This window comes from Haliotis rubra, unplaced genomic scaffold, assembly GCF_003918875.1.
Source record: "Haliotis rubra isolate DU_JTF1 unplaced genomic scaffold, ASM391887v1 Scf395, whole genome shotgun sequence".
Lineage (NCBI taxonomy): Eukaryota > Metazoa > Mollusca > Gastropoda > Lepetellida > Haliotidae > Haliotis > Haliotis rubra.
This window is the reverse complement of record NW_025767074.1, coordinates 465,882-537,970: the sequence shown is the minus strand read 5'-3', so window position 1 is coordinate 537,970 and position 72,089 is coordinate 465,882. Positions and strand designations below refer to the sequence as shown.

General features: G+C 41.7%; 1 protein-coding gene across 1 annotated transcript; it reads left to right on the top strand.

Annotated features, from left to right (window-relative positions):
* The first annotated feature begins 13,180 nt into the window (after positions 1 to 13,180).
* On the top strand, positions 13,181 to 71,298 carry LOC124286887 (cell surface hyaluronidase-like). Its single transcript, XM_046723326.1, has 37 exons — positions 13,181 to 13,333; positions 17,982 to 18,199; positions 21,431 to 21,635; positions 21,778 to 21,848; positions 27,214 to 27,330; positions 28,310 to 28,454; positions 28,903 to 29,079; positions 30,535 to 30,771; positions 32,139 to 32,243; positions 32,471 to 32,664; positions 33,455 to 33,527; positions 35,614 to 35,732; positions 37,270 to 37,442; positions 38,096 to 38,165; positions 39,152 to 39,313; positions 40,246 to 40,394; positions 41,282 to 41,353; positions 42,254 to 42,442; positions 45,654 to 45,876; positions 46,412 to 46,627; positions 47,367 to 47,457; positions 48,267 to 48,372; positions 49,089 to 49,259; positions 49,417 to 49,576; positions 50,419 to 50,466; positions 51,295 to 51,382; positions 51,963 to 52,253; positions 53,189 to 53,352; positions 54,824 to 54,983; positions 55,589 to 55,690; positions 57,907 to 58,058; positions 58,540 to 58,648; positions 62,634 to 62,708; positions 63,142 to 63,171; positions 66,533 to 66,617; positions 67,184 to 67,287; positions 71,013 to 71,298. The coding sequence occupies exons 2-37, from the start codon at positions 18,032 to 18,034 to the stop codon at positions 71,228 to 71,230; spliced, it is 5,019 nt and encodes a 1,672-aa protein (XP_046579282.1). The 5' UTR covers positions 13,181 to 13,333; positions 17,982 to 18,031; the 3' UTR covers positions 71,231 to 71,298.
* Positions 71,299 to 72,089: the final 791 nt, after the last annotated feature.

Here is a 72,089-nt window from a genome sequence, read left to right as displayed (position 1 = left end):
TCGTCACAGGTTACGGGTGAGGAAAATTCTTGGATGTGATCACGATTTGGTGAGGAGGATAACTCATTTAGTTTGCATTCTGTTTCTTGCAGGAAGTTCTGGTTAAAGTCTGGATTTGTCTGAGGAGTATGAACTGAATGATAGAAATTGGCAAAGGAGATGCACACATCCATTGGATCCCAAACATCGTGTTTATCAACAGTCAGATGTGCACAGTAATTACCATTCCTTCCTTTCCTAGTTTTCAACATTTTCCAAAAAAGCTTGGAATCACACTCTGCAAACTGTTCAAAGTCTTTGAGGTTTTGTTCAGTGAGATCTTGGATGGCAGTTCTTTGAGCCCGTCTGAAACTCTCTTAAGACGTTTGTAGTTAGCGTAAGATTCATGATTGATGCCACGAGGGCGTCCCTGGTTGATCCATAGCTTCCGGGCATGTCGTTGTAGAGAGTGGATATGTTTAAGGTGTTTAGACCAGTATGGTTTTGTATGCGGGTTGTACTTAGATACGGGTAACGTGGATGAAGCCGCATGAGATATGGTGTGAGTAATGTTGTCATAGTAGGCATCAATGGCATCTGTGGTGGAGAGATCTGGTTCACCAAGTGCTTTTAGCGCACAAGACAGAGCAACAGAGTAAGATTCAAGAGCTATATCATCACAACGTTTCCAAGCAATAGTTGAAGTTCTCGTTTCTTTGAAGGATGGGATTCCATGTAGCATAATGTGAGCAACGATTGGGGGGTGATCCGAAACACAGTTTAAATCATCTTCTTCTTGAATATAGGCGTGATCGATATGAGATGTATTCTCACTGGAGATGAGGATGTAGTCAATCTGTGACATGGCAGGAATGAACGTGTAACTGTTGCTTGTGTTATCCTTCGGTATAATCTAAAAGTTAAACGAGACTTACCTGTAAGTTGAAGTTTGACTGTGGTTCTATCAGCTAATCTACGTGAAGGAGGGGTTACATGAGATTGCAACTGCGCATGCCCGAATCAGACTTTAAAGAGTTTAGGAGGGAGTAGCCCACTAAAAAACCAACAAGTTATGGGAGGGATAATACAGTGGTGGGCATGTAACCCCTCCTTCACATAGATTAGCTGATAAACTCCCACAGTCAAACTTCAACTTACAGGTAAGTCTCGTTTAACTTTTTAGATTCTATCAGCTAATCACGTGACAGTCAGGCTTCCATGAGACTTCGAAGATGGATGCTCCCTCATAAACAGATTCTCAATTCAACTCAGAAATATAAATCACCAACAAACTTGTACAACATATGAGGACTTTTATTTCCATAAAAACATCCATAACAGTAATACATGTGGTATGTTTCAATATTGCCTGATAACTTTATCAAAAGGTTTTTCAGTACAACAATTGCGAAGTTATCAAATAAAATACATGTACATTTCTTTTAATGTACATTTGCAAAGAACAGTAAGCAAACTATATCTATATTTCCAAACACTTCATGAAACTAATTGAAGCATTCATATAACAGAATTGTACTTGGAGACTTTGTTCCTTTTCTGAAATCACCGAACCATACTTCTACCAATCATTCAACTCATTGCAGAATTGCTTCAGCAAAACAATTATCTCTGGCAACAATTGTCTTATCATAGAAACTGGCAAATGTATGCTCAGATGACCAGTCTGCTTTGTCAAGTATTGTTCTGATTGGGCACTGAGGCCTGTCGTGCTGCTGATGTAGCTGCAGCCCTAAGTACTATTATGTGCAGCAAATACGTTAGTGTCAATACCTGCTTGAGCCAGGCCAGTCCTTATCCACCGTGATACAGTGTCCCGTGATACTGCCTTATAAGGTTTAATATAGGTAATGAGCAGTTTTTTCTCAGAACCTCTCAAATCTGCAGTTCTTCTTATGTATTCTCTCAGAACAGTGACTACACACACGTCTGTCCACTGAATACTCCTTAAGAACCAGAGGTTTTGTCAGTCTTCCAGGTTTAGATTGCTTAACTAAATCAGCAAAGTGAAAAGTAATGTCAGATTTCTTTCTCTGTCATGTTGTTTAAACTCAATAAATGTAACGTTTGACCTCTCTGGGCAGTTGTCAATGACACCAACAGTACTAACTTGATAGTTAGCTCTTTCAAAGAAATAAACATAGTTTGCAAACTCTGCAGAAATGTAAGAACATCTTTTACACTCCACACCTCCAGATATTTAGGAACTGGTGGGTTCTCTTGAAAAACAGCTTTAAGGAACCTAGATACCATTGGGTGACTACCACATGGTTGATCATTAAGCAATACAATAGTAGACAATGCACATCTTGCAGTGTGCACAGAGCTATAACTCAGTCCAGCCTTGACTAGTGATAGTAGGAAATCTAACACATCTGCTAAAGATGGCAAACTGAAATCAACTTTCCTTTGAGAACAAAACTTTTTCCATCTTGTGAGGTAACAGGCATACTGCTTGCGTGTTCCTTTTCTCCAAGATTTGACAAGGAACTTGGCTGCGTCATCAGAAATTCCTCTGTGTGAAACAATACCGGACAGTAGGCAGGCTGTCAGTCTCAGCCTCCTGGCTATGGATGTGGGAGACCTTCCACACTGGTTACCAGGTCCTTTCGCACAGGCAACATCAAAGGTCTACAACACACAATAATTGCAACAAATGAGCAAACCAAGCTTGTGTAGGCCACCATGGGACAATAATCATCACCCTAGCTCTATCAGCTTCAATTTTCTGCAAACATTTTGATAATAAACAGAATGGGGGGAACATATAACAGTATTCCTCTGCCCATGACACATGAAACGCATCAACTGCGACTGCTTCTGGTTCAGGTCTCCAACTAATGAATCTTGACAGTTTCCTATTTAGCCGTGATGCAAACATATCTATTGTAGGGTTCACATTCAAATGTTGCATGATTTTCTTAAATATTGAAGCATTGAGAGACCATTCTGTTCTATCATTAAATTTTCTGGATGCTTTATCTGCCTCTATGTTTTTAGAACCAGCTATGTGAGAGATAGTGAGCCAAATATCTCTTTCCATACACCAAAACCAGATATCTTTTGCAATTTTGTTACAATCAACAGATTTTGTACCTCCCATAGCTTGAACATAAGAAACAGCTGTAGTATTGTCTGAGAGCACATGTACATGTTTTCCATTGAAAGTGTTTGTTAGCGACAGAGCTTGGAGTGACATCAGAATAGCCTTAAGTTCCAACACATTAATGTGATAACCTTTCTCTTCCTCAGACCATCTTCCTCCAACACTATGTCCTAAATTTGCCCCCCAGCCTTGTAGGCTAGCATCAGTTGTCACTGTAAAATCAGGGCTGTGGAAGGGACAGATTTCATTTACTGATCCCAACACATTATCCTTCCACCAAATTACCTCTTGTTTAGATTCAGGTGATAGATACATAGTAGCATCAAAATCACCTTTGCTATGTTTCAGAGCTATTGTCTTCTCATTTCAAGACATCTATAATGCAGCTGCCCAAATGTTACAGCAGGAAAACATGAGACAATCAATCCAAGTAGTCTAGCTATATCTCTTATCACATGATGAGTGTTCTTGAGAACCACTGAGCATGTCTCAGCAATAATGCATTGCCTTATCATCTGGTAACTCTATTTTCATATGTTCTGAATCCAGAATAAAACCTAAGAATTTCATTCTCCTTGAGGGCTCAAAATTGATTTTTCATGATTTATTGTAAAGCCCAAATGTTTCAGAAATTCTGCCATTCCCTCTACTGATGCCTTGCATTCAGCTTTTGTCTCCGCCTGAGTATAGGTGTCATCAATATACCCCATACACTGATTACCTTGCAGTCTCAAATGTGAAAATACTGGCTTAAGTATCTTAGTGAATACCGAGGAGCACAAGCTAACCCATTTTGGCATACATGTGAATTGGTACAAGTACCCATTCCACCTGAACCTTAAATATTTTCTATGATCTTCATGTACACTTACTGAATAATAAGCATGTGTCAAGTCAACTGATGCCATGTACATATTCTTTTTTCAACAAATGCAATACTGTTTGTAAGTTTTCCATTTTAAAATGATGGTACTCTATAAACTGGTTCAATTGCTTCAAGTTCAGAATCATTCTATATTTGTTATTTTCTTTTTCTGATGAATATATTAGAAATGAATTGGTCATCAGTTTCTTCTGCCAGCTCAATGACACCAAGTGTTTTTAAAACTTCAATTTCTCTGTTAACAATTTCCTTTTCTTGATCATTGAATTCAATTTGTTTTGGCTCTTTAAACTGCATAGAGGTTTTATCATATCTATTTTCAATCCTGAAACAATGTCTAAAATATGCCTGTCATGGGTCAGCTTCTGCCACTCTGATAAACAGGAAGCTATAGAACCTGCTTTAAAATTGCTTCCTGAATTCAAGGGATGACACTGACCTACCTGAGCTGAATCCTCACTCTCGCTCATTGGGGCCAATACTGCTAGTTCTTCCCCCCTCCTCTTCTCTTTTCGAAACCTCTGTTGTATTGGGGGTTCCCTGCTAAAAAATATCCAGGTGGGAATCCACGACCACGACCACGACCTCTGCCTCTGCCTCTGCGGCCAAACTGATTATTATAAGGCATGTAGCGAGCAGTCTGGTGATACCCACGACCTCTGCTGATTGATTTTCCAAGATGACTGGCCATATTCATGTCCTTCAGGCTTTTAGCAATATCATCACCAAACAGATAGTCCACATGAAGTGGGTGCACTTGGAGCACACATAAAGGTCGATACTGGAAATTCAGATGTGGTCTTATGAGTTCTTTTCGTCTCTGGACAATTTCCCTGTTGGAATACGAGGTCATAGTCAATGTATCTGATAACTTGTTAACCATTTCGAGTAGACGGGAGAAGGGATATGCTTGCTTGTTCTTCATCAGAACTTCAAGTGTAGCGGTAACACATGTGGCAGCTTTTAATCACGCCATTCTGTACTTTTTTGCATTCTACAGTCCATAGACCTAGCTCCGGGATTGATAGAATCCCACAGCAGTTTGTTTACCTCGGGAGTTTTCAACCCATGGCAATTTTTTCAGGCCTCTTGATCGATTTCATTTTTGTCGATAAGGACGATTCGTCCGGTCTGGTCTCAAAGAGTTCAGTTACCAGTTCAGCCAATTTTGCGTCGATAGGTTCACCCTCTGGCTGCTCAAGCAGCAAGTTAGAACGGACAGCACTCAAAAAGGCCATTCTCGTCAAAAATTCTCCTCTCCGGAAGGCATAGCCACTTCCTGTTCATGCGCAGGGTGTGTGGTGAGCAACTGGTTTGCAATGCCAACGGAACCGGTTTCGGTTCCTACACTCAGTGAACTTTTATGGAGTTTATTCTGACTCGGTTCAATGTAATCCATTTCGTCGTCATCGTCAAATTGACCATATGTGTGGTCTTCTCCGTCTTCATAATAAAACGAGTCTATTTGTTCCTGAAAACCATCTAATCTAGTGTCCATAGTTTCCCGCATGTTTTTTACCTCGGACACAAGCTCTGACATCAGAATTAGAGAGGATTCACTCTCGACTGCTTGGCCACTCGGGCCTGGGATAGCATTATTGCTAACAGATGATATCTTCCCGCGAGTGGATTTTTTACCATTGCAGTCAGTTTTATTTTTGGACTTAGATTTGCTATGTTGACTTGAGTGATCACTGTCTGCTGACGGACTTGTTAAACAAGCCTCCGCCATTATCGTGCCTCGGCACTCGGTAACACGTGGTTTTTATATTTCGAAAAACTCAAGTTTCCACAATTACAGATAATAATATCTGTTTTTACACTAATTATAGTGATTTATAGGGAGCTGGGTTGTATTTATACAACTGTAACCAGCTAAAAAGTTCAAATGATCTCACTGGAAAACTTATTTTCCAGAGCTGAGATTTTTACGTCTGATCTCTACGAAAGCACAGCTTTGCACTGATTCGGGCATGCGCAGTTGCAATCTCATGGAAGCCTGACTGTCACGTGATTAGCTGATAGAACTGAGGCTAAGTTGTTGTCAGCAACAAACTCTGACAGGAGAGTTCCGTTAGTGGCTTGAACTATAGTGATGGTGACCCTGAACACCAAGGGTTTTCAAAGGGGTGACAGAGATACCCTTGGTCTCATAGTCTGTATATTTGAATTCATTTTGAGAATCATGCTTGGTGAGAATGCTATTCCAAGCAAAACTTAACAGTAACAGAAGATATTCTGAGTAAAGGAAGTCCAATAATTTGAAGGGTTGTGTTCAGGCTAACTTGAATATTTGAGATGTGGTTGGGTGAGGTGATTTGGTTCAGTGCTGCTTGCAATAGTTTTCCACTTACCGGTACATCGAATTGTACATGATTTTATAACAATTATCCACAGCGACATGTTATACCATGGGATATATAGTCATTCCTGTGTCAGTCCGAAATCTTTTCGTTTCCTGAGCAAAATTTTAAGACGGTTGGTAAACAAGCATGCACCACCTACTATTAAAGCATTTGTCCTTTAGTAATTTCAGTATAATAAATACCGATATCATTACATTTTTACTGAAGGTAAAAAGGACAATACTGGTTGTACTGTCAAAACCTTACTAGAGCTTTTAACAAGTAGTCTAGCACCTGTGAAGATCCGGGTTAGAATTGATCTTCAGTAAACCATGTTTGTCGTAAGAGGCGACTAACGGGATCGGGTGGTCAGGCTCGCTGACTTCGTGGACACATGTCGTCATATCCCATGCATTGATGATCATGCTGTTGGTCACTGCATTGTCTGGTCCAGACTCAATTATTTAGACCGCCGCTATTATATAGCTGGAATATTGTTGAGTGTGGTGTAAAACTAAACTCACTCACTACAAGTCAATGAATGATTTTTCCAATTTTAAGAAAGATTTGTATGTTTTTCATTAAAAATATGGGTTATATATCCAGTTTATGTGAATCAATTTCAAAAAATTTTCATGTAGATTTCAGTCCGTTTTTAAATGTTGCTGAGATTTCAAATCGGATAAAAAATTACCAGCTATACTATAAATATTTGCTAAGGTTCACTCAATTCTGCTCACATGATAATATTTAGTTGCCACTTAAAGTTAAAAGAGAACAGGGCTATCCTTCAATCACCTTTTGAAATTGTTTTAAAATTAATATATAGCATGGAAAATATAAATGTTATAATATTTTCCTAATCTATCATTTTGTCATATCTTGCTACAAGTTCTCTTAAATCTTGATACAGAATGTCCCATTTATCACGTAGGTGCGTAGTCTTACACGACCGCAGTGCATATAGTTCTGTGGGCTAATTATGGGAGCAGAATCACCTCAGTCCTCCTCATTATCTCTTTTAGTTGGAGCTTTTAGCTGTCTTTTTAATCTTTTATCTATTATCCTCATCTAGTTTGAGTTTTATAAAAGATAGAACCTTTTGTTTCCATTCTGCTACTTCAATCTATTGTAAACAAAGGGGGGATAACTCTCATTTACACATTTCCTGTGCGCTAGAGCGTAAAAAATCCAAGTTCAAACCTCATGTCATGTTATTTTTTTTCAATTTTAATTGTCAATATTTACTATTTTGTTCACTTCAGTTGCATGTTTTGCAACATTTTATACCGTATTCTGGGCTTATTTCAGTTAGAAAAAAATAATTGAAAAATACCATTTTTCACAGTTTTTGCCCCCAAAAAGCCACTTAGCATCAACATCCAAGGGAGGACTTTTTATATATTGTTTAGATAACTATTGTAAATGATATAAAAAAACATACAATAGAAGATGTATACGACAATGTTTAAACAAACGCTTACAGCTCAGGAAAGCATTAATCTGTCTCTAAAAACTGCCCTATCTGGAAACAGCAAGTTGAGAATATGAAAAATGAAATCACAAGACTTATTAGTTAAGCTGATGCAGAAAAAAACGTGTCCTAAACTCAGTAAATACAGAAACATATTTCTCAATTACCAGAACACCTGAAATAAACACTCAAGTAACAAACTGGCTGGTAACCATATTCACAATATACTGTCAAACAGAATATTGAGTTTTGCAGGTTTTTTCACCAACAGAAACTGCTCAAACATGATCACTTCCAAGCACATCTTAAGTTAAAGCAGTGTTATCTTCATCCTCGATATCTCCAGGGTATACGTTACGATCACTCTGCACTATAATAACGTATACCCTGGAGATATCGAGGATGTGTTATCTTGTGATCATCATTTCTCTTTAAGAAAAAAGAGACATCCTCTCGGTCAGCTCCGAAACTCCGGGTTAGAATATTGATCTTCAGTAACCCATGCTTGTGGTAAGAGGTGACCAACGGGATCGGATGGTCACGCTCGCTGACTTGGTGGACACATGTCATCGTAACCCAGTTGCGTAGATGGATGCTCATGCTGTTGATCACTGGATTGCCTGATCCAGGCACAAGTTTTACCAGCAGATCATTACATCAAGTCAAGCATAATATAACCAAACACTGAATCCTCAGAAGATGTTATAGTGGCTGAACCTCCAAAGTGTCAAATAGCAAAATGTAACTTTTTCATAATTATTTTTCCATCCTCCCTGGACATGGACAACAAAACTACGTCACAAATATTGTCACTTGTCATCGGAAGTTGGCTCCTTCGTCTGTGCTCTAAAGAGCTAGTTTCTTCCCCTTATCTTCAGTAAGGTTGTAGTTTTACGAGCTGAAGAGTAAATCTGGTAAATCTGATTTTAAAACATCAGCGTTCTCTCTAGAAGAAACCTTTCTAACTCGGACAGATGCGTTTTTCATAAGTGTGTTAACTGTACATATTGTGTTTCTGCTCCAGGTGATAGGGCCACTTTCTCTCTCCATTCATTTATCCACAGAAGTGATACACTTTATTACGCCGTTCTGATACTGGATTTACTGTTTAATCACTATCTTAAGCTGCTCAGCTGTTAATCAACGGTATTATCCTGAATAACAATGTCATAAAGAACGTTGTCAGATGTAACATTAGTTAGTTTTGGGATTACACGTTCTCGGTGAACTGTACGGATTCTAGTACATGTCTGGATGAGCCCAGTCCATGGTTCGAACCCTCATTTTCAGAGTGAGGCACCTAATCGACCGCACACAAAGTCAGCGATCTAACCCACTCAGCCATCACAGCTTCCGCAAAAATGAAAGTCTCACAACTGGTAGTCCAGATCAAGTATCGGATGTAAGTGTAATCCCAAATATATAACTACTGTTACATGTGACAACTTTCAAAATGCCATTGCGTATTCATAGCTTTCGGGACCGCCACCGTGGTGTAGTGGTTAGAGCGTCCGCCCGGAGAGAGGAAGGTCGCGGGTTCGATCGCCGACCGCGTCATACCAAAAGACGTTAAAATATGGTACTTGTTGGTCCCTGCCTGGCTATCGGCATTACTGGGACTCGGAATCAGTATAATGTGTCTGAGTGGGGTATGCATGCTTCACTGCGGCATGGTATCTCAGTGGGCTAGCACTATTAAACCAGCTTAAATCTGGGCTAGTACAAGCAGCCGCACATACACATACACACGCATGCACGTCGTCATATGCGCGAAATACTCTCAAGCACGAAGTTAGACCCTCACCTCACCTAACCTAATAGCTTTCGGCCGTGCCAATTTACACTTGTCAGAGCGGTACGTGATATAGACTACTAGTGAACGTGGAGGCTGGCTATATATACAACAATGGGCCTTTTGTATGGAAGCAGTCTTAACACAACCACCCACCAGAAGACGGCGTCTCACCGAAAAAAGCTAGCTCCGTACGTGAGCAGAGTTCATTCCGAGACAACTCTGATTCCGATGGTCTGATATTGGTCAACCCGTAAAGATCCGGGTTAGAATATTGATCCTCAGTAACCCGTGCTTGTCGTAATAGGCGACTAGCGGGATCGGTTGATCAGGCTCGCTGACTTGGTCAACACATGTCATCGTATCCCAATTGAGTAGATCGATGCTCATGCTGTTGATCACTGGATTGTATGGTCCAGACTCGATTAGTTACAGACCGCCGCAATATAGCTGGAATATTGCTGAGAGTGGCGTTAAACAACAAACAAACAAACAAACTGATATTGGTCAACTAGAAGTCAACGAGACTTCCGTTGTCGATTCTTACCAATGAAGAGTGGACTCTGCCAGCAGATGATGATGCTGCCACTTGAAGCTATTAAGTAGGGATAGTCTCCCTGGACGTCTTCACGAAGACAACTGATGGACAGCCCATTCTTCGCACTGATGGAGGCAACATGAGAAGAGTCTTTGTTTCGCTGCTAGTGGCAGCCTCAGCGCTCTTCATCACTTTATTCCTGCCCTACTTTGAGGGATCAGCAGTATGCCGTCCATTGGGTCTCGACGTATGTGGACTTTCAGTCAAGATGGACGAGTTCTCTTAATGACTGAAACCGAAACTCTACCTTTTAGTGTGATAGTATTATTGTAGGCATTTGTCAACCAGCTCGGACAGCTCTACAACACTTCATTTCAAGGTTGAGGGTAGCAACTGAGAAACATACCTATTTAATAATGTATAATCAACACTGTTCATATTCGAAGGGGCGGTGGGGTAGCCTAGTGGTTAAAGCGTTTGCTCGTCACGCTGAAGACCCGGGTTCGATTCCCACATGGGTACAATGTGTGGAGCCCATTTCTGGTGTTCCCCACCGTGATATTTCTGGAATATTGCCAAAAGCGTAAAATTAAACTCACCCACTCGCTTATATTCGAAGCTTCCATTACTTTCTCTCTTTCTCACTCTAAAAGTCATAAGTTACATCCTCCTCTCTATAAAACGATCTTATAACTGCTTACGGATTATCGTCATTTTAAACCCGCTATCAAATCAACGGTTTTGTATAATTTTACCAAGAAACGGATAAGATAAACCGCCTCACTGATGAAACACGACGTCTTTCCTGGACTCAAATTTGCCACTTTGATATTATATATCAGATACTGTACCCGGACGAAACTCAATGTATCACTACATCCTCGTCTACGCCGCGAGTGATAGATTTGAGATATCAGGCTGAAATGCTGTGATAAAGATCGGTGTCAGTAATAATTTGTTTAAAGGATCCTATTGAGCCCCTTTGGTCAAATCCGACGAAAACCTGTTCCATAAGTTAGTGGCAGCGTTAATAAAATTTAATTATTTGTGGTGCTAGGTGGTTCTGTGCATAGCGCTCAGGTTACAATCAACAGAAGGTAAGCAACGTCGAGAGCGCGGGGTATCCTTGGATGGGTGACCGTGTTTGGCAGCTTGACACCTGAGAGTTTTAGGACTTCAGTCCTGCCCCACAACGAAGTACATGCGATACATGTGATCTCACCTTAGGCAAGTGAGCTTGTTCAAAATTGCCTCTGTTCACCCAGCAGATAATGGGTACCCGGTGAAATAAGTCGTGAGACTATTAACCTTCTAACAGGTAGCTTGGGTTATCCGGGGTAATAATGATCAGATTGGAAAAGGCGCGTTATAAATATTCTCATTGTTATTATTATTATTTTGCATAGTTCTCAGGGCTTCGTCAAATACTTTTCTTAGTTTTAACCATTCCTGAAAGAGCAATTACTGAAAGGTGAAGCAGGAGGAACGAGAAAGTGAGTGAGTGACAGAGTGAGTGAGTGTTGTAGTGAGTATGGTTTTACGCCGCTTTTAGCAATATTCCAGCAATATCACGGCGGGGACACCAGAAATGGGCTTCACACATTCTTCCCAGGTGGGGAATCGACCCCAGGTCTTCGGCGTGACGAGCGGACACTTTAACCACTAGACTACCCCACCGCCCCAACTCAGGGCGAAATCTATACCTGAAACTAATAACAGGGTTATCCTACTAAAGAAGTGTTTCAAATCATATGTCGATAACACCTGATCTGTTTTGTTTGTTTGTCTTCATACCAATATCGGCCCGTGAAGATCCGGGTTAGAACTGGTCTTCATTAACCCATGAATGTTGTAAGAGGCGACTAACGTGATCGGGTGGTCAGACATGTTATCGTATTTTACTTTAAACATATTTTATTCGAAAATGAAATGGATTGGGCACAAGTTATCCAACTTAGGAACGCCCTTTCCCAGAAGTTACATATGTCATATTTACAGTATAAAAACATTGATAAGGTTATCGTATTATGATTGTGTAGATCGACGCTCATGCTATTGATCACTGGACTGTCTGGTCCAGATTCGATTATTTACAGACCACTACCATATAGCTGGAATATTGCTGAGTGGGACGCTAAACAACAAACAAACAAACAAACAAACAAAATCATATCAATATTAAACTCACCCTGCAATAATAGTGCGTATATTCCTGACCAATATCGCTGCCAATAGACTGTCCAACCAATGGGTTTGCTAAATACCATATGAAGCATCACATCACTGCCAAGTACATGCATGTTGTCAGTTAATTCGTTTAACCCTAATGAAATGATGGTAATGTAGGCAGTCAGCCCGTGATTACAATGATGATTACACATGAGTAGTAAGACGTTTGTGATTTGAATAACGAAGGCACCTTATTGTTCTGTGTAGCAACAACATTTGTAGATGGCGTTATCGTTAAGTTTTGTATTGAACAGTATTTTTTAGCACTTATCATTAATAAACTGAACAACATAATTTAGGGATATTGGTATTTTTATTATTGATATTGTATTAGTGTGTAAATGAATAAATAGATCAGTATTCATAATTTCAAAATGTACATATATCCCTAACTATTTTTGTCCAGTATATGATTCTTTCTTTTTTCTCAATAAGGGCGGTGGTGTAGCCTAGTGGTTAGAGCGTTCGCTCGTCACGCCGAAGACCCGTGTTCGATTCCCCACATAGGTAGAATGTGTGAAGCCCATTTCTTGTGTCCCACGCCGTGATATTGATGGAATATTGCTAAAAGCGGCGTAAAACCCAACTCACTCACTCACTTACTCACTCTTATAAATGTGGAAAGGGTCTTGTGGCTTTTGTTACTTAACATTACTTAAGCAAAGTAACACAAGTAACATAAACTGGTTTTGAGATGGTTGCACCATCGTGGACGTGGGATATGGCTGTTAAAGACCAGTACATAACCTTGTCCCAGAACTGAGTCGGAATCTCAACTCGATCATTGCACATCATGGCGCGTTATATAACCAGGCATGCTGCGCGTGCATGCATGTTTTTTCTTGGCTAGGTTACAAGAACATCATCTGATGTCACAAGGATACATGCGGCCGCTCTCTCGACAACCGGGGTTGGCATGTGTGGGCAATCAAGACTTTACTCCAGTGAAATAAGACTAGCCACAGTCTGGTGAGTAGTCATTTTGAGTTTTCAATTAGTCTGAGAATAATGTTTATGCGCTTGCCCTTATCTCAAATTATACTACCATCAAAAGTTTAGACTCACTTAAAGCACTCACTATATGTTATGCATATGATATATGGTTACATCGAACTTTCTCCCCTAACTTGCGGGAACCAACTGCAAACTTTATGCAGATGAATTGAACGAGGATCATGCATCAAATTGCTGAAAAGCATGTGCAAATATCGTGGATGTGAACAGTTGCGTTTCGGTGTAAAGTTTTGTCAAGAATTCGCCAATTTTGACTAAGTTTCATGATTTATTGAACTCAGAGCAATAATCTTTTCAACGTTACGAATTTGTTTAACAATATATCAGCTCAAGTGCAAGCTCTAGCTTTAAACAGTGTGGGAGGGGCGGTGGGGTAGCCTGGTGGTTAAAGCGTTGACTCGTCACGCCGAAGACCCGGGTTCGAATCCCCACATGGGTACAATGTGTGAAGCCCATTTTTGGTGTCCTCCGCCATGATGTTGCTGGAATACTGCTAAAAGCGTCGTAAAACCAAACTCAGTCAGTCAGTCAGTTCAAACAGTGTGGAATGTTTTAAAAAATCTAGTTAGAACAGTTGACAGAAGTAAGTGGCTACATTTACGCTAGTGAGTCTAAACTTTTGAGCGGTAGTATATAATCATTTGCTGCAAAATTGTACCGATGAAATGGAAAAACAGATACAATGGAAAGCAACAAATAGTCTTGTTATTCGTTTGTCCATACTAAATCGTCCCTATAATTTGAGACATTGGCATGTTAAACAACGTTTCCTCTTCTTCATGCCAATGTCTAAAACTGTAGTGACGACTTGGCATGGACAAATGAATAACTTTCATGTTATTTGAAACGACTTGTTGCTTTCTAATGTATATGTATTTGACAATTCATCGGTACCATTTTGCAGCCAACGGACTATAGGTAACGTTTACTCATTTACTGACAAATCGATAGTAATATTAAGTTTAAACGAAAATGGTGGACGGAATACAAGAGCCAATTTGGATAAACATTTTTTTAAACATTAATCCATTACCATGAATCCAAATGATACCTAATAAAACATAATCGCACACAAATAACGCTTATGAAAAAACGAAACCGGTTATCAATATATCAAGAGAAATATTGGAAATAATGATCAATTTTAGAAAATATATAGAATACAACAAAATGGTATCCACCCCTCAACTCCCAATAGAAACAAGCGGGCGGTTAAAGTGTTCGCTCGTCACGCCGAAGACCTGGATTCGATTCCCCACATGGGTACAATGTGTGAAGCCCTTTTCTGGTGTCCCCTGCCGTGATGTTGCTGGAATATTGCTAAAGGCGGCGTAAAATCATACTCAATAACACCATAACAACAAACAAAGGAACAAATATTAACGCGCAATATTGAGATATTTTACTTTGAGGACGTTTTCTTTGGTTTTTTTTGTGAAAAACAATAATATTGTTTTCTGCATCGTGCTTTTTGTAAGCGTAATTTGACCGTTTTAGAGTTGTACAGGTTGTGTTTTGTACAGTTTGTATTTTGTACAAGCCTTAATAATCACATTGTGGTTTGTTACATATTTGCTTGTTTCGTTTCATGATACTGTTATTTATGATATATATGTCATTTTACAATTTCGATCAAAACAACGTGTCATCATCGAACGTGTAGCAAATAGACTGAAACAGACACTTAACATACTGATACATACTGATCAGACAGGATTTATACCTGGTAGATGCATAAGCGATAATGTCAGATTAATGTATGACATTCTATATGAACTAAAAAATAACAATAAACCTGGCGTTTTGATTTTGATTGACTTCGAAAAAGCTTTTGACACAAAGATTTTATTCTCAAAGTTCTCAGAAAATTTGGCTTTGGGCCCAACGTTATTAAATGGATAAAGATATTGATGCAAAATGCTTCCTCCTGTGTAATCCAAAACGGTCATATCTCCTCTTTCTTTCATAATGATCGTGGCTGTAGACAAGGAGACCCAGATTGTCCGTATCTATTCATTCTGGTAGCTGAGATCCTCGGTATCATGATAAGGGATAATACAGAAATCAATGGTATAAAACTGGATAATGAGGAATATAAATTAGCACCATATGCAGATGATAATCACTTATACTTAGACAGTTCTGAAGGAAGTTTGAAAGCAGCTTTAGAAACTTTACAAAAACTTTACAGCATGTCTGGACTTAAGATTAATGTGGAGAAAACTAAAGCAATTGGATAGGCTCTAAAATTGGAAGCAAAGTAATACTGTGCCCAGAAAATAGTTTAGACTGGCAAGAAGATGACTTTCACATTCGTGGCATATATATCAATCCTAATTTGGAAAATTTATGGGTAATTAATACTAGAAAAAGACTAGAAACAATTAACAGAATTCTTACAAGTTGGAAAAAGAGGAAATTAACACTACAAGGGAAAATTACAGTTTTGAAAACATTAGCACTATCAACTTTAGTCCATATTTTTTTGGTTCTTCCATCTGCCCCAAAAGAATTTATTAATCAATTGAATGACATTATGTATAACTTCATGTGGGATGGTAAGAAGGATAAAGTAAAGAGAACAACTTTATGTAGAAAATATGAAGAAGGTGGACTGTGAATGACAGACATCAGATCCTTTATAAATTCATTAAAGCTGTCATGCCTAAGAACTAGTAAGAAAACATTTGAATAAATATCAACTCAAAATCCAAGTTTATTTCCATTCAACAAGATATTTTTCTTGGTGCACACATTGATAAACATCTAATGGTCCATTTCGGAGTGAGGTTTTAGCTATATGGAGTAACTATTCCAAACAACAACATGTAGTTAATATTAATCAAGTAGAAGAAATATTGACTGAACATTTGGGGATGAATCACCAGTGTAGAAATAGTAATCTTTATATTAAAAATTGGTTCGATGAAGGTATTCACTTAATAGGAGACATTTGGGGAGAAAGTTGGTTTTTTGTCTTTCAATGAATTAACAAAATTTTATCGCATTAAAGGACTGACTGAGTTTGGTTTTACGCCGCTTTTAGCAATATTCCAGCAACATCACGGCGGGGGACACCAGAAATGGGCTTCACACATTGTACCCATGTAGGGATTCGAACCCGGGTCTTCAGCGTGTCGAGCCAACGCTTTAACCATTAGGCTAACCCCCCCTTTGTACATGAATTCTGGAGACAAGTTGAAACTTTATTTAAGCAGTATATCAGTTTTGATATTATGATTACAGATTCTGATATTCTCTTTTGCAATAGCTCCTATGGCTTATTGACATCACATATAATCTTATTAGCCAAAATATATATCCAGATCACAAGCATCAAACAAAATGTTAAAAATGGAAGGTTTAAGGAAACCTGTCAAAGATGTCTTTAATGTTGAAGAAATTAATGCAAAGAAGAATAAGCCCTGCCTTCATTCCATGCAAAGTGGAAAGATTTGATCACTTTATTGAAGTCTTAATGTAGTTGTCTCATGTCTTAATTTTGTCTTATATCAGTACTCATAGTACACAGCTATATCAGTACTCATAGTACACAGCTTATATCAGTTTTGATGTCCATACATGCTTATTTCACGCACGCTTCAGTACAGTCTCCAACAAACAATGTATTGCTGCTATATATAATTTACATAAAGCTGTTATTCATACACAATATATGTATATATTTGTACACACCCAATCTAAATGTACACCTACTGAATTGAAATGAATAAAATGATCTGAAAAAAACCCACATTTTAATTTCTAGTTTTGGAAACAATCGTACATACAAACGTTGCTTTCGCGACAGAGGCAATATTTTCGTATAGTGAGTGGGTGATAAGTTTTATTCTTTCTTGCACATTATCAGTTCTTTTTTTTGCGCTGTTGATTTCACTGCACATCATTTCGATGTCATTGTTCCATTTGTGAATCTTAGTGGGTAAATGTATATAACCCATGTTACAATCGAAATCTGTTATCTTAACATTAACAGTAGTTTCAAACAAAAATTAAATCTAATGCAAAGTGATTGCCATAGAATGGTTGGTCACTCAAGGCTATTGTAAACACCTTGTACAGTAAAAAGGCCTGCTGTTGCTAATTAATATTCATTCACGTTAGAAGTTCTTTTCTCGGTCCGATCCTGTTCGTCCGTTTACAATGTAGATGGCGGTGTTCTTGGCAAATCAGGGGCGGTGGGGTAGCCTAGTGGTTAAAGCGTCTGCTCGTCACGCCGAAGGCCCGGGTTCGATTCCCTACATGGGTACAATGTAATATATGAAGCCCATTTCTGGTGTCTCCACCGTGATATTGCTTGAATGTTGCTAAAAGCGACGTAAAACCATACTCGCTCACTTGGCAAATCAAGTTCCATAAAAGTTAACTTTGTATTTTTGAGTGAATAACTGGGGGCGGAGGTAGGGTGGGTAATTGTTTGTATTGCGTTGGCACATGGGTTTACGTATGTTTCATGACAGACCGAAGAATCGTGTGCTGAATACGCATTATGTCAGAAAGCGTACGTTAAATCTCAAAATCATCATCATCAGACAGAAGCTTGCGCTTGGGTAGCCTTTGTTATTACCTGAGGTAATTGCAGAAACCACGTGACGGCCTGACAGAAGTGTAATCCCTGACCACATCTTCGTCATGGTGACTGCGATGGACGACGGTTGGTCATCTCGGACACTGGCTGCAGTGCTGACTGTGGTGTGTCTGGCTACAGTGGACGCTGCCTGTCCCCACACGGACCTCCGTCTGAAGAGATGGAGCGAGGCCAGCACGTGGGGAGGAACCAAGCCAACGCGAGGTCAACAGGTGACGAAACTCAATAATTTATTATCACATAAAAGTCCTCTTCCCTAAATCATAAATCGATCAATAGACCGCCCCCATATAGCTGGAATATTGCTGAGTGTGGCGTAAAACCAAACTCACTCACTCACATAAAACAGTAATATTTGAGGACTGAATTAACATTGATCTCATAATCACACGTTTAAGAAAGCTATGTCTGTGGGGTAGCATAGTGGTCCAATCGTTCGCTTGCCACCCCGAAGACCTGGGTTCGATTCCCCAATGGGTACAACGTGTGAAGCCCATTTTTCCCCCACAGTGGTATTGCTGGAATATTACAAAACAGGGGCGTAAAAGCATGCTTCTTCACTCAACTTTAAAATACGTCATAAGTTTAGCATTTTAAGATACTATTCAATTTTCAATAGGTCCATCTATTCAATTCCGACCTATCAACTTTGTTAACTATACTACCCATCAAAAGTTTAGACTCGCCACTTTTTGCACAATATTCCATGCTGTTTAAAGGAACTGTGCAATTCATCTGCATACGGTTTGCAGTTGGTTCCCCCAAGTTATAAACCTCCAGTGACGTCACTCTATTCTTGCAAGGCGTATTTCTAGACATATCCTGATGGCCCGTCGATTAGGGGCATTACTTAAGTATTGCCCCTCTGCCCCCTTGATATTACTTCAATATTGCCCCTCTCTTGATATTACTTCAATATTGTCCCCTTGATATTACTTCAATATTGCCCTCTGCCCCTTGATATTACTTCAATATTGTCCCTCTGCCCCGGGATATTACTTCAATATTGTCCCTTGCCCCCCTCTGTCCCTCCTTGATATTACTTCAATATTGTCCCTCTGCCCCGGGATATTACTTCAATATTGTCCCTCTGCCCCCTTGATATTACTTCAATATTGCCCCTCTGCCCCCTTGATATTACTTCAATATTGTCCCTCTGCTCCGGGATATTACTTCAATATTGTCCCTCTGCCCCCTCTGATATTACTTCAATATTGTCCCTCTGCCCCGGGATATTACTTCAATATTGTCCCTCTGCCCCGGGATATTACTTCTTTTGAAGACTGATATAACTTTCTCTTGCTATCACTGAATGCGATCGTAAAATATCACATTATTGAAAACTTCCAAAACTCATTTCCGATATCTGGTTTCGAACCTACAACCCTTCGCTTATTAGCTTGGCGGTTTTTTCCGCTAGGCTACGAAGGATCGCTGTGAAGAATAAGATTGTTTGTCAGTATGAACCATGTGTTCCTCACAAGACGGGTAGTGCGGGCAGCGCACGTGCAAGACACAGGTAGCGCGTGCAAGGCAAGGTGTCTGCTGCCAGTCTCTTCCCAGTTGATTTCCACAGTAAATTATATCTTCTGTCGGTTTATAAGTTGGATATAACATTAAAAAATTAAAAAATTGTTTAAGAAACTGTCATCAATTATTTGTGCGTTTTCCCAGTTTGTTACAAGGGCGCAGTGGCAACTAAAGGAACAGCGCGAAAAGCGAGATGCACGTGCATTAGTGACGTGAGAGACATGTGATTACTGCTGATTGACAAAGTGAGAGAAAATGAAAGTCTATAATTTACAAAGTCTATGATTTTTTTCAAGGATGAAAATGACAGGGGGTGACCCAAGTATGCAATTACTAAGTACATACAGCGCACTGCCTATGGGGTACATGTCATCTCGTCAGCTGAAAAGTTTGTTGAGAACCTGTTCACGCACGTGCATCTCGCTTTTCGCGCTGTTCCTTTAGTTGCTAATGCGCCCTTGTAACAAACTGGGAAAACGCACAAGTAAATGACAGTTTTTTAAACAACTTTTTTATTTTTGTGACAAATTATGCAATTTTTTTCTAGAGTTGGTCTATTGTTTTTATTGCAGTCCGCGTTGGTTTGATTCTTTTATGCCTTTGTTTTTGTGTTAGATTGCAATTCATCGGTATCATTTTGTCTCAAACGGACTGTAATCAGAAGAGACATTCAATACACATAAAAAAGCATAAAAGATATTTGAGATGACCCCTTGTGTGTCTGGGCAGCACGTGCATTTCATGCCAAGTGAGTTGACGGTCCGTCGTCATACCTGGCTGAGCGACCAAATTGCCATCTATAGTCTGATCTATTGTTTAGTGCAGCTGTTCGTATTTTTCTAAGTTTTGCCCGATTTTACGAGTAAACATGCTTTTCTGGATATCCTATTACGCATCCCACTGAACGCTCAGTTGTTTTCGACATATGCTATTTGCAATAGTGTAAACTTTAGGGATGCAGAGTATCAGCCTAAAAAGAGTTTTCTAATCCGACAGTACTTTAGTAGAGAACTTCATCTTCGATGTAACCATCTATACATAACATATAGTGAGTGTTTTAAGTGAGTCTAAACTTTTGATGGGTAGTAAAGATCAGATAAAATTCTAAACCATGTAGTGGTACTGCCATAGCCTAGTTTTAATTGACATACTCAAAACTGCGAAAGACGCACACGTTTAACTGCCACTGTCTGGTGAAAGTTAACCATATATCCTTTTCATGAATATCGACATATCGTCCCAAACAAATTGTGTTTTACCTGGGTAGTCATTGGATTATTAGATCTCCCTCCGTGCAGACACAAGGTCGGTTGGGTAGAGAGGTGGTTAAAGTGTTCGCTCGTCACGCCGAAGATCTGGGTTCGATTTCCCACATGGGTACAATGTGTGAAGCCCATATCTTGTGTCCCTCGCCGTGATGTTGCTGGAATATTGCTAAAAGCGGCGTAAAACAAATTCACTCACTTCCCCGTTGAGGGTGAGTACTCAGAGATAAAAGTCTGTCCTGTGCCAGTAGAGGGTTCTAATCCCAGATTTTGAGAAAAATAGTAACCTCACGAATAAAAGATTCATTTATTATTCCCCCGCTAAACACTCCTTGCTGCACCCCTCCCCACCCGGCAGCATTGTGTTAACTATTAATTAGCCTGGCATGGACTCCATTACACCATCGGAATATTGCCCTTGGTTCTTATCACTTGCAGTTGTTTGGGGAACAAACTTTATGTTTCGAATGTCAAACCAACATCAGTTACCGTTCTAATTCTAAAACCTGACTTCAGGCTGTTCTTGTGGCTAATGTCCGTTTATATGAACTTCATGTAAAGATACAAGGGAAATATTCAGGAAATATTTGTTGATTAGTTTAACTTGTTGTTCACGTGAGGGTATGATGACATGAAATTACATTGCAGGTCAACCTGACTCCGGACATGCACGTGCTACTGGACGAGTCCACTCCGTCTCTGGGGTCCATCACGGTGGAGTCTGGGGCCAGTCTAGTGTGGGACGACAAGGCAGACATCACTCTCACCGTCAGCTACGTCCTGGTTAAGGGAGAGTTCCACGTCGGCAGCGACGATTGCAGATTCACCAAGAAAGGCAACATCGTCCTTACAGGTACAGTATATTACCACGCCAAGTAATCTGTAGTAGCATATTCACCAAGAAAGGCAACATCGTCCTTACAGGTACAGTATATTACCCCGGCAAGTAAACTGTAGTAGCAGATTCACCAAGAAAGGCAACATCGTCCTTACAGGTACAGTATATTACCCCGCCAAGTACACTGTAGTAGCAGATTCACCAAGAAAGCCAACATCGTCCTCACAGGTACAGTATATTACCACGCCAAGTAATCTGTAGTAGCAGATTCACCAAGAAAGGCAACATCGTCACAGGTACAGTATATTACCACGCCAAGTAAACTGTAGTAGCATATTCACCAAGAAAGCCAACATCGTCCTTACGGGTTGATTTAAACATATTTTATTCACAAATGTGAAAGGGATTGGGGACAAGTAATCCAGCTTAAAATACCCGCTCCCTAATATTTACATACATACATTTTCAATTATATACATATTAGGAAAGAATAGAGAGAAGAGATAGGAAAGTTAAGTAGAGGAAGGGATACAACTCATGTGATCACACAAAACGTTTTGATTGATGAATAAAAGTTTGCACACCTTTAAAAACGTATTCATTCTGTTGAATGGTCATATCAGGACTTCCAAATAACATCAATGACAATGTGATTGGAGAGTCTCGATTTACAATACTTTTTAAATTTAACATTAATATTTCCCTTTGAATGTTGTACAGTTTACATCCTAATAGGAAGTGATGTACATTTTCACAAGTATTGCCACAGTAACAAGAAGCAGAATCTTTCATGTTGAAACGATACAGATCATAATTTAGCTGACTAGTCATATATCTCAACTTTGTGTGTATAATATTTAATTTTCTAATTCCAAACGAGTAATATGATGGAGCTACAGGTTGCTCGCACTTTAAGTACGACTTGAAACTTTGTAGTGAAGGTCGATTTCTTTCGGTATCAGAAATATTATTCCACATTCTTACAGTTGATGGGGAAAAAAGGAATCATATGAAAGTCTTAACCTTGCAGAAGGTAGAATAATATTGTTAGCATTCCTAAGGTTATAATTAGATCTTGATCCAACACTATCTGGAGTAATATCTTTTAAGTATACAGGTGCTAAATCATTTTGAATTTTGTAGAATAGACAAAGTTTTCTTCTTCGTTCATCCAGCCTTTCCCAGCCTGTCTCATAATATAGAATTTGACGTGAAGTATATCTAGGTAGACCCGTAACGATTCTGGCAGCTTCTAACTGAAGTTTCTCTAAGTTTTCTTTCTGTTGTACAGTACAGCCATCCCATAATTCACAAGCATATTCAAAGTGTGGTCTGATAAATATCTTATAAATAGTATTGATTGTATTTCTGTTTAGTAAGTATTTCAATTTCCGCATTGATGATATCATTTTCGAGCACGACTTGATAATTTGATTAGTATGACAAGACCAGTTGCCTTTTGCTTCAAATGTTATTCCGAGATGTTTATGATTGTTTACCAAATTGATTTGCTTTCCGTCAAAAAATAATTTCAATTGTTCAGTTTCATCAATCATGGAAAACAACACTGCTTCTGTTTTTTCACGATTATATGAGACCAGCCAGTTTTTGCTCCAGCTATATAATATGTCTAAATTGGTATTCAGAGAAGTTTCGATTTCTTTAGTATTTTTCGATGATTTTCCAAGCGAGGTATCATCAGCAAAAAGTCTTGTTACACAATCTAATTTATCAGCAATATCGTTAACATAGACCACGAACAAAAAGGGTCCCAATACTGATCCCTGGGGGACGCCAGCTGTTAAGTACCTGGGCTTGGATATAGCTCCGTTTACAAAGACGTATTGACTGCGATCACTTATGTAACTCGATATCCATTGCAAAAGCTGGCCTCTAATACCATACATCTCTAATTTACGTACAAGCCCTTTGTGCCACATACGATCAAAAACTTTGGATACATCGCAAAATATCATACAATATTTTTCTTTGTTGTCGAGAGATGTACAAATATGATGGTAAAGTTCAATTAATTGATGGACAGTTGAATGACCTGCTTGAAAGCCTGATTGGTACTTATCTAAAAGTTTGTTAACAAGGAAATAGTTATACAAGTGTTTGTATACCACTCTTTCAAACAATTTTCCTATGCAACTGATAAGAGAAATAGGTATATAATTGGAAACAATAGAGTGATCACATTTCTTAAACAGATGCATGACATATGCACTTTGTTTCGCTGTAAACATTTTATAACATCAGATACTTCCTTCTCAGGAATTACTATTTTATCTAACTGCATATTGGTCCTTGAGGGAAAATGTGGTAATGGTTCATCTTTATCATTCAAACGAGAAATTGATTCGAAATATGTATTAAGTTTTTCAGCTTTTTCCAAATCAGAAAATAGCGTTGGAAATTCATCATCAACATTCTGCTTGAGAGGAGGAATATGCGAAGTAGAGTTTTTAACAATATAACGTAATAATTTCCAATATGAAGATTTATTTTCAGAGTATAATTCCAAAAGTAGGCCATTAATATTAGAGTAAAAGTTTTCTTTCGCATAGCATTTCATGTTGTTTACTCTATTTCTCTGATGTTTATAAGCTTTTTTATCGCTCTCTTTTTTTGTTTTCTTGGCCTTTCTCCGTAATCGGTCTCTTTTTCGGGATTCCCTCCTCAAATTAGAGTCATACCATGGTTTGTCATTTGGACGAATAGTTACTATTTTTGAAGGAATACATGATTTCACATGTTGAGTAAATTTGTTATAAAATGGTGAACAAGCATCATTAACATTTGAACATCCATTATATAAATCCTTCCATTCTGTATTTTCTATAAGATAATTGAGCATTTCATAATCACCCTTTGTAACACCAGATTTCTCGCTTATAAGATATGTTGTTACATAACTGTGTACTTATGTTTACATATGTTCCCCTGTGATCACTTATATTGCTATCAAACTCAACAACACCACTGTCAACAGCACCAATGTCTTCACTGACAATTACCGGATCAAGCAAAGTACTGGTTGTTTTGGTAACTCTAGTAGGTTCAGATATAACATTTCTTAATTTTTTCATAACCAAGAGTTCATTTACATTAAGTTATCTAGCGGATAAGAGATTTTCATTTATATCACCAACAATAACAACCTTAGACGACATATCAAGAGCACTTTCAACGCTATTATCTAAGCGAGCCCAAAAGTCCAAAAAATTAAACTCTGGTCGGTATACAGTACATAATTACAGCGAATTTTGAGGTAAATATATCTTAATCCAACTAGTAAACCACCCCCAAACATATTTCTGTCTTTGCGTACTGGCTCGTGAAAGTCTTCCCAGATTAGCATTTCAGCTTCAATACTGTCGTTTAAGTGCGTTTCCGTAAAGCAAACAACATTGTGATCTGATAAGAATTCACTCAAATAAGAAAGCTTGTTACGTAGACTTCTAGTATTTAGATGGAAAATAGACAATGAATGGTCACAGACAGTGTTGTCATGGGTCAGTGGCCCTGGGTTGGGTTGCACGTCCCCAGCAATCAATAATAACAATAGTAACACAAGGATTACGTCAACATTACCTGCTTGTGACTGGAGACAACAGACACTAAGAAACACCGTGCATGCTTTCCATTCGTTACAGAAAATCTCAAACATGAACTTCAATTCACGTACAAAGAGTTACATTACAACATGAAAAATGCTCATTAGTGACGCTCTTGAATCCAACCTGTATTCTAAATTTTACACAATTAAATACTCCAATCACCACACGGTGTTGCATTATATCATTACCCATGTAAATACTGGGAGTATAGTATATACTCAGACATTATTAGATAAAGATATGACATTATAAGATTAAACAGACATTGTATTATTATTTCATGTTGTCGGGAACAAATGTTGAATTTGAGTGTGATCACAACATATATAGCGGAAATAGAACGAGTACAGATAAGTAAACTTTTACAGATGGTTGATAGTACTTGAAGAATGGAGCTGATAGAGTAAGAACAAAGAGATTTGAATGGTATGATAGAGATAGAGAGGAGGAGACTAAATATCAAGGGATTCCTAACAACACAAAGAACTATCAAATAGCCAACGACACATAGAACAAGGAACATAAGACATTAAATCATCATTGTGGACATCAATAGTTTCGCATATACATATTTACATTGTGTCTACTTACAGGATATGTACAACTGAGTGGATAACACACTTAGTACAGTCACATATTATCCAGGTGATCCAATTAAGTTCTATTTATATTTATTCAGGTCGGTCTCACACGAAATCACATGAGTTGCTCCCTCCGGCTGTTCTAGAATGTAAATTCGTCCATCGCGTGTCCATGTCGCCTCAATTATTTTTCTTTTCATCAAGTCTCTCGTGCACTTGAAAAGTTTGCTCCTGTGTTGCGTGAGATCTTCATTTATGTACACTCCTGGATTGTTTGTTCTCAGTTTTGACCTGTTGATCATGACTTGTCGTTTATCCCAGAAGGACACAAACTTGACGATAATATCTCGTCGTTTCCCGAATGTTTCCTGCCTATTCGGTGACTCCTGTCGATATCCGAGATACGGATGTCCGGGTGTACAGTTTTTAGCACTTCTGTTACCAGTTCGTCAGTATTTTCTCCCTCGTTCTCAGTAATGCCTGCAATTCTAATTGAATTTCTCCGGCTATACTGTTCTAAATGATCTGTTTTCTGTGTCACTTCTTTTCTGAGCAGCACAATCTCTGACTTGAGGGGTTCGATTTCGCCTTTGAGTTTAGAGATTTCGGCTTGGAGAGGTTGCACAACAGATTTAAAATGCTCAGTTATGAGATCGGTGGCTATCTTCATAAACACCTGTTGAAATTCTCTTGTAATTGAGGCAGCATTAACGCACTAGAGAGTCTCGATGTTAATACATCTGTTGACGCATCATTAGTAAATTGAAACACTGAGGTAGACAGAAATGGTGGTGTTTTATCAGCATTTGGTGTGATAGTTGGGGGCGCGGTGGGCGAACTGGCTAAAGCGCCAGGCTAGTGATCCAGCGAGATTGAGGTGCCGGGATCGAGCCCACCTGTGACCGGGTGTAAAAACCTTGGAGTCAACTTTGTGTGCAGACTCTTTCAGTGTTGTCACAACCCCTAGTGTACGGTACACAACCCTGTGCACTTAAAAGAACCCACGAATCCGTTGGTATATGACCAGATGGTGGCCACATGAATACGTGCAAACACCCAGTTGCGGGTACAGCAACGTGCAGTAAACATGGACAAAGTACTGTGACTATGTGTCCCAGTCCACCCAGCTGTAAAAATGGGTACCTCGTAAGGATGGGAATGCCACACTAACTCTAACTGCAAGAGTTGTGCTCCCTAGTAGGATTGACAAGAGTTGACATATGCTTTGAGCCCCAGCTGGAGTTGAGATTGACAATACGAGGTACAGTATATTACCCCGCCAAGTACACTCTAGTAGCATATTGACATCCAGTGAACGAGCAGGAAAAAACAAAGCGCCTGTTGAGCAAAGCAGAGCTGAGCTGGATATCGGCGCTATACAAATGCTAGCATAATAATAATAGGGGCGTTCTGGAGCTTCACGGCAGAGAGAAGACGTCATGGACGAAGCTGGCGACCTCCATCCCTGCTGCAGATCAGACGTGTGGAGTTGTCTACAATCACGAGGTAAGGTTCAAGGACAGAGACTGTCCCTGTGGTATTTCTATACAGGTCTTGATGCGCGTGTCAATGGAAGCAACAGTATTCATAGAAGGAAGTGTCGAAACGTCTCTGAAAAAACACACACAAATAATGAGTTCATCCAAAATGTCATGCGTCCTGTATTCACAAAAAGGAATAAAATGCAGTGTCCACATATGAGAAACATTGTGATACATTGATACTGAGATAGAATACAGGTGTCGCCTAAATATCACTACATGGACACTTTCTTAACATATGATCCGGGTTAGAATCGGTCTTCAGTAACAGGGGTCGATGGGGTAGCCTAGTGGTTAAAGCGTTCGCTCGTCTCGCCGAAGATCCGGGTTCGATTCCCCACATGGGTACAATGTGTGAAACCCATTTTTGGTGTCCCCCGCCGTGATATTGCTGGAATATTGCTAAAAGCGACGTGAAACTAAACTCACTCACTCACATGCTTGTCGTAAGAGGCGACTAACGGGATCGGTTGGTCAGGATCGCTGACTTGGTTGACACATGTCGTCATATCCCAATTGCGCAGATTGATGCTGATGTTGATCACTGGAGTGTCTGGTCCAAACTCGATAATTTGCAGACCGCCGCCATATAGCATGAATATTGCCGAGTGCGGCGTTAAGCAACCCTTGATGGTCCATGTCAGAATATTGATTTTCAGTGACCCGTGCTTGTCGTAAGAGGCGACTAACGGGGTCGGTGGTCAGGCTCGCTGGCTTGGTTGACACATGTCATCGGTTCCCAATTGCGCAGGTCGATGCTCGTGCTGTTGATAACTGGACTGTCTGGTCCAGACTCGATTATTTACAGACCGCCGCCATATAGCTGGAATATTGCTGAGTGCGGCGTAAAACTAAACTCACTCACTCACTCTTGAAGGAAGTTGTGATAGCTAGCCAGGCTGATGGTTGATTGGTCATCTAACTGTGATTGTGGTCTGTTAAAGAATACCGACTATGGCAAGGAGACTGGGATGGGACTCCACGTAGTGGTGTGGAACCTGGACGGGAGCCTCTATGACTTCGGCGCCTTCTACACGGGAGAGGCTAGGAGATCTGACGCTGAAAGATTGTTTTTGAAGTTCCTTAGTAGTAAGTGAAGTTTGAATGCGAGTGCGCTTTAACTGTTCTTTAAACAGTGCAAATAGCTCCTGACAAACTAGCTCGGGCCCGTGAAGTTCCGTTTAGAATTGATCTTCAGTAACCCATGCTTGTCGTTAAAAGCGACTAACGGGATCGGGTGGTCAGTCTCGCTGACTTGGTTGACACATGTCATCGGTTCCCAATTGCCTAGATCGATGCTCATGATGTTGACCACTGGGTTGTACAGACCGGACTCGACTATTTTCATGCCGCTGCCATATAGCTGGACTGTTGCGTACAGCAATAAATAAAACAAAAAGAACCAGTACGATGTAGTTAGGGTGACAGACTACGAATCATCCCCTGGCCATGTTGGTGTAGCATCGAACTCGCACTGTTCCCCGAGTTAAACATTCAAGTTAATACTCTTCTTGATAAATCTTCACGTTTATTTTAGTTATCCCCACTGGTAGAGTCGTGGCCATCAGTGTGATGAGGAGGCTGGGCGTTGAAGCAAGACATGACTGGAACTGGGAGGCGATGTATTCTGCCGTTGAGACTCTCGGTGGATTGAAACGGTCACGGATCAGAGATGTGAAGGATGGAGAGGCTTATGCCTTCATCACTATGACGGGTATGAGCGAGAGAAATAGCATTGCAACATATACCATGCCGTAACCTGTGCAGATCTCTACTGCAAAGTGACCCATGAAGATCCGGGGTAGAATAGGTCTTCAGCAACCCATGCTTGCCACAAAAGGCGACTATGCTTGTCTTAAGAGGCTAACGGGATCGGGTGGTCAGGCTCGCTGACTTGGTTGACACATGTCATCGGTTCCCAATTGCGCAGATCGATGCTCATGCTGTTGATCACTGGATTGTGTGGTCCAGACTCGATTATTTACAGACCGCCGCCATATAGTTGGAATACTGCCGAGTGCGGCGTAAAGCTAAACTCACTCACTCACTCTGTTGCAAAGTAGTTTACAGTCAGCTGCACTGTAAACATATGCATATGTGTGACGTGCAGCATAGTTACCATGGTATGACCGAATCAAACTAAGTATTTCAGGAACCTCTTGTGCTTTGAGGGGCGGTGGAGTAGCCTAGTGGGTAAAGCGTTCGCTCGTCACGCCGAAGACCCGGGTTCGATTCCCCATATGGGTACAATGCATGAAGCCCATTTCTGGTGTCCCACGCCGTGATATTGCTGGAATATTGCTGGAATTTTGCTAAAACCGACGTAAACCCCAACTTGCTTACTCACTAGACTCGCTTAAAGCACTCACCATATGTTGTATATCTATATGTGGTTACATCGAAGATGGATTTCTGCACTAACTTGGGGGAATCAACTGCAAATCTCATGCAGATGAATTGCACAAAGATCATGCATCATATTGCTGAAAGGCGTGTGCAAATATCGTGCATGTGAACAGCTGCGTTTTAGTGTAAAGTTTTAATAAGAACTCGCCAATTTTCACCGAGTTTTATCATTTATTGAACTCGTGACAATCTTTTCAACGTTACGAATTTGTTTTACAATATATCAGTTCATGTGTAAACAGTACCTTTCAACAGTAATACTATGGAATATTTATAAAAATCTAGTTTTAATTACAACAGTTGACTGAAGTAAGTGGCTACATTTACACTGTAGTTTTACCTTGTCAACTGAACATTTAAATCTCAGAATTATATTCAATTAATGATAAAAGTTGTTAACAAACGATCACAGATTCAAATAGCCATTATTGGTTTGTATTACAAGGGGTATGCACATTAAATGAAACACCGAGAACAAGTAGGGTTGGTTAACGCTCATCGCGTACAGCACGTGCATTTGTTTCACTGTTCCAACTACTGAGCTTACATCCGTGTAATGCAAACCAATAATAGCGATTTGAATCCATGATCGTTTCTGAGTTTTAAATGTTCAATTGGCAAGGCAAAATTATGAGGATTCGCAATCTTAATTTCACTTTATTTCATTTACTTTTTTGTTTAAAGTGAAATTCATCGGTACGTTTTCACTGCAAACAGACTATAGTGAGTGTAAACTTTTGATGAGTAGTATATATTGTCTCAGGAAGCCCTCACGTCACAATGGAACATCACGCAGCCGTACAAGAAAACACGAAGTACACAATCACCGACGACGTTCACGTCACTCTCTGGGGAAAGAAACTCAAGTTCTTTGTTGAAAGTGCTGTCAGGAAAGTGAGAGACTGGAGCCTCCCTCATGACGTCAACTTCCGGGTCATGTCAACTGATGTCGCCTACCCAAAGATTGACGTCATCAATGACGTATCTACATGGCAACCAGGTAAACGAATAATAATTTGTTGCAAAAGTTGATACATTGACTGTTACCGTTCAGGTGATTGTGTTGTGTCCACCTATGTATATACTGACTGTTCCTGTTCAGATGATTGTGTTGTGTCCACCTATGTATATACTGACTGTTCCTGTTCAGGTGATCGTGTTGTGTCCATCTATATATATACTGACTGTTCCTGTTCAGGTGATCGTGTTGTGTCCACCTATGTATATACTGAATGTTCCCGTTCAGATGATCGTGTTGTGTTCACCTATGTAAACTCCTCACAAAAAATTAAGCAACAAGTATTTTCAGTGTGATATCTTCATCAATCTCGATAGCGATTTTTGCCAACATGTTACTGAAAGGTAAATATTCAAAGAATACATAATATTTAGTGACCGTCAAATTGATTTATCTGATAACATTGACAACATCACCCGAACCACCCTCAGAAACAACATGCAAAATGTGTGACATGAATGTGCTCCACTCTTCACACATGCACCCTGATTGGTGTAAACCTACCAGTAATCATTCCTCTGGTACAACAAGCGGGTCCTAACTACATGTTTATGGAAGATATTGACTGTCCATGGATGATAATGCCCGAGAAAGAGTTGTTAAAGAGATTAGATCAACATCACACATATGGACTGACCTGCAAGGTCACTTGATCTTAATCCCACTGAACATGCTTGAGAAATTATTGGAAATCGTGTTTACGGTGTCCATGTTCACCCTCAGACTCTGGATGACCTTGAGCAGGCGTTACAGAGCGAATGGCAGAACATTCCACAACAGCAACTTCAAAGGCTCATTTGGTCAATGCAAAGACGCGTAGAAGCTTGCAGTTGTGCTCATGGTAGTCATACGCGTTACTGAACACTGCTTCACTGTCCAAAACTTGAACCTAAATGTTGACATTTTGCTCCATCAATGCAGCACATGCTGCAGGAATATTTCGCGGGTACATGATGATTTGTAAGTCTTTTACTGCTCAATACCATTTCATTTTGTTAATCGTGTGTACATATGATTCACCTTTCTATGTGTACAACTATGTATTTACTGTTCCCGTTCAGGTGATCGTGTTGTGTTCGCCTATGTATATATTGACTGTTCCTTGTCATGTGATCGTGTTGTGTTCGCCTATGTATATATTGACTGTTCCTCTTCATGTGATCGTGTTGTGTTCGCCTATGTATATATTGACTGTTCCTCTTCATGTGATCGTGTTGTGTTCACCTATGTATATATTGACTGTTCCTTGTCATGTGATCGTGTTGTGTTCACCTATGTATATATTGACTGTATCTCTTCAGATGATCGTGTGGTGTTCACCTATGTATATACTGACTATTTGTCTTCAGGTGATCGTGTTGTGTTCACGTCCACGGACTTTAACTGGAAACAGGCGGAAGAACTTGAAGTGTTTCCGTGTGACGACTGCGCCAGCAACCAGTTCCGGGTCAAAGGTCGGTTATGAGTGGTTAGTTGATGATGATGCTGTGACAGTCAGTCTCTAGAATTGTCGGACGTGTTAATTAAATATTTGTACGGAGGAAGTTCCAATAGAATATGGGAGAAGCATTAGCATGCTTATAAAATGTTTGACACGCTAATTTTGACCCGCATATCAAAATAAGTATGATCTTGTCACCAACTTTCTTTCCAACCTCCCCGATTTAATCATGTTTTGTAGGAGAATTCAAGTTCCCCCACTACGGCAAGGTGTATGACGGAGTGGACATGAGAGGTGAAGTGGCGCTGCTATCACGTGACTTCGTCATCGAAGGTCAGATGGAGACCGAATGTTACGTCACAGAAACATACATGGAAAAAGAGAAATGGTTGTGCGCACGGTTTGACTTCGACCACTTCGGTGGACACTTAAAAGTAAGACAAGTCCTAAGTCTGGTTCTGTTCCAAAGTCCACGACCAAAATAATATAGATTTGAACCCGACCTGGCAATGCTTCTAAAGACTGCTTCTCAGAGTGTTAACTTCGTCGACACGTGAAGATCCAGGTTCCATTTGGTCTTCAGCAACCCATGCTTGTCGTAAAAGGGGACTGACGGGAACTAGCTTAGGTTCGCTGACTTGGTTGGCAAATGCTAGTGTATCCTAATTGCGTAGGGCTGGTGGGGTGGGGTAGCGTAGTGGTTAAAGCGTTCGCTTGTCGCGCCGAAGACCCGAGTTCGAGTCTCCACACGAGTACAATGTGTGAAGCCCATTTCTGGTGTCCCCCGCCGTGATATTGCTGGAATATTGCTTAAAGCGGCGTAAACCTAAACTCACTCACTCACCTAATTGCGCAGGTCGATGCTCACCAGATGATCACCGGATTGTCTGGTCCAGACTTGAGTATTTACATACCGCCGCCATGGTGCTGGAATAACACTGAGTGTGACGTTAAACAACGAACGAACGAACAAACAAATCATTTATCTAAACGAGTCCGTGGATATAAAAATAAACAGTCTGATGGTGATTGTACAGATTTCGATGTAGGAAAATATCCCTGAACCTCCCTGTCATTCAACCCCTTAACCGCATCACGGTGGTTTGGCATGGGATTGCATGATACAGTCGCCAGGTACATATGTTCACGATGGAACCATTCCAGTATCTTGTTAGGGCACAATCAGTGCGAGCGAAAATATTGATGAAGTTAATCGTATTACAGGTGACCAAGGGTTTCAAGTCGGTTCACATCCAAGGTATTGAGTTCTACCACATGGGACAACAGGAGTTCTCAGGTAATATATATCACTTATAAGATGTCAATAAGATCAACATTTTCTTATTTATTATCAACCCGTGAGGATCCGGGTTAGACGCGGTCTTCAGTAACCCGTCGTAAGAGGCGACTAACGGGATCGGGTGGTCAGTATCGCTGACTTGATTGACACATGTCATTGTATCCCGATTGCGTAGATCGAATCTCGTGTTGTTGATCACTGGATTGTCTGGTTTCGACTCGATTATTTACAGACCGCCGCCATATAGCATGAATATTGCTGAGTGCGGCGTAAAACTAAACTTACTCAATCACTATTCATTGTCAACAGCAACAGATGTTCAGAGACTGCCTTGCCTTTTTATTCACCATTTTTCCTTCAGGATTCTCTTGTCGTCAAATCTTGTTTGACGTCCCCCATTATACGTACAGTTAAAACATTCGTGATTGTCCGTTTGTTGTTCAACGCCACACACAGCAATACATAAGCTACATGGCGGCGGTATGTAATTAACATGAGCATCGATCTACGCAACTGGAATACGATGACATGTGTCAACCAAGTAAGCGAGCCTGACCATCCGATCCCGTTAGAAGCATGGATTTCTCAATTCATAACAATTATCCTTTAAAAGGGCCTCAGATGTGTACAGTCCGTTTGAGTCAGAAACTGTGCCGTCTACATCCTTTCTCGCACACCTGGCTGTCCCTTTCTCTGCACTCCTCCCTCGTAACAAATAGTGAGCTGTGTCAAAATTTTAATCATAGTTTCTTAAAGAACATTTTTGGTGGAGTCCGGAAAATTTTCAAATATAAGAAAGCTGTTGGGTATTAGTAAATGATAAACTTGTGTACTATTTATATTTATGTGGCAATTTTGTACAATGATCAAATTTGCAATTCATCGGTCCGTTTCTGACTCAAACGGACTGTAATATTTGAACATTCTGCCTATTTGTGTTTCCTAGTTTGGTCCCTTTTTATACTTATTTACAACATCCTGGAACAGTTTCACCTTATTAGGTTATATCTGAAAAAGGAGCGGTGGGGTAGCCTTGTGGTTAAGGCGTTCGCTCGTCACGCCGAAGGTCCGGGTTCGATTCCCCACATGGGGTACAATGTCTGAAACCCATTTCTGGTGTCCCTCGCCGTGATGTTGCTGGAATATTGCTGAAAGCGGCGTAAAACCATGCTCACTCACTACATCTAATATTCTATTCACACACGTACATTGATATTATCGTGAATTTGCGAATTCATCACATGAATTATAGGCTCCTACCCCATACACTTCCACATGTGCGACGACGTCAACGGCACCTGGGTCCGCAGCAACTCCGTCCACATGAGCATCGATCTACGCAACTGGAATACGATGACATGTGTCAACCAAGTAAGCGAGCCTGACCATCCGATCCCGTTAGAAGCATGGATTTCTCAATTCATAACAATTATCCTTTAAAAGGGCCTCAGATGTGTACAGTCCGTTTGAGTCAGAAACTGTGCCGTCTACATCCTTTCTCGCACACCTGGCTGTCCCTTTCTCTGCACTCCTCCCTCGTAACAAATAGTGAGCTGTGTCAAAATTTTAATCATAGTTTCTTAAAGAACATTTTTGGTGGAGTCCGGAAAATTTTCAAATATAAGAAAGCTGTTGGGTATTAGTAAATGATAAACTTGTGTACTATTTATATTTATGTGGCAATTTTGTACAATGATCAAATTTGCAATTCATCGGTCCGTTTCTGACTCAAACGGACTGTAACTATTTGAACATTCTGCCTATTTGTGTTTCCTAGTTTGGTCCCTTTTTATACTTATTTACAACATCCTGGAATAGTTTCACCTTATTAGGTTATATCTGAAAAAGGAGCGGTGGGGTAGCCTTGTGGTTAAGGCGTTCGCTCGTCACGCCGAAGGTCCGGGTTCGATTCCCCACATGGGGTACAATGTCTGAAACCCATTTCTGGTGTCCCTCGCCGTGATGTTGCTGGAATATTGCTAAAAGCGGCGTAAAACCATGCTCACTCACTACATCTAATATTCTATTCACACACGTACATTGATATTATCGTGAATTTGCGAATTCATCACATGAATTATAGGCTCCTACCCCATACACTTCCACATGTGCGACGACGTCAACGGCACCTGGGTCCGCAGCAACTCCGTCCACCACAGCCTGGCCAGATGTGTGACCATCCACGGCACAGACCGACTCGAGGTAAACACACCCTGGAACCCATAGGCTGGGACAGCTACAACAATGCTGATGCTGGGTTTTATAAGGCTTTTACTTTGTCCTCTCAGTGGGTGAGTGAGTGAGTTTAGTTTCACGCCGCACTCAGCAATATTCCAGCTATATGGCAGCGGTATGTAAATAATCGAGTCTAGACCACACAATCCAGTGATCAACACCATGAGCATCAATCTACGCAATTGGGAACCGATGACATGTGTCCACCAAGTCAGCGAGCCTGACCACCCGATCCCGTTAATCGACAAGCATGGGTTACTAAAGACCAATTCTAACCCTGATCTTCACGGGTATCCTCTCAGTGACTTAATGACATGTATTTGCTCCTCCCTCTCTCTCCCTCCCTCCCTCCACTCACTCACTCACTCACTCACTCACTCACTCACTCACTCACTCACTCACTCAGTCACTCAGTCACTCAGTCACTCACTCACTCACTCACTCACTCACTCACTCACATATGCTTCGAGGAGATACTGATACATGTTCCCTTGTCATGAAAGTAGATTACTATCTAACAAAGTGATTTTAAGTTCAAATTCATAGTTTAGCAATTGTCTAGTTCTATACGAAAGCTGTTTCCAGCAACATGGTCCACTGACTTCAGTCATCTAGTGTTGTTTAACGGCACATACAAACAAACAAACAATTGGCTAAACTCAAGTCAAGGCTGATGCCGAATATATACTGGACAAAAATATTTAGGGATATATGTAAACTTTGAAATTATGAATAATGATCTATTTATTCATTGTCATACTGATGAAATATCAGTCATACCCTATCTTTTTTTTGTCCAGTATATAATGCTATTATCTTCCTATACCGTTCTATTAAGTGACACGTGAGTTTCATTGCGTATGTTGTTAAAATGTAAAATCATGGAGAACAACAGGAAGCAATAGATTCGTATTCCGTTGGTATTACTTCGTATTGCGTGGTTTCACGGCGTATTCCCTTGATTTCACGGCGTTTTCCCTTGATTTCACGGCGTTTTCCCTTGATTTCACGGCGTACTCCCTTGATTTCACGGCGTACTCCCTTGATTTCACTGCGTTTTCCGTTGGTTTCACCTGCATATTCAGTTCGTTTTACTTCGTATTGCGTTGGTGTCAATGCATGTCCTGTCGATTTCACCTTGCATTCCGTTGGTTTCACTTTGCATTCCGTTGGTTTCACCTTGTATTCAGTTGGTTTCACCTCGTTTTCAATTATGTGAATATGCTAAGGGCGGTGATGATATCTAGTATGGCACAGCGTATTAAATCAGTTGCACTTTGTTACTGTAATTAGAATGCATTACACGACAATCCATACGTCCTGTACTGTATATAAACATATTGTATATATTGCTTAGGTATCGGCGCCATTTCACCTTCAGTCACTTCAGACTTCTACAGACACCGTTCACAAGTTTTCCAATAATCAGCGTACGTTAGTCCACGTTTGTTCTGTTAACACAGCGGTGTCTTGGCATGCTAATTAATAGTCGTTTTCTGTGCAGGTGAGCGACAACGCCTGCTACGACCATCTTGGCCACGGCTACTTCCTGGAAGACAGTGTGGAGCAGTACAATATTCTGGACGGGAACATCGGAATCGGAACGAAACACGGCACTCACATATTGACTGATATGAAAAACGGCTGGTGCAACAAAACCCTGGCCTGGAACTGCAAGTACGTCGTGCACTGTATTGTCCTAGTGTACCACTCACGTATTGGTACAGGCACTAATATATTACATTGTCTCACCTAGTTTCAGTATCCGTTGTACATGTTTAAATTCCATTTTCGACCCATGGCTGTGAGGGTAGCCTTGTGGTTAGAGCGTTCGCTCGTCACGCCGAAGACCCGGGTTCGATTCCCCACATGGGTACACGTGAAGCCCATTTCTGGTGTCTTCCGTCGTGATTTTGCCGGAATATTGCTAGAAGCGGTGTAAAACCATATTCACTCAATAATTACCAGTAACATTTAGGTCTGATCTCGCAACAAAAACCTTTATCTTACGGACTTTTGATTATTGTAATATGTCGGATAACTGCACGATAGACCAGAGTCATATGTTAGACATACGTCACCTGGATGGTGTATGAACAATTTGCTGGGTTCCCAGAGCCCAAACTCACTCACTCATTTTTGTATCCTTTGTAGTCTTGACTCTGGCATGTCGATTTGTCAAGTGACGAGGCTAACACGAACCAATTACATGTATACACTTCAAGTTATTGACATAAATAATCTAGAATTTCAGTAACAGGGGTAAAAACCTACCAATGTCTGCGTCGTCATGTTGCTTTGGTTATGTCTCTGCTTCCTTCTCCGCCCAGTTCTCTGTCCACGTTCTGGATCACCCATTTCAACAACTACATCAGAAACAACGTAGCCGCCGGCTCCGACGTAAGTAAACACGTCATGTCAGTCACTAATGAGGGAAGAAAGCTTCTGGGCCCGGTTCAATTCTCGGGTATCTTAACCGCCGGTTAACTCCTAACGGCCGGTTAAATCCTTAACCGGCCGTTAGCTAACCGAACGTTAAATATGCGTTGTTCAAAACATGGTTAGTCATGCCGTTAGCTAACGTCACCGTCAAAGTTTAACAGTGTGGTTAACGTCACTGGTTATCTTCCATATATCTCACAATTCCGTTTTCTGTTTACTTCCGGTTTGCCAAAAATGGAATAGCAAAATCTCGCCTGCACCCCTAGGAAAAAGGGAAGTAGAAATTTCTCTGCTGACGAGGAGAATGTTACCCAGTCAATGGTTGAGGCCAACTGATCTTTGTTAATAGAGAAACGGAAACAAGGGTATGATCAGAGATTGTAAGAGAGGTGCATGCGAAGGGGGTAGCTACGAGGTCCTTGGTTGAAGTGAAAGAAAAGTGGACAAACATGAATCGGAAGGCCAAGAACGACCACAGAATTCAGTCACGGAAGACCGGCTAGGGCCTACCACCGCCTGATCTTAGTCAAGCAACCAGCCGCATCATTTACATGATGCGTGACTCGACAAGTTTTGACGTGTAATTTTCAATAAATCATCAAACAATAAAAGATGAATTTCAGGGTATAGGGCGGCGGTCTGTCAATAATCGAAGCTGGACCAGACAATCCAGTGACCAACATCATGACCATCGATCTACGCAATTAGGACACGATAACATGTGTCAACCAAGTCAGCGAGTCTGACCACCTGATCCCGTTAGTCGCCTCTTACGACAAGGAATGTGTTGCAAAAAGTATCCTGCTGGTGCCATGCAACCAGAGTTTGACGAGAAGAGAGCATTATACTTTTTCCTCTTGTTTGTTTGTTTCTGACAAAAGAGACAACGACTCGTTGAGCAGGATTTGAAGCATAACGTTGTCAATTAACTCTTCATTCCCCAGAACGCTGGTTTCTGGTTCAACTACGCCGACCGCCCACTCGGACCATCAGCTGCCCGTCAAGCAGAGAAATTGGCCAACAACCAGCCAGCTGTCACAAAGTTTCAGACTAGACACACCCCAATCCTGGAGTTTGACAACAACGTGGCTCACTCTAATCGTGAGGTGAGACATTTCTGTATAACTCTGCACTTCTTCAAACGCTTTGCTATAAATTCAAGGGGCGATGGAGTAGCCTAGTGATTAAAGCTCGTCACGCCAAAAACCCGGGTTCGATTCCCCACCTGGGTACAAAGTGTGAGGGCGTCCCCCGCCGTAATAATGCTGGAGTATTGCTAAAAGCGGCGTAAAACTAAACTCACTCCATAAATTCAAACTTTGCTGTTGAGCCGGGAACAGCCATATACAAACCATGGGTTTAACAAGAGCGTTACTATATCCCATCATGAAGTGGGGTAGCCTAATGGTTAAAGTGTTCGCTCGTCACACAAAAAGACCCGAATGAAGCCAAATTCTACTGTCCCCAGTCGTTATATAGGTGGAATATTGCCAAAATATTGCCAAAATATTGCTAAAGGTGACGTAAAATCTCTCACTCTGGCTGAAACACGTCACGAATTGCGACGAATGATTTTTGGTTCTTGTGTTTTGCAAACGGACTTCAATTTTTATGAGCCCCCTTTTATGCAAAAGAAACAGATTTGTAACTGTACCCATTTGCACGAACCTGTACCCATTTGCACGAACCATCTCGGGACTAAAACTGTTGTAAGCCCGTATAAAATGGGTGACGTTATCACTACTGAAGTGGTCACTTTGGTCAAGTGTCCCCTTGTGTCAGAATCAAAACTGGTCTATTTTATATTGGCCAATATTCGAATACCTGTGAAAAAGGACCGCCTCCGTGGTGTAGTGGTCAGAGCGGGCTAATACAAGCAACCGCACATACACATACACACGCATGCACGTCGTCATATGAGCGAAATATTCTCAAGCACGACGTTTAACCCAATTTCACCTCACCTCACCTCACCTCACCTCACCTCACCTGTGAAAAGGACCAACAAGACTTAACCTGATAACATTGTACTTCCCAGAGAGGTCTGATGTTTGACAACAGAATCTCAAACGGCCATAAGGGCCGTAAGACGTTCGTCCCGGAGAATGCCAGGTTTGGAAGCAACAATTACGACCCAAGAGTACCCAACACCCCAAAAGGAAAACCCGTGACCACCACCATCAAGAGGTATTACATGTATACATGGAGTAGGGGAATTAATGCCTTTTAACTGTAGTCTACAAGCCTGAGGGGAACATACATAACACACAACCAGAACCAGTGCAGCTTTTCATCAATATATACTCTTAAAAAAAGTAGGAGATTCCGAACCTGAAATTTCAATTTAGATTGGAAGTATAAGCTTTAACAAACTTTTGAAAGACAGACCTCTTATGAACGCACCACTCTTTATCACCACCCCTAAACACAAAGCATGGGATGCACGTGCACCACGCAGTAGCCCCATATAAGTACATCTGGTGTCATTCTTGATTTTGACGGTTTTCAAGAAGGTCGATAAATCAATGTAGACTATTACTTTTGACGACCATCTTGCATCACACAGATGTTGGTGTTTGTTTCTAGCTAGGTTTATTTTGTTTGAAATGAAAATCATACACATGCACATTTCACGTCATACACCAATCATCTGTCAAGAGTGATTACTGTATAAACAACTATGGTCATAAGGAAGTGCAAGTGATGATACACCTCTCAAAACATTCATTATCATATGAACATTGATTGACTCCGATATATCGCTTAAGTTTTTCAATCGTAAATTAAAAATGAAGTTCCCCTACTTCTTTTGAAGAGTAAACAATTCCACAAAACGCACAGGTAACCAATACCAAGTACCTCAACCAGAACTATACAAGAATTGGGTAAGACTTTTTATATAAGTAGTGATGATAACAAGATTCTTGTGTGTGTTGTCAAGTGAAAGACAACTCCTAGTGTACTACGATATCATAAGGCTAGAATATACGGTAGCGATAAAGCCTCACCTCCCAACTTTAACTTAGTGCACAGAAAGCTGTCTTGTATTTTACCTGCTTCCATCTCTCCGACAGACTTACCGTTTACAAGAACCGTAGGGAGAATATCTGGCTGAGGGCTGCCAACACCATTCTGGTCAACTCCAGGTGAGACTGGTCAAGGGAGATTACTCTAGTGTACAAGAAACCTCTCACTCGAATTCCTGTTGCTTCTAGGTTGTCAGAGGCGGTGGGGTAACCCTAGTGGTTAAAGCGTTCGCTCCTCACGCCGAAGACCCGGGTTCGATTCTTCACATGGGTACAATGTATGAAGCCCATTTTTGGTGTCCCCCGCCGTGATATTGCTGGAATATTGCTGAAAGTGGCGTAAAACCGAACTCACTCGAGGTTGTCAACGCTATACCCATAGTATTTTTTCACCTGAGGTAGATATCCAAGAGCTGCATCACTACGGGCGTCCCCACACCCAACGTCCCACACCCCACACCACACCTCACCTCCCACACCTCACCTCGCACACACCACACACCACCTTACACCACACACACCACACCTCATACACCACAAACTCCACACCTCATACACACACACCACGACCCCACACCTCATACACCACACACCACGCCCCACACCTCACACACAACGCCCCGCATCCCGAACCTCACACCCCACCTCAAACCCACATTCCACATCCCACCACATCATGCGTCACACACCACACCACCACACCTCAAACACCACACACCTCGCACCGCACACACCACTCTACACAACACACAACCCACCTCCACTAAACTGATACAACGCGATACATATGTCGAATACTGTAAAAGCAGCGTAAAAACAATCTCGTGTGTACCAGACTGGCCACTGAATGGTAAGTGATTTGGTGATCTGTAGAACATCAACTACTGCTAAAGTCGCGGGGGAAATCTAGAGCGTCATATGATGTGGTGTTTCTGTGTAGGAGATCCAATAGCTGTAGCTTGGACATCTGTTCCTGGGTGTTCTTTCTTTAAGTGTCATGTATATAATGTCCTGTTCCAGTATTGCCGACTCCCAGCGCGGACTCCTCATGCCGCTGTCGAAGGGCAACCGCGTCAATGAAGTCAAGAACTCGGTGTTTATTGGCATGTCGGACAACTTGGGTGTCGGCAATACGTACAGTGTGTGGAGGTTTAAAGGGCCAGTGAAACCACTTCACAAGTTCAGCAGATCATATCCGGACAGGAAACCGTGAGTAGATATCCACTATCTCGGCTAATAATGTCACGTTGTCCCAATGTTAAGCTTTCGTTGTTACGACGTTCTTCTGTGGCCTCGCCATATAGCTGGAATATTGGTGAGTGCGGCGTAAAACTAAACTCACTCACTCACTTCTTCTGTGGCCTGACGTTGTAATACGTTTTACGGCCACAAGGTAAAGTTGTCTTGTGCTATTTAGCGTTAATAGTTGAACAGTTTTCCCGGCACTGAACAGTACACAAGAACAAGCAGAAATTCACCTCAATGTTTGTTCGTCAAATTGCATGTTTTGGTCGTGTGGTTTTAGAAGCTGTAGCTGAATAGTGACGAAAGAGCCTCAAAGTGAAATGTTTTCAGAAAACTCTGACACCATGTTATAAGAAACGTAATAACATTGTGAGGAACCCAAAGCATGAAGCTTCCTCAACGTAAATTTGCGTAAATTTGACGTAATAGTATAATGTCGTGACAACGTTGTGCCATGACGTCACCAATCTACAACCTTCCCACAACGTTGCGAAAACGTATTGTGTTAGCTGGGATGTGTTAGTTGGGATGTGTTAGTATTGTGTTAGCTGGGATGTGTTAGTATTGTGTTAGCTGGGATGTGTTAGTATTGTGTTAGCTGGGATGTGTTAGTATTGTGTTAGCTGGGATGTGTTAGTGAAATTAGTGAATCGTATTGGTAAAGTCACTTAAGAGTCATGGGTAATCACATTTCAACATACAGTACGGCCTCCACTAAGAGCCACTTCAGCAAGATCAGAACATACGCATGATTAGAATGACAGTTCTGAACATCGAACACACCACTTCGAACATTTGTAGGGGTGGTAGGGTAGCCTAGTAATTAAAGCGTTGTCTCATCACACCCGGGTTTTATTCCCCACAATGGGTACAATATGTGAAGCCCATTTATGGTGTTCCCCATCGTGATATTGCTGGAATAATACTAAAAGCGGCGTAAAGCCATAATTACTCGCTCAACATTTGTAAATTTCGCATATCTTTTGGAATTCAGTAATATATATGTTAACGAATGACTATTACCTGTATAGGGGCGTCCGTAAACGTTGCAGATTCTAATACCTTTCGGCATGGACTTACAGTAACAAATTATCAAAAATGCAAATTCAACTTATAAAGATGAAATATAACGCGATGAATAAAACCCCGCGAAATCGGAGTTCAAACGATTCACTAATTTCACCCCAGCGCTGGGGTGAAAAGTGGTTTCAACAGCTGTGCTGCGCTGCACCCACAGCGCATGCGCAGTGATTAGGTTTGCGCGGCTTGAACCGGGAAGGCGACTCGTAAAACACAGCAAGTGATGCGTGCAAAGATATTCGCTGTGGTCGAGTTTTGGAGAACAAAAGATGTTTTTCTGTGATTACAAGCATCTTTGGTCTGCAGTAATGAAAATACACTGGTCCGATACTTTTTCTTATGTTTTCACATTTTGCTTTGGGGGGGTTGGCAGATTTGTAAACCAAGTTTTCAAGAAAATGTACCTTTAGAAATACTAATTTCTTTGCTAAAAATTGCTCAGTTTGAAAACTGAAATTTTGTAATACATGTATATGGGAACATGGAAAAATATGTTGATTGTGATAAGCAGTCTGTCACAGACAAAACTCGGTGTCTGTTTTATTGACACCTATGTGTCTGCGTGTCTGCTAATGACAATATGCAATACACAACTTCAATCATTGACCACATGCAGTTTGAACTTGAAACGTATCAGGCTATACACCATAAAAAATACATTGATTTATGGCTCGTGCACCAGAGTTCTGTCTCTGCCACATTATGTAATTACACAGACAGGCAGGTGTGATACTCGTACACATGACACATGTTATTATGTCTGTAGGTTACAAACAAACTGCATCCATTTTGGATGACTGGATCGGACGGAAACCGGTGCAAACTCAGATTGTCAGATTCAAGTCCTGCTTTGTACTTGGACGAACAACAGTTTCCAGCCACGAAGTAGTTCACCATCTCAGTAGTTGATTGGATCGAAGGCAAATGCAGAAAAAATGAGCATGTATTTACAAAACCCAACATCTCTACACACGCACGCACACACGCACACACGCACACGCGCACCCACACGCGCGCACAGCGTATCGGCAAAATGAACCAGCAAATGAAAGTCATCGTTACACGTGAGTGCACACCCACCCACTCTGACCCGTGGGAAGTAAACCCAAGTACAAAATATTGCACTTTCGATTTTCTGATTTTACGCTTATAAGTTTGTTTATTTGGGTTTTCATAATCAGAAATGTATTTTATATGTCACGAATAAATGATAATTGTTTTAATTTTGTTTGTTTTTTTGGTTGACTGTGACCTTTAACCCTGCAGCAGACTGTTTTTTACCTGAGGAAAGTGAAGCTATGCAACTATAAGAGGGCAACTGTGTCTCACAATACCTGCCCCTACATAGCACTGAGTTAGTGTGACTGTCATCAACTCGACCTATACCTTAAAGGCACAATGTCACACATTTTCGTCGATATTTGGGTCTATATTATATATATTGGGGCATATGCACTCACTTTAGCTTCCTACTGACGCAATAAAAGAGTTATTATCCCTTACGACTTGCCTGAAATCGTTAATTGAAATTTCGAGGCGAACAGCTTCCAAACGGAGAACAGTTGCCATATATGGAATGTAAACAATTGCTGGGTACATCAAAAATTGTCGCACGCGGTGTTGTCGGTGTTTTCCGAACTGGTTTCAATAACGAATTGCGCGTATATGTTTGTGCCAGACATTTGCGTCATTTTGTCTAGGACTGAGTTCTGTCTCCAAAGGAGTTATAGGATATTCCTAAAGAACGCCCCAAGGGACATAACTCTACGGGATTCACTTGACATAATATTCGGCCGGTAGAGGGCGTGAGTCGATTTAATGCAACGTTGCATTAATTCATTCAAACTTTTTAATTTAATATTCTAATATAAATACGTCATTTGTTTGGAATAAATTATATTGTAGCTTCCTTGAGCGCTGATAGCTAGTATGATAGAGAGAAATGTATTATTTCTTTTCAGAGAAGTCTGGTGTGAAATACTGCCCTTAAATATGACTCGTAATTATGCATACTCAGTCTTATCCTATATAATTCATACATCACCTTATAAAATAGTGTACAATTATTGTGATATGTATTATTTGTTCAACCCAGAACAGATCCTGTGCAAGGCTTCGTCTTCTACAACGGCCCGACCTTCGTCACCAACTGCTACTTCAACGACTTCTATCACTGGCGCTGGAACACTACATGGGATAAAGTCTTCAAAATCCCTGGGTATCGAACTGGTGGCGCCCTTGGTTTCAAGAGAACCAATATGCCAGTCTTCAATCCCAGAAGCACAGTGTCCGGTCTTAAGTTTGGATTCTGTGATAAGGTAGGTTGGTACTCTCATGGTAAGGTACCCTATATACCTCATGTCAAACATGAAACCATCTAGTCCCCTACTGTAGTCAGTAATTACCCAGGTATGTTCACAAAGACTGAAACCTGTGAAGAAACCGGGTTAGAATTGGCCTTCAACCCATGCTTGTCGTAAGAGGCTACTAACGGGATCAGATGGTCAGGCTTGCAGACTTGGTTGACACTTGTAGATCGATGCTCATGCTGTTGATCACTGGAATATCTTGTCCAGACTTGGTAATATCGATAAAACACAAGACTGAAACTTTGTGTGTTTGTACTACATTAAACATATTTCAGTAGTAATTTGGAGGAATTTGTGATGGTCAAATATAGAGGTTTATTACAGATTGGTTTGAAAGTTCATACACAAACCATATCTGGTCTTATAGTTCCGTCGTGTCCTGTTTGAATTGTGCCAACCCACCAAATGAGATGAATACTGTCCAGTATACTATTACTACAGTCACATTATGTGTTTTTCCATGCAAACCCTCTCTTCCCAACAGTCTGAAGGAAACAGAGTATTCGACGGCAACAACACCACCCCAGGATTTGAGAGGGACGGCGAGGGGAAACAGCAAGCATCGTTTTACGACGCTGACGGTAGCGTGACGGGCATGTCCAACTCCCAGGTCGTCAAGAACAACCCGTTTCTTACCACACGCAAGTGTTCTTTGAGGGAGAACTGGAATATGACCGTATGCCCTTACAAATATGTGAAGGTGAGCTGTTGATGTGATATCATTAACAACTAAGAAACTGAAATTCACATACAGAAGATCCACCATTGGTCCTGATCATTGTGAATTACAACCGTGAAGAATAGTAATCCATGTTTGTCGTTAGAGGCGACTAACGTGATTGGGTTGCCAGGCTCGCTGACTTGATTGATGTATGTCTTCGTATCCCAGTTGCGTAGATCGATGCTCACGATATTGATCACTGGTTTGTCTAGTTTAGGCTAGATTTTCACAGTCTTCCGCTATATAGCTGGAATATTGGTGAGTGCGGCGTAAAACAACAAACAAAATAATTCCAAGAGGTACTCAACCCACATTAAGCTAATAGTCCGCAGAAAAGCTGAATATTACATGGAACTTTTAGGCCAATTCAGTTTGCTGCCAGCTTATCTTGTGTTACGATAGTTTAGAACCAGTAAAGAGATCCGGGTTGGAACAGATTTTCAGTAACCCATGCTTGTCGTAAGAGGCGACTAACGGGATCGGGTGGTCAGGCTATCTGACTTGGTTGACAAATGTCATCGTATCCCAATTGCATAGATCGATGCTCATGCTGTTAATCACTGGATTGTCTGGTCCAGACGTGATTAGTTAGACCACCGCCATATAGCTGGAATATTGCTGAGTGCGGCGTAAAACTCAGCTCACTCACTCGCTCACGATATTTTAGAATACATGTCATGGGATTTTGCTAATGACTCCATGTCCTCTTTTCTTCAAGATTAACATTTTTACCGATATTTGGAGACGGAGCAAGGAGCCTGTAACCTTCATCCGAGATGACGCCCATGAACACCCATTCGCAATGAACAGTGAGTTCCCTTCTTTTATGTTGTACGTAACCGTCAATTTGTTCTGTCGATACACAGCAAAACATTAACATCAATCACCAGTGTTATTTAGTGTCCGCCCGGAGAGCGGAAGGTAGCGGATTCGATCCACGACTGCGTCATACCAAAACAAGTTAAAATATGGTACTTGTTGGTCCCTGTCTGGCGCTTGGCATTAATGGGTATAACAGGACTGGTCGTCTCGGAGTCAGTATAATGTGTCTGACTTGGGTATTCATGCTTAACTGCGGCATGGTATCTCAGTGAGCTAGCTCTACAAAACCAGCTTCTGTCTGGGCTAGTACAAGCAGCCACACATATACACGCATGCACGTCGTCATATGAGCAAAATAATCTTAAATGCGACGTTAAACCCCATTTCGGGGCGGTGGGGTAGCCTAGTGGTTAAAGCGTTCGCTCGTCACGCCGAAGGACCGGGTTCGATTCCCCACATGGGTACAATTTGTGAAGCCCATTTCTGGTGTCCCCCGCCGTGATATTGCTGGAATATTGCTAAAAGCGGCGTTAAACCCAACTCACTCACTCACTCACTAAACCCCCCCATTTCACCTCACCTCACCTCACCTCACCTCACCATTGGGGCGGTGGGGTAGCCTAGTGGTTAAAACGTTCGCATGTCACGCCGAAGGCCCGGGTTCGATTCCCCACATGGGTACAATTTGTGAAGCCCATTTCTGGTGTCCCCCGCCGTGATATTGCTGGAATATTGCTAAAAACGGCGTAAAACCATACTCAGTCAGTCAGTCACCTCACCATTGATATTTTCTCAGGAAATCAGGGCAGAGGATATCATTTCATGATTCACAAGACCTACACCGTCCATTTCAACAAGACAGTGCCTAAGCAGTTCAAGATGGTGGCGTTAAACATGGAGAAGTGAGTAATCTGTTGATATTGTCGTAGATGTGGATCTGCCACGTTGTGTTTATCCCCACTACTAATTTCCTCCACAATTTAGCCTCGACCATAGTTGACATCAGTTTGGCTGTGCCAAATTACCAGTGTCCAGACAGGAGTCGTGCTTTGCGTTTCATGCTGAAATTACATACTGTCACAGCACTTTGACGTTATTAATGCTCTATAGTAAAGTCAATCATAGGTTTCAAATTGGGACATTTTTTATAATTATGGTAAAAACAGATTTGAAGTACACGTCCGGTTTCAAAGTCCAGTAATAGAAACTCTAGGTAGCTCAGATCTATGTGTGGAACCAATCGTTTGAGGTTTACCTGCAGTTAAAATTTCTAACAGGAATACAGTCTGAGCCAAATGGTTTTGTCAGTATGTGATATGATGTATTCTATGCGCTCAGGTATGATGCATCACTGTTCGTGACTCTGAAGATTAGAATTGGTCTTCAGCAACCCATACTTGTAAGAACTGCCTAACGGGATCAGATGGTGAGGCTCGCTGACTTGGTTGACACATGTCATCGGTTCCCAATCGGAGGTTGATGCTCATGCTGTTGCTCACTGGATTGTCTGGTCCAGACTCAATTATTTAGAAACCACTACCGTATAGCTGGAGTGCGGCGTTAAACAACAAATAAACCAAAAAAAAGCAATCAAAACAAAACTGTGTTTGTACTTCAGAGGAGACGTTATTCGTGTCGGCGTATGCATGCCTAAAGACATGACGACATTTGAGCTGTCCAGCAGATACCCTTTCTACAACAAATGGAGGCCACCGCGAGAAGTCGCCACTATACAGGAACTGGATGCTGATACTTCCGGTACGGCGTACTTCTGGGACAAACAAGTTGGGTAAGTTTCAGGTCACTCACGTGTACGCCGATAAATTTTGACTTCATCACAATTTACATTGCAAACTAACGTTTGTATTTCTTTTCAAACATGTCTGTAGTAAGGGACATAATTGCTCGTATTCCTCACTTGATCACTTGCTATCTCTATTTCACAGCATGGTCTTCATCAAGCTGATGTCAAATGAGACTCGAACTGAGAGGCAGATGCTGTGCCCCAATGGAAAATGTCCACACTTCAACCTCGTGAGAAGAGATGGAGGCAGTATTGCAGACTGTCGGCAATCGGCGTATGGACCTTACGTCAGACAACCAGAGGTACTGAATATAAGCTGAATATAAATACTCTTCAAAAGAACTAGAAGAAGTTCATTTCTAATTTACGATTGAAAATATGGGAGATATGTCAATCAATGTCCATATGATAATGTTTCGAGAGTGCATCGCCACTTGCACTTCCCTATAACCATAGTTGTTTGTACAGTCATCGCTCTTGAAAGATGATTGGTGTATGACGTGAAATTTGCATGTGTACAATTTTCATTTTAAAAAAAACTGGCTTGAGACAAACAACTGTGTGATACAAGATGATTGTCAAAATTAATGGTCAACAGTGATTGATCGACCTCCTTGAAAACACCCCGTGCACGTGTATTGAGCTACTGCGTTGTGCACGTGCATCTCATGCGTTGTGTTTAGTGGTGGTGATAAAGAGAAATTTTGGTGCGTTCATAAGATGTCTGTGTTTGAAACGTTTGTAAAGCTTATACTCCCTATCAAACTAAAAGTTTATGTTCCCCTACTTTTCTTAAAGAGTATATACTGATGTAAAGCTACACTGGTTCTGTGTTATGTGAGTGAGTTTAGTTTTACGCCACAATCAGCAATATCCCAGCTATATGGCGGCGGTCTGTAAATAATCGAGTCTGAGCATATATTTGCGCAATTGGGAAGCGATGACATGTGTCAACCAAGTCAGCGAGCCTGACCACCCGATCCCGTTAGTCGCCTCTTACGACAAGCATGGGTTACTGAAGATTAATATTCTAACCCGGACCTTCACGGGTGTGTTTTGTGTAAGGCTAGGGGATAACATTTGTTGTAATGTTTCACAATTGCTACATTCAGGGCTGATCTGTATTATGCAAATCTTTGTCCAGGACGCAATAGAGACCACAGCGCCCCCTTGTGTCAAGGCATCATCACAGGTAGGTAACTCTGTAATGGAACTCAACTGTATCGGGTCCATGTGTGTATCACGGAACGAGTAAGTGTGTGGGCTAGGTTTGCCGTCGCTTGAATAATCACACTAGCTAGTACTGTTACAACACAACAGTGTCAGTTGAATGACCAGATTATCCATGGTTTACAACCGTGATGAGCATCCACCAGCACGTGTAATGTGCTGGGGGCGATGGGGTAGCCTGGTGGTTAAAACGTTTGCTCGTCACGCCGAAGACCCGGGTTCAATTCCCCACATGGTAACAGTGTGTGGGGCCCATTCCTGGTGTCCCCTACCATGATATTGGAGAGATATTGCTAAACGCGGCGTAAAACTGAACTCGCTCACTCTCTGTAAGGTGCTTGCAGACTAGTAGTGAATATCGTGCTGATTCCCGGATTCAATAACCCGACCCTCATTTTGTTAGTTGTTGTTGAATGCCGCTCTCAGCAATATTCCAGCTATATGGCGACGGTCTGTAATTAATCGAGTCTGGACCAAACAATCAAGTGATCAACAGCATGAACATCGATCTAAGTAATTGGCATACAATGACACATATGTCAACCAAGTCGGCGAGCCAGACACTCGATCCCGTAAGCCTGTTCTTACAAGAAGTATGGGTTACTGAAGACCAATTATAACCCGTATTTTCACAGGTCCTCGATCCTCACATCCGAACAAATTTGTTGGATGTATTACAGATCATATTACTGAATATGTTCCACATTGATACACCAAGAAAGGTTTCCATAACTGACCAAAGACATCATAATGTGGCAATGTTGTAAATATATTTTGTTTTCTCCAAAAGGGCTTAGGCGCCGGTGAGACTCGACGTACGACTGTTCCGCTGACCAGTGACAGAGGGGATGACCATTGTCCACCGCCTGCTGAACCAGGTAGCGTGACACGTGTCCTCAGCTAGACAAGGGCACGATAGACTCACCCTAAGATTAAGTTAGAACTGTTTAATGTTTGGAACTAATTAGAACCTTTCTACCCCACACTGCTTTCAATACACTTATTCCTCAAGTAAGTTATTCACCCACCCATGGAGATCCGTGTTGGAATTCAGTAACCCATGCTTGTCGTAAGAGGCGACTAACGGGATCGAGTGGTCAGGCTCGCTCACTTGGTTGACACTTGTCATGGTATTCAAATAACTTCGGTCGATGCTCATGATGCCAAACACTGGATTGTCTGGTCCGGACTCGATTATTTACAGACCGCCCCCATTGGTGAGTGGGGCGTTGAGCAACAACATTCAGTTGTGACTCAGTATCGTCAACACTGAAGATGTGTATCGATTGGATGTGTGTTTTGAGAGTTTGGTCCAATGTTCTTGGTCTGGTATGTTCACAAGTGAGTCTAGCTGGTCCTGCTCTGACTATACAGGTATATACCCAGTCGGGAAACCCAGGGGACATTCTGTCGTGGGTATATATGTAATAATATGTAATTAACCGTTGTGTGTTTCAGCATCAGAACCACTCTCCAGTCAGTCCCGAGGATGCGCTGTTGACAACTGGCGGAGGGACATGAATGGCATGACAATGCAGCTCCACCAATCCATGACCAGGGGGTTCTGTGTCAAGAGATGTGGTCAGAATGGCTACAGATATGCTGGCGTTCAGTACAGCTTTGAGTGTCGGTGTAGTAACAGTTTCGGCCTCTACGGGTCTGGTGAGGGTTGTACCAGGGAGTGCAGCGCGAAGAATGGGCTCTCCTGTGGGGGCGGCTGGAGGAATGAGGTGTTTGCCACCGGTGCAGGTGAGTCTGTCGAGTTTGAATCCGTTTGACCTGGCATACAAATGACTTTGATGTGGATACATGTCTGAATGTCTTGCAGGATCTTTACAGAAGTATACACAAAGAACTTAGTTAAGCACCCCTTGACATATCTCACGACATGAATGAGCCCCGATCTTAACCCTTTGGAGGGGATCCTCCTGTACAGAACCTGACCCAGTTGGAAACTGCTTTAGACGAGGAATGGTGTAGACTGGCCCTTCAGAGGATCAGGAGACTGATAGAGGGTATGAGGAGGAGGGTGCTGGCTGTCATACAGTCACATGGAGGTTACACTCGGTATTGACCTTGAAACGTGTATTGACAGTTTGAATGTTCACATTCACCAATAAATTCAACATTAAACATTCCAGGGTCATACTTGTACAGACATGGTTTTGTATGGAAACCATAATGTCAACATGGATTCCAATCATCTTGTCGTTTTCTTATGAGTCAGAGGATCATATGGGTAAGAAAAACTCGTATATTTTCATCGTGGTCACCACGAGACGTTTTATGTACATGTTGAAAATTGCATGAATTGTATCATATATATTCCGTCTTAAACGTAACAATTACATTTCTATAGAAAAGCAAGAGTGTGTTTAGAGATATGTTACCTTTCGTTGCATTGTTCAGAGTTATACTTTCAGCTTCATGAAGAATGGCGACTTAAGCTCTTACAGCTTGTTCAGCTTGACCTGAGCTACTCTACATATGCATGACCCATATGAGGTCAAATGGCACAAACGGCAGATCGGGTTATCTTCATTAAATAGGGTGCAGAGAATGTTATTTAATGTTGCGTCCGTGCGAAGCATGCATGCATAGATTCGTTACAGAATTTGGTCAGGTCAAGCTGAACAAGCTGTAGTTGAAATGCGTTATGTGTGGCGTAATAACTCTATCTTCAGTTGCTGCCAGTGCATGGCCAAGCTGTGGTCCGAGATCTCGCGGTATTGTCTCTGGTGGAAAGTGCTATTATGTTGGCGACGATCGACTCAACTTCATTTATGCTCAACGCGCATGCGTCAAGATGGGCGGTAACCTGGCAACTTTGTCCTCAGCAGCTCAACATGTAGGTGTTGAAACAATGATTGATTTCCTTGTCGGGATCCGGAACAAGATTATTAAATCGCTTGCCGTAAAAGTGAGTGAGTTTAGGTTTACGCCGCACTCAGCAATATTCCAGCTATATGGCGGGGTCTGTAAAAAATCGGGTCTGGACAATCCAGTGATCACCAGAATGAACATCGATCTACGTTGGGATACGATGACATGTGTCAACCCAGTCAGCGAGCCTGGCTACCCGATCCTGTTAGTCGCCTCTTACGACGAGCAGGAGTTACTGAAGATCAATTCTAACCCGGATCTTCACAGGTCCTGACGCTAAGTGAGGTTTGCCGTTAAATGCAACTCAGATCTTTGCGCTGGCCGACCTTTTACGTCTTTTACGCCGTCTTCACGCCGTCTTCACAGACCGTCTTCACAGACCGTCTTCACATAGCTTGAAGAAGCGGTGGGGTAACCTAGTGGTTAAAGCGTCCGCTCGCCACGCCGAAGTCCTCACATGCGTACAATGTGTGAAGCCCATTTCTGGCGTCCACAGCCGTGATATTACTGAAATATTGCTTAAAACGACGTAAAACTAAACTCACTCACTCACATACCTTGAATAGCATTGTCTGTTGATTTAAAGATGATGCTTTTTTGTTTTAGTTTGGATGAGATCTTCTTGTGATGAAGATAAATTGTTTTATAAAATGAATTCCGCTGTTTTACAAAAAGAATTAGCAAATGCACTTTATAATATTTTACGGCAAATGGCGGAATGTTATTTTCAATGTATATCTAATTTATGCATTTTCAGAATTTTGCAACCCATGTGCTTATCATGGTTATTTTAAAAATCTCCTGGGATCGGGTGGTTTTTTCTTTCTCTTTTTGTTGTTTCTTCGAGGAGTCTCATGCTGTTGATTTCAGTGAGTCTTATCTACAATCTGCCTAAATCGGCCATATTATATTCTATTATTTGTGTAACATTAATGTAACTTATAATGTATTTATAGTGTCTCGTTCTTTCCCTTGTATGGCTGGACGCACTTCCTTTAAACTTATGTTTTATGAGATTCATATTCTATTCTTTTACTGTACCAAATGTTGTGTATTGTGACACTTTCGTAAAACCTTTTTACTACTACTACCTACCACTACCACCACATTTTACCACACTACCACCATTTTACCACTACCACCACTACCACCACTACCACTACCACTACCACCACTACCACTACTACCACTACATCATCGCGGACACCCTGGGGCCCTTTCGCTAACAATGGCAATGCGTGTCAATTGTCAGGTCGGTGCGCAACTTATCCTTGTTTGCCAGTAGTAAGTAGCCAGAAGGTACGTCTGTGGGTAGTGATGTTGCATTGTCTATTGTAAGTGATGTATCATGCATTGCAATACTGTTCATTGAAACCCTCGAGTATGACAGCTGGCGACCTCAGTACTACTGTAAGCATGTATGTTGATTTGTTTAGACTGAAATCAAGGCATACCTTGGGCAGAGTAAGTTTCACATTTGGATCGGCTTGACGGATATTGCTAAAGAAGGAGCCTTCATCTTCATGGACGGCACACCGGCTACATATCTCAACGACCTCAAACCCGACGATAAAAGAATCTACGACGACTTTGTCGGTACGGTAAATTCCTACAGTTAGCTTTAGATCGCTTTATCGGAGAAAGAACAGGATCATCTAATTTACGAAAACAAGAGGCGAATAGGTTCCAAACATGGAACACCTGCCACATATGTAGTGTAAACAATTGCTCCGCACAATGAAAAGTGTCGCACGCACTGTCGGTGTTTGCCGAACTGGTTTCAATCACATTTGTTTGGATGATATTTGTAAAGGGCGCTCCAAGGGACATAACTCTATGGGGTTTACTTGTTTGGCCGGTAGGGGGCGCAAGAGTCGATTTAATGCAGCTTTGCATTAATTCATTCGAACATTTTAATCTAATATTGTAATCTAAATACATGATTTTTGTTCTTTTCTTTTTATTTATTTTAATTTCTTATATATATATAAATAAATAAATATTTTTTTGGGTGGGTGGGGATAAATTATATGGTAGCTTGCCTGAGGGCTGATAGTATTATTGAGAGAAATGTTAATTATTTTTAAAGAAGTGTGGTGTGAAGTAGTGCCTTTAAGCACAGTATCACCAACGTCAGCAACTTTGATGTTTCGAGGATAGGAACAAAGACTTGTATCAAGTCAACGTCTTGGATGTTACAGTTATGGACGTGGGTATAGGCTACAAGTGGCGTGGTCGTCGATGGCAACACGAAAACCGTTATCTATGTCAGCTGCCAGTGACCCAAGCAAGCACTCCTTTTGGTAAGGAATCGGTAGAACGAGTAGACGGTTGCACATGTAGACCAGATATTGTGTATACAAAAGAAGTTGTATTTACTTCAAGTCTCTTGTAAAAACGGTTAACGGTCGTCACGCTGAAGACCCTGGCTCGATTTCTCCACATAGTGTAAGACCATTTCTTGTGTACTCGCCATGATATTGCTGAACTATTCTGAATGCAACGTAACACTTAACTCACTCACTCACTATTTGTGTCATCAGTCATCATTTTTCTTTTGGTTCCAATCCCTGCAGTTCAAACCTGTGAAGGTCCGGGTTAGAATGAACCTTCAATAACCCATTCTTGTCGTAAGAAGCGACTAACGGGATCAGGTGGTCAGGCTCGCTGGCTTGGTTGACAGTCATCGGTTCCCAATTGCGCAGATCGATGCTCATGCTGTTGATCACTGAATTGTCTGGTCCAGACTCGATTATTTACAGACCTCTGCCATATAGCTGGAATATTGCTGAGTGCGGCGTAAAACTAAACTCATTCACTGCAGTTTGCCATAGCTGTGTTGGGCGGTGGGGTAGCCTAGTGGTTAAAGCGTTGGCTCGTTACGCCGCAGACCTGGGTTCGATTCCCCACATGCGTACAATGTGTGAAGCCCATTTCTGGTGTCCCGTGCCGTGATGTTGCTGGAATATGCTAAAAGCGGCGTGAAACTAAACTCACTTTCTCATTATAAAAAAAAATAACAGTATTCTGACAATCAGTGAAAAAGCAAAACAACAAAGCAAAATATAAAAGTGATTCAATGTCGACAAAATCGTGGATGGGCATGGCTATTGTCCATGAAATCCGAAAGGAGGACTCCACTATCCCCGTCTGTGCTTTCATGTCCTAGCTTCAAACCCGGACTGATTCCAGTAGTAGTCCAACATACCACTTTATCCTCATTCTGTTTTCATAACTATTTTCGGAAGAACTCGAAAAGGAATTTTGGGTGTTGCGTTTTCAGTGTGTTTGTGTATATTATTGTTTTCAAGATCAGTAAGGAGCGGTGGGGTAGTCTAGTGGTTAAAGCGTTGGCTCGTCACGCTGAAGATCCGGGTTCGATTCCCCACATGGGTAGAGTGTGTGAAGCCCATATCTGGTGTCCCCCGCCGTGATGTTGCTGGAATATTGCGAAAAGCGGCGTAAAACCAAACTCACTCACTCACTCAAGATCGGTAAACGCGTTATATTGTCCACGGATTGCTTGACGGCCGTCATTAAGCTGGAATATTGCTGAGTAAACTAAACTCGCTCAGTGGATTGCTTGGTCTGTTGATCACTTGATTGTCTGGTGTATTGTCAGACCGCCGCCGCATGACAGGTGTACTGCTGTTCGCTGTGAAGCAATAGTTACTGTTTCAGTCGGTGGTGTAGCCTAGTGGTTAGAGCGTTCTCTCGTCACGCCGAAGACGCAGGTTCGATTCCCCACATGCGTACAATGTGTGAAGCCCGTTTCTGGTGTCGCCAGCCGTGATATTGCTGGAATATTGCTAAAAGCGCCGTAAAACTAAACTCATTCACTCACTCATTTCAGTCAACCCGGGTTGATCTAGGTTACAATTGGTCTTCAGTAACCCATGCTTGTCGTATGAGGCGACTAACGGGATCAGATGGTCAGGCTCGCTGGCTAGGTTAACACGCCATTGCATCCCAATGATGTTAATGATACTGATCACTGGATTGTCTGGCTCAAACTCGACTGACAGACCGCCGCCATATAGCTGGAATATTGCTGAATGCGGCGTTGAATAACAAACAAACATTGCGAATGGCGGGTGTTACCGCCAGGGCAGGACGTGCCTACCCCTTTACCGAACACCTGGTGTCATCATTGATTTTTCAGTGGTCAGTTCATAGAAATGTTCACAGGTATGTTGTTGACCCTTTAGCTGAGGATTGTCAAGACTGGTGACGTGTGGGATTGACGTTTGTTATTGTTTTACGCCGCACTCAGCAATATTCCAGCTATATGGCGGCGGTCTGTAAATAATCGAATCTGGACCAGACAATCCAGTGATAAACATCGGATTCGACATAAATCAACCAAGTCAGTGAGCCTGACCACCCGATGCCATCAGTCGCCTCTTATGACAAGCATGGGTTACTGAAGACCAATTATAACGCAGATCTTCACGGGTAACGTTTTTCATTAACATTTTCCATTAACATTATAGAAGTAAAGCTATCCCCTATTTATCAGTACGCTGCGGACCTAACGGTGACGGACACAAACTGGACAGCAACGGTAGGTGCTACATCATCCTCAACACCAGAACTGACCACGACACAGCAGAGTACCAGTGTTTAACTCGCCAGGGAGTGCTTCCCACCGTCGCAGATGACGCCACACAGGTTTGTTGCAATATACAGATTCGTTTAAAGCTTGTTAAGTTTTGGGGCGGTGGGGTATCCCAGTGATTAAAGCGTGTTCTCATCATACTGAACACCCGGGTTCGATTCCCCATATGAATACAATGTGTGAAGCCAATTTGTTCTGTTCCCTGACGTGATATTGCTGGTATATCGCTAACAGCGGCGTAACTCCATACTCACTCACTCACTCCATGAGTTTTCGTCTAATGTCAGACTTCAGGGTCCTTGGATCAGATGAAAGGATTGTTTATAATGTGGAAATATTACTCTGTATGCGATGATGAAACGATAACGTGGTCCCCCATCTGATAAAAGGGAAACAACATGGATTGCTTAGTGTTGTAAGAATGGTACTATTAGGATGATTCTTGTCATTTGTTCCATTAAAACTGAAGCCTGTGTACTGGGCGAGACGTTACGTGTTTGACAGTGTGGTGTATATACATATCATCTTGTGTAGCGAGAGATCAGGAACCAGCTGCTGGCATTCGGCGCCGACATGGACTACTGGACGAACGAGGTTGTGGTCGACAGTGATGACGCCGACGTGGGTGTTGACACTTATTACGGTGAGAACATTCGTAACTTATGAGGTAAATATTCATAGTGAGAATTTGTTACCACATTTAACTCCATATCATCAAGATGGATTTAACCTTTTGCCGTTCATGCGTTTTTCTTTTTGACTTTATTCTTTGAAAGCCGTAAAACATGCCAAAACACACAGAAACGTTGTTACTCGTTATAAAGTCTCCTTAATCTTGAAGACCGCCTCCGTGGTGTAGTGGTTAGAGCTTCCGCCCGGAGAGCGGAAAGTCGCGGGTTCGATCCCCGACCGCGTCATACCAAAAGACGTTAAAATATGGTACTTGTTGGTCCCTGCCTGGCGCTCGGCATTAATGGGTATAACAAGGACTGGTGGCTCGGAGTCAGTATAGTGTGTCTGAGTGGGGTATTCATGCTTCACTGTGACATGGTATCTCAGTGGGCTAGCACTATAAAACCAGCTGAAGACTGGGCTAGTACAAGCACCCGCACATACACATACACACGCATGCACGTCGTCATATGAGCGAAATATTCTCAAGCACGACGTTAAACCCAATTTCACCTCACCTTTAATCTTGAACATGGCCTTTTTCACGTCTGTGAGTGGTTTGAAAGAATACTAATGACAACTTTATATAGATAACCCCTCCTTTAATAAAATACAGATTCTTGTACCTCTGCCAAGCAGTGCGACCTTTCGATATAGACTCTTGTGTCGTCAGGCAGTTCGACGTGAAGATTTCGGGTTAGAATTGATCTTCAGTAACCCATGCTTGTCGTAAGAGACAACAAACGGGATCGGGTGGTCAGTATCGCTGACTTGGTTGACACATGTCATCGTATCCCAGCTGCGTAGATCGAAGCTCGTGTTGTTGATCACTGGATTGTCTGGTTTCGGCTCGATTATTTACAGACCTCAGCCATATACCTGCAATATTGCTGTGTGCGGCGTAAAACTAAACTCAATCAATGAGATAAGACTTGATCTTTCGTCACTTCATCGATCGTATATAGAATGAGGGTCAAACATTGTATGGAGGTCGCTGCAAGCTTCGATATTTAATTCTTAAAGCCTTTCTAGTTCATGTCTAATTGGGGCGGTGGGGTAGCCCAGTAGTTATAGTGTTGGCTCGTCACGCCGAAGGATCGCGTTCGAATCCCCACATGGGTACAATGTGTGAAGCCCATTCCTGGTATCCCCCGCCGTGATGTTGCTGGAATATTGCTAAAACGGCGTAAAACCATACTCAGTCATGTCAAAGGTCTTATCAACAAGCATTTCACTATATTAGCGTTGTCGTGTAACATTTATCTGCAGAGTTCTAGCTTGCATGATAACATATTCGGAGCTGATAAACTACATTTATACATGTACCTAGAATTCTTCGGTGCCACCATGAGGAATATATTTTGACTTATGAGAGGGCGGATTTCTTTTCAGTTTTTAAATATCTGCGACCTGTGAAAATAGATTTCATGACTGTAAAAGATGATTTTATGCCGAAGATCAAGGTTCGGTTCCATCTGTAGTCGAAGACGTCTAGTATGTTTTGCAACATCTCCATGCACTGAGTGTCCGATATACTGAGACTTTGCTTCCAGAAAAGTGAATATCACTTTGCGACCGCAGATGTTTAAGAATGTAAAATATGATATTCTTTGAAACCAAATCAAAAGTGAATATCGTCCCAGGAAGTTGAAACAGCCATAAAAGACATGAAATCAGGTAAAGCAGCTGGTCCGGACGGCATCAAAGCAGCTGGTCCGGACGGCATCAAAGCAGCTGGTCCGGACGGCATCAAAGCAGCTGGTCCGGACGGCATCAAAGCAGCTGGTCCGGACGGCATCAAAGCAGCTGGTCCGGACGGCATCAAAGCAGCTGGTCCGGACGGCATCAAAGCAGCTGGTCCGGACGGCATCAAAGCAGCTGGTCCGGACGGCATCAAAGCAGCTGGTCCGGACGGCATCAAAGCAGAGATGGTGAAATCATGTGCTGATCTTTTAATTCCATATCTAGTTACTGTATATAATACCATCGTGACTAAAGAAGAATATCCTGCTGAATGGGCCAAGAGTTTAATCGTACCACTCCACAAGAAAGGCGACATTAACTCGGTCAACAATTACGGAGGTATCTCACTCATGGACATTTTCGGGAAAATATTTTGTTCTATTCTAAACAACTGTCTACAAACATTTGCAGCACTTTATGACAAGATTCCAGAAAATCAAGCAGGATTTAGGAAATCCTACATCCTACAACCTACAACACAACTGATAATATTTATACGTTACAATGTTTAATCCAGAAATACCTATCAAGGCGAGGTGGCAGATTCTATTGTTTATTTGTGGACTTTAAGAAAGCCTTTGATTCTATAAATAGAAAACTTCTCTGGTATATACTATTAAAGAATGATATTCATGGATGATTTCTTAATGTGCTAAAGAATATGTACTACAAATTAATGTCTGCTGTCCGAATAACCAACACCTCAATCTCTGAATACTTTGACTGTCTTAGCGGAGAACGACAAGGATGTGTCTTCAGCCCCTTTTTGTTCACGATGTTTATATCAGAATTACAGGTAATGCTAGAAAACGCAGAAATTAGAGGAATATTTGTTGGATCTGAATTTTTAGAAATATTCCTTTTGCTTTATGCTGACGATTTATGTATTTTCGATGACTGTTATTGGACTGCAAAGAAAATTGACATTCTAAACGACTACTGTATAACGTGGGGATTACAACATGGATAAAACAGAGATATTGTTTTTTCGAAACTGAGGTAGATTACGTTATTATGAAAAATGGTTCTTCAAGGAGCACAGTTAAAAACTTCTACATACTACAACTATCTTGGAATACTCTTCTCTACACGTCTGTCATGGACTAAATGTACAGAGAAACTATCGACCAAAGCAAACAAGGCATTATTTTCTATTAAGAAATTAATCTACATGTATCCAACAATTCCAGTTAATATTCTTTTTAAGCTCTTTGATACCAAAATGAAGCCAATTTTACTTTATGGTGCAGAAGTGTGGGGTTATCAAGAACGACAGTTAATATACAAATTTCATACAAATTTCTGTAAATATGTTCTTGGCGTAGGTAAACATGTTTCTAGCAATGCTATATTAGCAGAGTGTGGTTATATATTGTATAAGTGTTGATTATTATGTTGAATGTGTACGTTACTGGTGTATATTACTTCATATGTCTGAAGACAGGTATCCTGAACAGTATTATATTTTGATGAAAAATCTCGACTCAACTGGTAGATATACTTGGGCATCATATGTAAAAGGTTTGTTAAACATCAACGGGTTTGGATTTGTGTGGTTTAGTCATGACGTTGGCAATATTAATCATTTTATATCCAATGTCATTTTAGAAAGTGATGAAATGTAACATGCTTATATCCATGTTCAAACAGAGGCTTATTGATGTAAAGGGACCAAGCATATTGAGTAGAATTAATGAATCATCACATTTACATTTAGCTTACTACGAGACCATTAAATCTTTATTAGATGTAGAGTTTTATGTTTCAAATGTACATTTTAAAGAATAAAGACGATATTTATGCTTACTTAGAATTCATCACCTACCCCTTCTTTGTAATGTAAGACGAAAAGATGATAGTTATGCCTCAACAATATGTAAAATGTGTAACAATAACATCCCAGAGGATGAATTACATTTTCTTTTTGTCTGTGATGCATATGTAAGGTAATGTAGTATATATTTACCAGATTTTGATCAATGTCCAACTATCATTAAGTTAAAATTTTTTATTGCAATGTAATGATATGTATGTGCAGTTTATTAAGCATGCCCTCGTGATCAGATCAAATGTGTGTAAATAATGTGTGACCGTGTATATTGCCTTGTCTAAAATGGTATTTTGTATGATTGTACATGGGCCGATGACCTACTTACAGAAAAATAAATTCATATTATTCATATCATATAACCCTGCTGATTCTATGTTGTCAGAACTGACCCTCACCTCCTTGTTCAACAAGAAGTCTGCCAGTGCCACTGTGAGGAACGGCGTCCTTTGCCTCCTAGGTTGGTATGCATGGCACATTTCTTCTTGATAGGTGGATGTCAATAAGAATGTTTATAATGTTTGTGTGATATGTAATTGGTGTTGCTCTTGTACTTGAGGGGAGGTGGGGCAGCCTTGTCGTTAAAGCGTTGGCCCAGCCTTGTGGTTAAAGCGTTGGCTCGTCAGGCTGAAAACCCTTGTTCGAATCCCCACATGGTACAATGTGTGAAGCCCATTTCTGGTGTCCTCCGCCGTTAGGAATATTCTTAAGCCATACCCACTCACTGTTATTAAAATCGTGTTTGCTGCATATAATGAAACCATTAGAATCCTGAGTATATTAGTTACATGTGCCGTAAGTGTTTTGGATAAGCTCACCTTTGTCGTAAAGCGTGTTCATCAGCAACACGGTGAGGTGAGCGATCTTGACTGACTTTCTGTTATCTGTTCCAGAATCTACAACTGTCAGCAGTTGCCCACAACGTAAGAAGACATTTATCGTATCTTATCATTGTTATACACTGCAACGAAGAGGGATGTGGATATAGGAAGTTGGATGTGGATATAGGAAGGATAGGGGGGTATAAGAAAGTGGGATGTGGATGTAGGGAGTGGGATGTGGATGTAGGAAGTGGGATGTGGATATAGGAAGTGGGATGTGGATGTAGGAAGTGGGAGTGGGATGTGGATGTAGGAAGTGGGATGTGGATATAGGAAGTGGGATGTGGATGTAGGAAGTGGAATGTGGATATAGGAAGTGGGAAGTGGAAGTGGGATGTAGGGAGTGGGATGTGGATGTAGGGAGTGGGATGTGGATGTAGGGAGTGGGATGTGGATGTAGGAAGTGGGATGTGGATGCAGGGAGTGGAATGTGGATATAGGAAGTGGAATGTGGATATAAGAAAGTAGGATGTGGATATAAGGAAGTAAATATAGGAGTGAGTTTAGTTTTACGCCGCACTCAACAATATTGCAGCTATATGGCGGTGGTCTGTATATAATCGAGTCTGGACCAGACAATTCAGGGATCAACAGCATTAACATCGATCTACGCAATTGGGGTACGATGACATGTTTCAACCAAGTCAGTGAGCCTGACCACCCGATCCCGTTAGTCACCTCTTTCGACAAGCATGGGTTACTGAAGACCAATTCTAACCCGGACCTTCACGGGTGCGTGGATATAGAAAGTGGGATGTGCATATAAGAAAGTGGAATGTGGATATAGAAAGTGGAATGTGGATATAGAAAGTGGAATGTGGATATAGAAAGTGGAATGTGGATATAGAAAGTGGGATGTGGATATAGAAAGTGGAATGTGGATATAGAAAGTGGAATGTGGATATAGAAAGTGGAATGTGGATATAGAATGTGGATATAGAAAGTGGAATGTGGATATAGAAAGTGGAATGTGGATATAGAAAGTGTGATGGGATATAGAAAGTGTAATGTGGATATAGAAAGTGTGATGGGGATACAGGAAGTGGGATGTGCATATAAGAAAGTGGAATGTGGATATAGAAAGTGGAATGTGGATATAGAAAGTGGAATGTGGATATAGAAAGTGTGATGGGGATATAGGAAGTGGGATGTGCATATTGAAAGTGGAATGTGGATATAGAAAGTGGAATGTGGATATAGAAAGTGGAATGTGGATATAGAAAGTGTGATGTGGATATAGAAAGTGTGGTGGGGATATAGAAAGTGTGATGGGGATATAGAAAGTGTGATGGGGATATAGAAAGTGTGATGGGGATACAGGAAGTGGGACGTGGTTATAAGAAAGTGGAATGTGGATATAGAAAGTGGGGCACGTGGATATAAGAAAGTGGGAAGTAGAAATAGGAAACTGGATGTGGATGTGGATATAGGATGTGGGATGTGGATACAGGAAGTGGGATGTGGGTATAGGAAGTTGGAAGGGATACAAAAGTTGGGTGGGGTTGGGTGGGAGTAAAAGGAAGTGGCAGTGAGATATAGAAAGGGTGTTATGTTTTCACCTTTCATTTCCGGAAATAAGATCAAGACCGTTTAATATATTTTCCACATTTTGCTCAAATATCGGTCTATCCGTGACCCTGTACCTTAAGGAATTAAGTTTTCTTAATAGATTGACTTTGGTACAGAGTGCAGTGGTCGCTTCGGGAGCATAACTTAAGACCCTAGAATATTCCTCAAACAAACAGATGTAAGCCTAGCCACGAACTGGTGCCATTTGTTTATTAGGACTTGGGATAATATTTCTTTGCCGATTTCCATGACAACTAATTTCAATCAGCGAAGAGTTCCTTTCTTAGGTACAACTAATGGTCCATGTATCGTCAATCAGTCAGTACGCTGCTAATATTCTATGGGCATATTTAGATTCCATCTAAACAAATGAATTCCAGTACATCTGATAATAACTGTCCTGTTGTCATCTCAAAGCAATGTAATAGGTGCTGGTGTGTGGTCCAGTGCATAGAGCTCAGGTCACAAATGAGTTGAAGTTGAGCGCGGAGGGTCTTTGGATGAGTGACTTGACTTCTGAGAGTTTCTAGGACTTCAGTCCTGCCCAACTGAGAGACTAGATATGGTACCAATGTCGTTAGAGGTGACTTGCAGGGTCTGGTAGTTGCCGCACCTCATCGTATCCCAATTGCGTAGATAATGGCCATGATGTCAATCATTGTATTGCCTTGTCCCGGCTCGATTATTTACAGACGGCCGTCAGATAGCTGAATATTGTTGAGTGCTTCGTTACCTAATAAACAAACAAAACAAAACATTCAAGAAATAGTCGAAAAACTAATATGTAGGTATCAAGTTACGAAGTGAATCAAACCAACTGGTAGAGAAACTGGGAAACTAACATTGGGTAAACTGGCCAGCTAACGTGGGGTAAACTGGCCAGCTAACGTGGGGTAAACTGGCCAGCTAACGTGGGGGAAACTGGCCAGCTGACATGAGGGAAAGTGGCCAGCTAACATAGGGGAAACTGGCCAGCTAACATGGAGGGAAAACTGGCCAGCTAACATGGGGGAAACTGGCAAGCTAACGGGGGTGGGGGGACTGGGCAGCTAACATGGGGAAAACTGGCAAGCTAACGGGGAAACTGGGCAGCTAAGAATGGAGGGAAAACTGGCCAGCTAACATGGGGGAAACTGGCAAGCTAACAAGGGGACTAGGCAGCTAACATGGGGGGAAACTGGCAAGCTAACAAGGGGGATGGACTGGGCAGCTAACATGGGGGAAACTGGCAAGCTAACAAGGGGGACTAGGCAGCTAACATGGGGAAAACATGGCTGGGAAGCTAACATGGGGGATGGACTGGGCAGCTAACATGGGGAAAACCTGGCAAGCTAACAAGGGGGGGACTGGGAAGCTAACATGGGGAAACCTGGGAAGCTAACAAGGGGGAAACCTGGGAAGCTAACAAGGGGGGGGGAAAACTGGCAAGCTAACAAGGGGGGAAAACTGGCAAGCTAACAAGGGGGAAACTGGCAAGCTAACATGGGGGAAACCTGGGAAGCTAACATGGGGGAAACCGGGGAAGCTAACATGGGAGAAACCTGGCCAGCTAACATGGCGAGTACTGGGCAGCTATCTTGGTGGAAAACTCTTGTGCAACTACTAGGCACACAGAGTTAATGTTGCTTTCCTATCCTTACGAGGTACCCATTCAAGGGACAGTACTTTGTCCATGTTTACTGCACGTTGCTGTACCCGCAACTAGGTGTTGGCACGTATTCATGTGGCCGTTCTTAGTACCCACAGACCCAGTCTACCCCAAGTTCACCGACTTATCTTTACATTTCTGCATCCTCAAGGATGGCTAATGTTTCACCTCTGTTGTTTTTCCCAGCCTGGAAGGAACACGGTGGGTCCTGCTACCTGTACACGGGCAAGACGGCGCCCCACTACGACACCGTGGCTGCTCTGTGTAACCAGTAAGTCCTACTGTAGTAGTCTGTGGACGCTGGGCAGTGAGCTAGCCTTGTGGTTAAAGCGTTCGCTCGTCACGCCGAAGACCCGGGTTCGATTTCCCTACATGGGTACAATGCGTGAAGCCCATTTCTTGTTACCCCCGCCGTGATGTTGCTTGGATATTGCTCAAAGCGGCGTAAAATTGAACTCTCACTATGTGGCCGCTCAGTGTAACCAGTAACACTGCGAAAAAAATGTCCGTGACCGCTCTGTGTAACTAATACGTCACACTTTATTTAGTACTTTAGTGGTAACTTTGTGTAACCAGTAAAACCTTACGTAGTAAAGTCCCCGCCTTCGCTTGGAGTGAAGTAAGGCAATACATGAAGTAACCATAGTTAGGAACACTGTCACACTTGATACTTTTTCAAAATAATAACAAATAATCACTTTCTAGCTGACTGATTCACTTCAAGAAATTTACAGATACTGGTTCTAGATGTTAAATGGGAAACTTGTAAGATTTGAATTGTTTTGTACACTTTGTATCAATACACCCTTATTACTGTATTATTGCCATGGTCAACAGGGGCGACAGTAACATGGTGACAGTCCACAGCAAGGCTGAGAACGACTTCGTCTACAACATGGTGAAGGACTTCAACAACGGAAATGGGACGGATGTCCTCATTGGTAGCTACAACACTTTTACACTGTATTACATTCAGTCGGGATATCTGGGATTGGTTCCAACACAGCCGCCTGGGGAATATACTACATTCACTATCACCAACACATGTCCTCATTGGTAGGTACAACACTTTTACACTGTATTACATTCAGTCGGAATATCTGGGATTGGTTCCAACACAGCCGCCTGGGGAATATACTACATTCACTATCACCAACACATGTCCTCATAGGTAGCTACAGCACTTTTACACTGTATTACATTCAGTCGGGATATCTGGGATTGGTTCCAACACAGCCGCCTGGGGAATATACTACATTCACTATCACCAACACATGTCCTCATAGGTAGCTACAGCACTTTTACACTGTATTACATTCAGTCGGGATATCTGGGATTGGTTCCAACACAGCCGCCTGGAGAATATACTACATTCACTATCACCAACACATGTCCTCATAGGTAGCTACAACACTTTTACACTGTATTACATTCAGTCGGGATATCTGGGATTGGTTCCAACACAGCCGCCTGGGGAATATACTACATTCACTATCACCAACACATGTCCTCATTGGTAGCTACAACACTTTTACACTGTATTACATTCAGTCGGGATATCTGGGATTGGTTCCAACACAGCCGCCTGGGAGAATATACTACATTCACTATCACCAACACATGTCCTCATAGGTAGCTACAACACTTTTACACTGTATTACATTCAGTCGGGATATCTGGGATTGGTTCCAACACAGCCGCCTGGAGAATATACTACATTCACTATCACCAACACATGTCCTCATTGGTAGGTACAGCACTTTTACACTGTATTACATTCAGTCGGGATATCTGGGATTGGTTCCAACACAGCCGCCTGGGGAATATACTACATTCACTATCACCAACACATGTCCTCATTGGTAGCTACAGCACTTTTACACTGTATTACATTCAGTCGGGATATCTGGGATTGGTTCCAACACAGCCGCCTGGGGAATATACTACATTCACTATCACCAACACATGTCCTCATAGGTAGCTACAGCACTTTTACACTGTATTACATTCAGTCGGGATATCTGGGATTGGTTCCAACACAGCCGCCTGGGGAATATACTACATTCACTATCACCAACACATGTCCTCATTGGTAGCTACAACACTTTTACACTGTATTATATTCAGTTGGGATATCTGGGATTGGTTCCAACACAGCCGCCTGGGGAATATACTACATTCACTATCACCAACACATGTCCCTCATAGGTAGCTACAGCACTTTTTACACTGTATTACATTCAGTCGGGATATCTGGGATTGGTTCCAACACAGCCGCCTGGAGAATATACTACATTCACTATCACCAACACATGTCCTCATTGGTAGCTACAGCACTTTTTACACTGTATTATATTCAGTCGGGATATCTGGGATTGGTTCCAACACAGCCGCCTGGGGAATATACTACATTCACTATCACCAACACATGTCCTCATAGGTAGCTACAGCACTTTTACACTGTATTACATTCAGTCGGGATATCTGGGATTGGTTCCAACACAGCCGCCTGGGAATATACTACATTCACTATCACCAACACATGTCCTCATAGGTAGCTACAACACTTTTACACTGTATTACATTCAGTCGGGATATCTGGGATTGGTTCCAACACAGCCGCCTGGGGAATATACTACATTCACTATCACCAACACATGTCCTCATAGGTAGCTACAGCACTTTTACACTGTATTACATTCAGTCGGGATATCTGGGATTGGTTCCAACACAGCCGCCTGGAGAATATACTACATTCACTATCACCAACACATGTCCTCATAGGTAGCTACAACACTTTTACACTGTATTACATTCAGTCGGGATATCTGGGATTGGTTCCAACACAGCCGCCTGGGGAATATACTACATTCACTATCACCAACACATGTCCTCATAGGTAGCTACAGCACTTTTACACTGTATTACATTCAGTCGGGATATCTGGGATTGGTTCCAACACAGCCGCCTGGGGAATATACTACATTCACTATCATCAACACATTTTGTACTTCATATCGTGAGACCGCCTCCGTGGTGTAGTGGTTAGAGCGTCCGCCTGGAGAGCGGAAGGTCGCTGGTTCAATCCCCAACCGCGTCATACCAAAAGACGTTAAAATATGGTACTTGTTTGTTCCAGCCTGGCTCTCGGCATTAATGGGTACAACAAGGACTGGTCGGTTCGGAGTCAGTATAATGTGTCTGAGTGGGGTATTCATGCTTCACTGCGGCGTGGTATCTCTGTGGGCTAGCGCTATAAAACCAGCTTAATCCGGGCTAGTACAAGCAGCCGCACATACACATAGACACGCATACACGTCGTCATATGAGCGAAATATTCTCAAGCACGACGTAAAACCCAATTTCACCTCACCTCACTTCATATCGTGATTTATTACAGTTATCCAAGTATATCTCGTATGCAAGGACATAGGAGGGGTGTTGTATAGAGGTGGGGGTTTATATACAACGGAGGGGGAATGACTGAGTTAGTCAGTTAGTCTGGCACCTCACTGTGTATCAGTTACACCATACAGCACAATTCATGTGGATGGTATCGTGGACACTTACCACTTTGTGGAATCCCTCAATTACGGGTATGCTGCTGAGGGGCTTGCATTGATCGGGAGGGTGGGGGGGATGTTAGGATTCGAACTCCCAAACTAGATTTAAGTCGGGTAAGGGTAACTCTGCGTTATCAGCAACACATATATTACGTAATATTGCGCAGATAGCAACAACATTTTCCATGTATATTTCGAACCACCTACTTAGTATTCTGGAAAAAAACACCAGCTCCAGTGTTTCCAAGGAGACATCGGTCCTGCCAATGAGTTCCTGCGTTCGGGGTTTTAACTTAACAAATACACATACTACTTCAATTATAATAACATGTTTGCAAAGCTAAAGCTAAAAGACGGCATATATAGTGATGAGATATATTGAATGGAGCAGTGTTATTGGAAAGACTTAATCATTAGAATTATTACAAACGTATACACGGGAAGATCAAGGAATATACGCATATACATGTACATACGACAGAACCAATCCCGTAATCATTAGAAATCTCTGTTGAAAGCAGAGTCCATTTGTACAAATCCGACTAGTTGTAAATACGGATCGATTTTCGGATGAACTTGTGGTGTGTGTTCTAGTGGCATCACAAGAAGCTATTGGTCGTGGATCGCTGCATTTCACTGGTGTCATCCTGATCTTTCCGCTCTCTCCCACCCCACACAACTCCCCACCACTCCCCCGCTCTAATGGATTTTCAGAAATAGCAAATCGCCAGCTTCGTTGTAGTCAGTTCTTCATGCCGTATTCTCCGCCCGGAGAGCGGAAGGTCGCGGGTTTGATCCCCGACCGCGTCATACCAAAAGACGTTTAAATATGGTACTTGTTGGTCCCTGTCTGGCGCTCGGCATTAATGGGTACAACAAGGACTGGTCGGCTCGGAGTCAATATAATGTGTCTGGAGTGGGCTAGCATTATAAAACCAGCTTCAGTCTGGGCTAGTACAAGCAGCCGCACATACACACGCATGCACGTCGTCATACGAGCGAAATATTATCAAGTACGACGTTAATCCCCATTTCCCCTCACCTCATGCCGTGTTCCAGTGTGTTCCCAGGTTTTGAGTTTTAAGTTGTTGTCTTGTTACCAGGCTACCGGTACCGCAGTGTGTTCGACAAGTTCACCTGGCTGGACGGATCTGACCCCGTCTACGAGAACTGGAGTGACGGACATGGCATGTCTGGACTGACCGGTGGCTACTGCACGAAGATATCCTATTCTGGAAGCAAGATCACTTGGAAGAACACCCCATGTGTGGATGAAAACTACGCGGTCGTATGCAAGATAACGCGTTCAACTACAGCTTGACAGTAAACGTGTGTATTCTTGGCAGTAAACGTGTGTATTCTTGGCAGTAAACGTGTGTATTCTTGGCAGTAAACGTGTGTATTCTTGGCAGTAAACGTGTGTATTCTTGACAGTAAACGTGTGTATTCTTGACAGTAAACGTGTGTATTCTTGACACTAAATACTGTACACATTAGTGTGTATTGTGTACCGTTTAGCGAAGTTATTTACTTGAGTTAGCGTTAGCGTGATAGCCGTGTGATTAAAGACTGACTGGGTTTGTTTTTACGCCGCTTTTAGCAATATTCCAGCTTCATCACGGCGGGTAACACCAGAAATGGGCTTCACACATTGTACCCATGCGGGGATTCGAACCCGGGTTTTCGGCGTGACGAGCCAACGCTTAAACCACTGGGCTACCCCAACACCCCGTGTGGTTTACAAGTGGAAGTATAGCAGAAGACACGACGTACCAAGCCTATGGCCACATATTCCCCAGGGCGGTGGGGTAGCCTAGTGGTTAAAGTTTCGGCTCCTCGTCACGCCGAAGACAACAACCCCCGTGGTATTGCTGGAATATTATCAAAAGTGATGTTAAACTAAACTCACTCACTCCTATGTGTTGATTTCACACTTTTGAATGTGTCTCATACTCAAGATCTAAACGGGTGTGAAAATAGAAAGAACATCTCTTCCAAGATCTAGACAATATTATTTTTATATAAATATCTTCAAAGTCCTTCAACTCAAACCCAACAAAAACGTCCCATAATGATCCGAAGATGATCAGAAAGGAAAAGCCCTTTTTCCTCTAATCCTGTTGGAATCGAACTTGAATAATAAATAGCATTCCAACCAAACCACGCACTGTCAAGTGTCA

What these genes read in the sequence shown, in the direction of transcription:
- LOC124286887 (XM_046723326.1), top strand. Translation starts at nt 18,032, where the DNA reads ATGGTGACTGCGATGGACGACGGTTGGTCATCTCGGACACTGGCTGCA. An exon ending in TTCTGGGACAAACAAGTTGG is followed by an intron (nt 49,260 to 49,416) that starts GTAAGTTTCAGG and finishes TCTATTTCACAG; the next exon opens with CATGGTCTTCATCAAGCTGA. An exon ending in GGGTGTTGACACTTATTACG is followed by an intron (nt 58,649 to 62,633) that starts GTGAGAACATTC and finishes CTATGTTGTCAG; the next exon opens with AACTGACCCTCACCTCCTTG.